This window comes from Monodon monoceros, unplaced genomic scaffold, assembly GCF_005190385.1.
Source record: "Monodon monoceros isolate NGI ecotype Baffin Bay Population unplaced genomic scaffold, NGI_Narwhal_1 Super_Scaffold_21, whole genome shotgun sequence".
Lineage (NCBI taxonomy): Eukaryota > Metazoa > Chordata > Mammalia > Artiodactyla > Monodontidae > Monodon > Monodon monoceros.
Window position 1 is genome coordinate 113,853,589 of NW_021703778.1, and position 72,089 is coordinate 113,925,677.

Here is a 72,089-nt window from a genome sequence, read left to right on the forward strand (position 1 = left end):
TCCAGGGGTACCTGTCTTCTTTATGAAGCCTAGGCCTGGTCACTGATGGGAATGAGACAGACATAGAGAAAAGACTAGGGGAGGATAAAGCTATGAACTAGCTTCAGTGGTGCATGGAGTACATGCCACTGGCCCACACATGAAGATGCTTCTTTTTACCTGCCCTGTAAAGTATGTGCAATATCAAGAGAGGATGTTTTCTTCCTCAGTGTTTAAAAGAAGAGGGTAATGAGTGATTTAAGAGCAGGCTTTTTTAGTCTTTGTGTTCCCTTTGACAGATACACCCTTAGATACACCCTTAGAGGGGTTCAAAAAGTTTGTAGAAAAGATTTTGGACTTTAGTTTTCTTATCTGTTTTTCCTTTCTTTTCCTTTATTTCTTATTTCTCATTATATATCATGAGTGACGCTGGTCCTTCTCTAGTCTAACAGAAGTATCTTTACTCAGTTTTCTGAAGTGCCCGAGACTGAAACTCAATGAGTCAGAGATTCTACTCTATGTGCCACCTCTGTTCCAGAGAATAGAAGACAGGATAAAATAAGATAAAGCAACAGATTTAACTTGGAGTTTATAAAATGTGATTGTGTGGAGTGAATGTAACACATTCGGTGCTAAAGGTGCAAACAAGTTGTAATGATCTGCTAGATAATGCAGCAGACTGGGTAAAATGCATGTTTCATGTTGCATATTTGTAATTATTCATCTAAAAACATATTCTGAAATGTAGTAACTATTCAAATATATTACTCTGAATGTCAAGGATGATGTATAGATGTTCCAGTTACTGGGCATTGTCATTTGATATCAAAGAAATGAGGGAAAAAAAGTTATTAGAATTTTTAAAGCTATTTTGCAAATGTTTTAATCACCGTCATTCTGCCAAAGTTTAAAATGTTTAGGACTCAAGTTTTTATTACACAGAGTTTATGTCCTTCACATGCTGGTAAATTTTATGGTCATGAGGTATCCTACCCTTCCTTCCTTCCTATTTTCTGCAAATATCATTAAATTCTAGAAAACTTATTAAACACCGATCATGAGAAAGCATGATTGCCACACCCAGTGAACTCACAGACTGGTTAACAGCACCCAACTCAAAATCAACTAGTGTGTAAACGCTTTCCCGGAAGTAACCAGTCACTGGTGTCTTCTGTACATTCCTGTTGCTTCCTAGTCTTACCCCTATTATAGAAATTCTCATAGTGTTTTATAATTATATTTTGGTTTTGTTTTCCTCGCTAGATGCGTGGAGGGCCAAAATCATGCCACTTTATCTTTTGGGGGACAGTTTTCAATGGCATTTCTCTGTGTCTCATATCAACTTTTGTCATGGACTGTCTTTTCAAGGATGTTTGTATAGCAGACAGCCTGAGAACGTGTTGTGTCTCACATCCCTTAAGGGGCAGAAGATGTTTTTCTAAGCAGGATAATAAAAATATCTCCCTTGGGGGAAAGGTTGAGTAGATTTTCTAGCAACCCCTTTTGAAAGATGCGATTTCCTAAACTCCAGGTTCCTCAGCTGTGACACAAACCAGCCGTGTGTGCAGCCTCCGCTTGAGACTCCTTCCACATCACCTGCAATCAACCTGGGTGGAGGAAGGGAGGAAGATTGGTGTGAACGTGAAGCTCATCCTGCCTGCTGTGCTGTGAGTAGTCTTTTCTCGGAGCCCAGGGTCTTGTATCTTCTGCCAACAACGATGAAATGGGGTAGGCTAATTTGTTAGCTTGCAAATAGGGCACAATAGCAGACCCTTCACTGTTTTTGAGTTTCTCCAATATCGAGCATTTTGCCTGGCACGGTGTAGATGAGTGAACTAGCTGTTCAGTGCGAGTACACTTAATTTAATTATAATTTTAACTATAGAGTGAATGTTGTCATCAATATTTTTCAGTTACCAGCTGCATTATCTTGGTAAGTTTCTTAGCCTGCCTCACTTCAGTTTCCTTATGTGTAAAATGGAAAGAGTAAAAGTGTCAGCCTTATAGGTTTGCAGCAGATATGGAGCAGATATGGAGATGTGCTGTCCAGAACCCCTTCCGGGAAGCACCTGTGGCCCAGCTGCAGGGACTGCTTTTAGGATCTGCCTCAGCTGCAGAGTCACCTCACCTGAGGTCACACCCTTCCCTGGGCAGCCTGCGTCCAGTGTCTGATCAGTGTGTGTATAGGTTGTATAAAGTTCAGCCATTTGGCCCCATAAGAGATAACTTTGCTAACTTTGCTGGGCAATAGTTGCTTCAAAGTCCCCTGCTGGATAGGCTGAGGCTTCGTCAGGCCTGCATAACGATTCAATCTTTCTCTCTGTGCAGTTGTGCGTCCTTTTGCAGATTTCCCTTTTACGGGTTTTGATCCCTAATAAACATCTTACTCCCCTGCTGCCTCCTTCTCTCAAACTTTGTCCCAGCATCTGCTTCCGGAGAACTCAAACTGTGTCAGGATTACTGAGGTGGTAAGAGAGTTAGGGAATGTAAATCACTCAGAGCAGTCCGTGTATACATTTGGTACCTATAGTTGTTCTCTTTAACATTATTATTATGATCAACATATGGAATACCCTAGAAGCATAGTTCTTGCAACTAAGGCTCTAATGGCAGGGTGACTTATGTAAGCAAATCAAAATCTCGGCCTGTAAATGTCTCAAAGTTACAAAATCAAAACACTAAGGACAACCAATCACAAATAGCCAACTAGGCTTTAAGCTACAGCCAATCAAATAATTTCTTTTCTTTGCTTCCGCCGTTTCTCTGTATAAGTATTTCCCCTGGCTCCTGTGCTTCTAACCACTTCCAGTTTGGTGCTGCCTTATTTGAATTAATCTTTGCTCAAATACACTCTTAAAAATTTTAATATACCTCGGTTTATCTTTTAACACTGGTAAAGCATAAAAAATAGTGGTAGAGTCACTCAAAACCATATGATAAGATGATTTGTTGAAACAGTCAGAGATTTTCAACCTGGAGGACGAAAGCTTTTGAAGAACCTGGGAGCTGCCGGCCAATACTCAAATGGCTGTGGACTGAGAGTGAGATTAGACTTACTTTGGGTGAACCCAAAAGTGAAGACAAGGACCCATGTAGATATCAATAAGGGGCATATTTGGACTCAAGGTAAGAGAAGCTTTTGAACATGGATGCTTACAATGATCCAGGCTCTCAATGGCGGGACTCTTGTCAGAGATGCTACCCAGGGGACTCAAGGCCTTGATGAGGATTAGCAGGAGGGGAATATACCTGATGACTGAGATTACTGGTCAGAAGAAAATTGAGAAATCCATTATTTAAATTTTCCATAGAAAGCAGAAAGCATATATTTACTCTCTCAGTCTTTCCAAAACAAATATCTTAGAGTTGTTAGCTGTGTACTGTTGACTCAATATGAATGATGAACCAACTCAGTGGTAGAAATTTTAGTTTCTGCTGTGCTAGCTTAATTCATGTATTATAAGGTATGTGCTCAAATAGATAACTAAATATCTACACTACTTCTTTGTGTAATGGGATATCCGGAGATGTGGAACTTTAAAAATATATATGTATTTATTAAGAGATCCTGTCATAAAAGTTCCTAGAGAGCAGGACATTCAGGGCACTCTGGAGAAGACCTTTTTTGTGGGGGGGAGACCACTTGAGTGGGTCCTTTTGATAATGTAGCTGTAAGGTAAGGATCCTACCTCTGACAGTTCTGGACTTTTTATTTCCTATCCCCATTTTAAAAGTTGTTGGGGAAGAGATGGGCAACTTTGTCAAGGGATCAAAGAGCCTTACAGGGACATGGTACTCTAGGTTTTGAAAATTTTCCTGTAAGTTTGAAAGTTATTAAACTCTATCTGATATACTGGAGTGGCCCTGCCTGGACTAGCCCTGAGATGAAACTGATTGGAAGGAAAACCATGTTCTGGGTTCTGAACTGATAATGTAGGCCTTCAAGGGGTTCTAGAGAGCCAGTCCAAATCACAGCATTCCTGGCATCATAAAGAGATCTGGTGTGCGCGTGTGTGTGTGTCACAGAGTGAGGCAAAAATAGCATCCTTTTACCCCAGGTTACCTTAGTCAAATATCTTTCCTGAAGCCTGGCAATGCCTGCGTCCCTCGATATCCCTGAGGGTGATATGCTGTTGTCAACACCTTGATTATGGGCTCTCCCCTATGGCAGTGGGCAGGCTGTGTGGACAGCAGCTGGAAAGGATGGCTTCATCACCTGCAGCCAGTTTCAGCTGACATCAGGGTCAGCTGCTTTGTGACAATTTGTGTGGAGCAAAGTTATATATAATAAACAGTGATTTCTCTGTGTGTGTGTATTCATTGTCAAACTAGATGTTTCCAGTCCAAATCCAAAACTGATTTCTTGGGTCAACATAGGGACTTATCCAAAAAGCCCTTCTGTGGTTTTCTGAAGAAGCTCATGTGTTTTTAGCTGCAGGTACTGCTAGCAAAGTCTGACTGCAAGCTCATCAGGGTGTCTGCTCCAGGCGATACACACTGGCCCACCCTCTTTTTGTTTTTTTGGTTATGTTAACCTGACAGACACATTTTACTCCCCCACCCCCATATCTGCGTGAGGATCGCAAGATTTTAACATAAAAGGTCCGTCCCCTAGGGAGACTTTCTCCAGTTTCCTGTAACGCTCTGTGTGGGGAGACCAGAGGTAGTTAAAACACCGGAAAACATTGCCTTTTTCTGGTCTCTTCTGAGAAACTGCCCCCAGAAAACCTAGTTTCTGTGTAGCTCATGCCTGGATCACTAAAGTACTACCGGACTCCGTGATTTTTGGTAGCAACGGTAGCAAATACAGTTAAGGGGACTGATGAGACTTTCTGATGTTTTTTCTCTGAATCACTCGTAACCAGGACTGACCTTCTTTGTTTGAATAAACACCCCTGGGCTTCATAAACTTACTATGAAATGGGAGTGAGACACTAGCGAGAAAAGGCAGACGTTCTCCAGATAGGTGGGAGGGACTCAGAGTGGATGAACGCTAAAAGGGGTTTTAACCTTCTTTCATAGGTGAGATGTGCCAGATAACACTGGTTAGGATAAGTTAGTTCATTACAAAAGGCACAACCATGCACACCATGACATTGCCTGAATCAAGTGAACCTGACTGGATTTAATTTTTCAAGCTATATTTCAGACCCAGGTTAATATTAACTGTCATATCAGTACTAAATCTTTATGGGTCATTTGGGACCTTCTTCAGATGGTGAGTGTTCCCTTCTATTGGTGAGGCATTTAGTTATAAACTCAATAAATTTTAAGCACAAAGATATTTGTTCAAAAACCTCAGCCTAAAAGTCTGATGGGATGATGGTGAATAAAGGACACAAGGACTTCATTTTTTCAAGCTGTAGTGAAAAGGGGAAATAAAAGTGCTCTAGCTAGTAATGACATCCCCTATGAGCCCTTCAGGGATAAAGGAAGCAAAAATGAGTTAAAAGTCATATGTCTGCAGGGTCTGATCATGAGACCATTTGTAGAGGAGCAAGAACAGAGGCTCCTGTTTAACTCTACCTGAAAGTGTCTTGCCAGGCATCATATAAATGTTTAACTCAAGGAAGTGGAAAAAATTGTGCCCACTGTCCTCTGTGATAACACATGATCTGATGTTCTGATGTTTTCCCACATACCCTGTAGTTGAAAGTGTTAACTGTCTATCGTTTGAAGTAGCCGATAGAAATGTCTTTGAGGTCTTTAATTAAATGCTAAAAGCTGATTCCAGAAACTTCCTATTGTCTGGAACAATTCTAATTAAAGCTCAAGTAGCCACAAAGAGTCTCAGGAAAAAAAAAAAGAAGAAGAAGAAGAAGAAAAAACAGTTAAAGAGGCAGAAAGTAAAAAGTAAAGAAAAAGACAGGTATTTCATTCCAAAGACAGGTGTTTCCCTTTATGTGTAACCTTTAAGTTAGACAGTTCTCTCCCAAAGGGATAATATTCTGTTTCTAATCTCCACAGAACACAAACCAGGGGAAAGAGGCAATAGTTACAATAATAGATTTGAGTCTCTGGATTTTTCACTTAACCATCATTAGGGTAGGCCAGATCAAAAAATAAAAGGGCCCAGACAAGAAAAACATCCATTTGTCCATAGAGAGACCATATGGACTTGATGGAAAGAAGTGCAGAATATACAAGATAGTCTTCTCATTTTTAAAGCAGTATTTTAAATATTCTGTAGTGGACTCGTTCTACCTTGACCAAGCAAGCATATATGCATTATAGAGCTTCATATCAGCAGTGTTCATAACAGCAACAAGCAGGAAATAACCATATCCACCACTCCGTGGCTGATTGTACAAATCAGGGGTCAGCAAACTATGACCTGCAGGCCAAAGCCTGCCTGCAGCCTGTTTCTGTAAAGTGTAGTTGGAGTACAACTACACTCATCAATCAGGTATTGCCTTTGGCAGAGTTGAGTAGCTGTGAAAGAGACCGCATAGCTCACAAAGACTGAAATAGCTCACAAAGACTGAAATATTTACAATATGACCCTTTGCCGAAAAAAATTTGCCAACCACTGATTACATGGTTGCACACATTCAATGGAACACTCAGCTACCATTAAAAGAATACAAAAGATTTGTATAGATGGTATGAAAAGATATCTGATATCAAGAAAAAGATGAATCCAAATAGTGTGGCTATAAATATTTCAGATGGTATTTGCCTAAAAACAAAGAATATAAATATACTTCAAATTTTCCTGGAAGGTATACAAGAAAGTTAACAGTGATTATCTCTGGGGTGCAGAAATAGAAAGTGGGACTGGGGAGAGGGAGGGAGGGAGGGAGAAATATTTATTTTATACTCTTGTCTATCATTAAAAATTTTTAATTCCCTTTATGACATTTATATTTATAAATAAACTAAATTAAATTTTAGAAGTAATGGGCGTTTGTTAAGAGCACATTTATTTGTAGAATGGATTAGTGTACTGTTCAATGGCACAATAATAATGACAGTCTTCTTTTTCTTATGGATATTTTTGTTTGAACATCTATGTAATATCTTCTGTTTCTTTTGACTAGTAAGTAGGGTAGCTGTTGTCTCATGTTTAAATATCTATCTGAAATTTTAGGTTCACTATTTGCTTTAGATGATTAGCATTTACCTCTTCATTAACTTAGTGAAGAAATCATTAAGGCATTTTATACCAATTAAATAGTTTAGATTTTTAGTGTGAGGAATTTCACACAGAGGTCCTATTTTCCAATGTAATTTATAAAACACAATTTAAACTCCATTTGGGTCTTTTAAAATTTTTAACTTTTTTTGTTTCTAATTTGAGAAGAAATTTGATTTTGGGCAAATTATTTAAATACTTCTTGATTTGTTTTAATCTGAAAAATGGAATGAAGAATGCCACCTAAAATAACACCTAAAATTTTGGTGTTATGAAGAACTTCTCAGTGTTCAGTCAATTATCAGTTGTTTCAACTATATCATTTTGGCAGAGTTTTGGTGCATTCAAAACGTGGATAGTCACAAGAAGGTTTTTGGTGTTTTTTTTATGGTATGCATGGAACAAATTCAGAGAGGCATTTTTTTAAAAAAATCTACAGTCTGGAATCTTAGACTCAGACCACAGATGATCCTGGGAAAGCCACACATCAACTGTGAGAAATTAGAAAACTTGGGCTTCAAATAAAAACAGTGGCAAGGTCTCTTTTAGCATGAAAACTCTCTTTTTTGAAGCCAGTACCCATTTCTCATCTTCAAAATGGGGATGGTTGTACCTACTTAGCCAATTTCATAAGATTTTTGTGAAAATTAAATGAATTAATGTATACTAGAGAAATTAGTAAATTGTAAGTTTGCATACCAGAATTTTCCAAAACCTGTTGCTTTGCAAGATGATTTTCAGGGGAATGAAAAATTTTGTATTCTAGTGATTATGTATTTATTTCATATTTACTTTTTATTTATGGTGAGTGTTATACTTATGGTAGCCTCCTTTGAAATTAATTTTCAGAAATAAAACTGTGAGTCAACTTAGTGAATAATCTCAAATAACTCACACTACAAGTGAAAGATATGACAAAAATCAGGATGACATTTTGTGCAAGTCCAAAGTTCAGGAAACACTGCATTATAGAGATATAAATTTCACTTGAGTTTTCGTATTTTGCCATGTGGATCTCAATTGGCATTGTTTAATCTGTGTGGCTGCAAACATACCGTGATAAACCAAGACACATGGAGCCCTTTTGCAGTAAAGGAAGAAAGAAAAGCCACAGATGCCTAAAGCATTTAGGAAAGGAACCCCACTGTAGCTGAAATACTGGCCAGCATGAGGTCCCTAGTCCCAAGTTGGTGTGGGGTAGGCTGAGTCCACTGAAAGAAGAAGAAAAACAACCACCACCAAAGAACTGAAAAGTATATCTCTAGAAAGGACTTATAACATTTCTGAGAGATTAATTTTAGGCAGATTACAGTAGGAGAAGTGTGACTCTCATGCTGAGCGGACCCAACTGTATGTCTGATCTGAATCTCACAGAACTGTCAGCCCAGTGAGTCCCCATCATTAAAGCTGCTAGAATTTGGAAGGGGCAACAAATATGGGAGAGGAGTGGCGTTGGGAAACCCACCTCTGTGTTCACAGCCTAATGCTACTGGACTCTGCCTGAATATGGCTTTCGTGACTCCAGGTGACAGAGGCATGCCAAGCTCAGGCTGGGAGGAAGTAAGGGTTGGGTCAAGGTACCTGTCTTCCTCTGTGACTTAGCAAAAATGTCTTGTCATGACACAGTCACAAGCCCACTCAGGCCTTTCCTCCCAAGCCCTTCCTATTCTGCCCAGCAGACAGCTCCAAGGGCAGAGGGTCCTTCTCCTGGGTACCTGTACATTCCTCCCTCTCTGTTCCTCAAATCTGCCTGAGAAGAGTACATTTTGTTCCCTCATCCAATTTCATGCTCTTAATTTAGGACTAGAGAAGCAAGCTATGACATTGAAAGTTGAGGACTCCCATCTAAGAAATGGGAACATCTTGGTCTCTAGTACCTGCCTGTGTAACTACTGATTTTTTTGTCCCTGCAAATTCAGATGAGTAAGGAAATGCTTATGCAGCAGTTCAGAGGCAAGATGGAGTATCTATCTTGATTACTTATTTAAAAAATTCTTTGAAGCCTACCATTTAACCCCAACAGAGAAGTTTGGATTTTTCAGCCACATGCAGTGATTTTGTTCCTCTGGAGCCTTGTATGAATTATTAAGGTATTCAGAAAAGAGAGCAAATAGAGTTCTGCAAGGTAATCAAAAGTAAATATGCTAATGTGGGCCTATAGGACAGTATTTTTATCAGAAAGGACATTAAACTTAGATCAGTTATTCATCTAAATTAAGGAAATTGAAAAAGAGGACAAGACTAGCAAATTACCTTTGCTGATGGTCGAAATCAGCCTTATCTTGGACTCTTTCTTGATCGCTTTTCTCACTGTAAAACCTAGTTACTAGGATACGGCCGTGTGGCAGCATCTTTATTAGAAATAGTGTGGGAGAAAAAAAGGTCAGAAGCTCATTTCCAATAACGGTTTGACAAGTAACACGGAGAAAAGGGCAGAAGGAATTGAAGTTTGTGGGGTTTCCCTACATCAAGATTTTGAAAGAATAGCAATTATGTCAATGGGAAGTTTCTAGGAGTATATTTTATTAATCTCAGGGCTGAAAGAAAGAGACATGATATCATATTATCTTCAATTAAAACCAGGAAGCCTAAAAAGATACATAAATATCTTTTTAAAGGATCAGGTAAATATCAAGGTATCAAGTAAAGAACAAAAATCCCACCATCGGTCACTGATAAAAATTTGCTTACCTTAACTCTGGCTAAATCCAGACCTCTACAATATATAGATAGAAGTCACAGATCCAATTATCACGATTTGAAAATAGCCAGTAGCTTAAGGGTTTAAGCACTGTAGAAAACTTTACAAGACCCAGGAGGCTCTCTTTGAACCAAAGTCTTCAAAGAGGTCATTATTCCTCTCTGCACTAGTATATCCTTATATCAGAATAGGGATATATTAGTAAAATTACACTAATGAAAATTTCTTTGAATTAAACCCTATCTTACCATTGTCTTCTAACAAGATCAGAGCTGTACTAATAAATTACCAAAATTTATATAAAGATGAAAAAACTCTACAGTAAAACATGTCTGAATTATTAACAATACGATTTGCAGAGAGATAAGAAAGCCAAGAAAAGAAAAACACCTAACACCTCAGACACTCTGCCTTTTTGTGCCTTCCCTGCTCTTCTCCCCCACCATCACCACACACAGAGGCAGTCTGGGCTAGGATAGAGCTTCTATGTTTTGGCTTCCAATAAACCTGATATTGAAACTCAGGTCTATCAATTTATTAGCTGTGTGACCTCGAGAGGATCCCATAGCTCATCTGAGGCTTAGTTTCTTCAGCTATAAAATGGACTTAATTTTCAGTCTTATCGTGATCATTAAATGAGGTCATATATTTAAGCTGTAGGTATTTAACAAATATTAGCTAATTATTATTACTAGAGTTTTGAGGGGAAGTCAATAAAGAACACTCTTCTACCCTGCCTAAGAATGGAACAAGTGAGAAATGGACATAGAAGGCTGACAGATGGACCTCAAATTACTCATAACAGCTGGATTGAAGTCATGACTAGGGCTACAGTGGGCTTACTAATAATTCCCCTCTAAATAAAATCTACCCATCTAGTCACTGGCACAGTTGGACAGGGACAGTTGTCTTGCATCATGGAAGAGGATAGACCAGAATATACTCTCCCACTAGGAGGGTGCTTCAAAAGAGAGAGCCCAGAGTACCTGAGTGTGATTCCCAGACACTTTTAAATGCACCTATCATTCCTTCTCCTGGGAGGAGTAAATGAGGTGTTTGAGGGAGGCTGGAAGTCCCTCCATGTGAAAACATAAGAGGGAGGGACATTGAGATTTCTCTCCAAATAGTATTATACTTTTGATGGCTATAATTTTAGAAAATTGATTTTTTTTAACAAGCTGAAAAATGGACTACTACAATACTTGTAAATTTATATGAGAATATGTGTGTGTATATAAATATATATGTTTTTTCTCTTCCTTCTTCTTTGATATTTTCTCCTTCTGAAGAAAGTTGAACTATTGTTCCCAATGATTACCTTTCTCCCACTAGGAAGGATTTTACATGCTTGCCCTTTGCCACAATTTTCTCAGTATCTTTCCTATAGGTGGACCATTTGCCCCTGTCCCATTAACTTTTGCCATGGTCACGTGACATGCTTTGGTCACTGGAATATGTGTGGATAGGAGGTAAACCACGTCTGAGCAGAAGCTTTAAATGATCTTGTGTGATTTGTCTCTGTCCACCCTTGACCATCTGCTCTCCATCACGAGGACACCAGGCCCTAGGCAGTGGCTGCTTCTTTAGACTAGATCCCAAGAAGAGTAGACATACGAAGCTGGCCCAATGGAACCAGCTTAGCCTAGGTAAGCCCAAACCTGGTTACCTATGTAACCAATACACCTGCAGCTGACCTGAACTCCTTAGGAATAAATATTATTGTAAGCCACAAAGATTTTAGGGTTGTTAATATCACAAAACAGTTTATTAAACAGCGCACAATTTGTTCTTAGTAGATGCTTGACCAGACAGCTTGCAGGGTCATATCTCGGGTGAGAGGTAAGGACAGCAGTCAAAGCTAAGGACAAGCCTCTCCGAAACCTGTGGAATTGTGTTGAGTCAGCCCAACACCCATTCACCTGTTACTAACATAATAGTGACAGTCAGGATTCTCACCAATACTGTTAGCACTTTTTGAGCTTGGCAAGGAATAGGAGATGGTCAGACACTGGCTAGGTGCTGAAGCGTTCTGTGATTGCCAGAGGCAGTGCCATCCTTACTGGAGGAATCCTATGTCTCCCAATCTGTATAGTCAGAGGGAGAATTATAAAAAAATGAACCTTTTTAAATGCATGACCACCAGGAGCATACTAAATTGTCTTAGCCCTTCTGCATAGTATAATTTAACTTGTGAACTTTCCAAGTGTGCAGTTGGTTCTGTGAAAGTGAATTATGGCAAATACTTAAATCTTATTACAATAAAACATTATAATGGACCGCTGGTGACCCAAAAGATTTCCAAAATCTAGTAATTGCCAATTTTTTGGGGGAAAAATGTTAAAGTAAAATTTGATGTTTCCTCACTTTGTATGATAGAATTTGACTTATAAACGTTTCTCTTTTGGGGGGAAGTATACTACAAGTGACTAAGGGTAAAGACTCAAAATGAACTAACAGGACTCATTTCAAATGCCTAGTCACCACAAGTCCTAACTTTATATTCTTGGGCAAGTCACACTGAGCTGTTTCCAGGCAGGAAGAGTAATATGCCTACATAACAAGGTTGAATAAGTATTATGTGAGATTATATATTTAAGGCACTTAGTACATTGCTAGCATACTGTAAGCACTTGATATTTGTTAGACATATTTTTAATTCTTTGCCATAAATTATTATGTACAAAGCACAAACACTCAATATTTTTAAAAGTTTCAGTTGTTGATACTTCCAAATCATTAAAATATGGGTGAAATTTTATCAAAAAATGAGATTCTATCATGATAGAGATGATAACAGGAGAAAAAGGAAATTCTGTTTTGTTTGGACAAAAGACAAGGCAGCCATTTCCATAAATATTCAACAGCTAACACCAAGAGTTTGAACATTTCAAAATGTCACTGTCTTTTAGTAATAGTACTTTGCTAGCTTTTTTTCTTAATCTTTTTCATAATCTTCCCAGCTATTTTACTATAAAAGTTATTTACATATCCACACAATTCTTCTCTACCAAAGTCAATGACATTTCTAAAAACAATAAATATTGAAAACTTCCACACCACTCTCAAGGTTTTATTTTATTTTTTTGCACTACTAATTCATTCCCTTTTTCTAGAGGTTTGCTCCTCTGACAAGACCAACCCAGATTTATAGATTGACTCATTTCTTTAAATCTATTTTATTATGAAATTTCAAATACACAAAAAAATATATAAAAATATTAACATGAATACACATGGAACCACACACAGATTTTTCATTACATAACATTTTCTCTTTTTTTTTTTTAAAAAAAAACAGACTAGAGATAAAGTTGTGGTCCTCTGTGTAATTTTCCTTCCTTTGTTCTGTAAATGCACCTGCTATTTCTGAATTTGCTACAGTTTTGCATTCTTTTAAGCTTCACATAAATGTTGCATATTGTAATTGCCATGATAAAAATTCCACTTTTCCTCAATATCATGTATTTAAATGTATCCATCTTGACTAATGTAGATCTACACTATTCATTTGAACTGATATGTAATACTCCTTTGTATGAGCAAACAGCAATTGATTCATTTTCAGGTTCATGTTTATAAATTTTGCTATTTAGCATATGCTGTAGTTTTTGCCCTTACAACCTTGGCATTCACTTCTTCAGGCTGAAGGCTGCTTCCAGTGACACTCTGCTGGAGGGTTTTTGTTCTGATACACTAAGAGCACACTCAGCCTGCTTGCAGAGCAAGTTGAAATGCCAGAGAGCCTGAAGCAGTCTTCATTCAATTATAGACAGGAATTTAGTGGATAAATACCCCAGCTCTTTTCATACCGCTTATGAGAGAACTCTGAGGTGTGTCTCCCACCAGTATTTGCCTCAGTTGCCCACGGCTGCAATTTGTTGATCATGCACCCTTTGTTTTCCTGCCTGTCCCTGTGTCACATCTCCACTTCCTCACTTGTTTTTCCTGGGATCACCTCCCAGATAAACTATGTGAATGCAAATCCTTGTTTCCAGATGTATTCTTGGGAACCTAAACTAAGGCTGCTATTCAAAACACGCTTGCAAGAGACATACTCTAGTTGTACATTTCTCCTTATCCACATGCAAGTGAATTTCTCTAGGGCAGAATCAGCAAAAAAACCAGTCCAGGAGTCCAAATCCAGCCTGCCGCTTGTTTTGTATAGCTTGTGAGCTAAGAAAGGATTTTACATTTTTTAAAGGTTGAGAAAAATCAAAAGAAGAATGATATTTCAGGACATGTAATTGTATGAAATTCAAATTTTAGTGTCTATAAAAAGGTTTTGTTGGAGTTCAATAATGCTCATTTGTTTACTTATTGTCTATGGCTATTTTCGCACTACCACAGCAGAGATGAGTGGTTGCTTCAGAGACTGGGTGGCCTGCAAAACTAAAAATATTTACTGTCTGGCCCTTTATAGAAAAAAACTCATGAACCCCTGCTCTAGGGCAGCGGCCCCCAACTTTCTGGCACCAGGGACCGGTTTCGTGGAAGACAATTTTTCCACAGACCGGGGGCGGGGCAGGGGACGGTTTCGGGATGATTCAAGCACATTACATTTATTGTGCACTTTATTTCTATTATTTTTACATTGTAATATATAATGAAATAATTATACAACTCACCATAATGCAGAATCAGTGGGAGCCCTGAGCTTGTTTTCCTGCAACTAGATGGTCCCATCTGGGGGTGATGGGAGACAGTGACACCCGAAGTGTGTTGCTTATGTCCAGTCTAGTCCATAAGAGGCAGCTTAATTGTCACTTGCCACTCACTGATAGGGTTTTGAAATGAGTCTGCAAGCAATTGATTTATTATGGTCTCTGTGCAGTCAAACCTCTCTGCTAGTGATAATCTTAATTTGCAGCTGCTCCCCTGTGCCAACATCACTGCCTCAGCTCCGCCTCAGATCATCAGTCATTAGATTCTCATACAGAGCGCACAACCTAGATCCCTCGCATGCACAGTTCACTGTAGGGTTTGCACTCCTATGAGAATCTAATGCTTCAGATACGACAGGAGGCGGAGCCCAGGCGGTAATGTGAGCGATGGTGAGTGGCTGTAAGTACAGATGAGGCTTCACTTGCTCTCCCGTACTCACCTCCTGCTATGTGGCCTGGTTCCTAACAGGCCACAGACTGGTACCAGTCCATGGCCCGGGGGTTGGGGACCCCTGCTCTAGGGTATGCATCTAGAAGTAGAATTTCTGTGTTCAAAATAATGCATATATATATATATATGTATACACATACATATATAAATATATTTTATGTATTTATATACATTATATATGTGTGTGTATATACAGACACACACATGAACACATACTGTAAATACTGCCAAATTACTCTCATAGTCGTTGTTCCCATTTATACTCCCATCCACCAAGGATATTTGAGTGTTTCCATTTCTCCATGTCCTTACCAGCATGTTTTTCTTAACGCCTTTATAATACTGGCTAATCTCTCTTTTTAACAAAGGAATGTTTGTGTCTCAGGCTCTTTTAAAGACAATAATATCTAAAGAAATGTTTTGTATTAAAAGTCTTTGTGGTTACCTTTAGGTTGTGAGAGATGATATTGGTTTTTCATTTAAGGGAGTGATATAAAATTTCCCTTTAAAAATTTTTTTAAGGAAAAAGAATAAGTTATTGAAAGAGAAACAGTTAAGTGTATAACAGAAAAGTGATGTGCAGATGTGGCAAAATCATAAAGATGGATTCTGAATGAATGAAATTTGTGAATCAGTGAAGGAGTGGAAACTCGAGGCCTGTGTTTTAGTCCTGGGTCAATCACTTGCTCATTGTGTGTTCTTGGACAAATGATTTATCCTTTCTAGATTTCAGTAAAATGGGAACAATTGCTGAAGCTTCCTATATATTCTCTCATAGTATTATTTTGAAGATTTATTGAGATTAAGAGTTTAATAAAGGTGTAGAGCATTATATAAGTGTAAGACATTGCTGTGTTGCACCATCTCCATGCATAACCTGTATCACAACCTAACTGGAGTTTCTACCATTTTTCCTAAAGATGAAGAACATGGTCTACTTTTGGTGTTTGGTTTTTTGCTCACATTGATACCTTTGTTGATAGTACCACCACCAGGCCCTCTGTATCTTCTGGTGGAAATTCTATTGACTGTTCATCAAACTTTTTCCATGAAGTTTTTTGCAGATTCCATTTTCTCTTGTCATCTTCTATGATCTCTTTCTCTTGTAAATCTTTATATTATTTAAAGATGTTCTCTCACAACATGGGGCACAGTCCACTGTCTATTAGTTGGGCTGTTTATGTATTATGGACACAGACAGTTGTACTCCTTTGGCATCTTTTTCAGAATCTAGCATTGTTCCTTGCAGGTAGCACTAGCAAATGAATATATGTTGACTTTAATTTTTTTTATATATACCGGTTACCTCTTTTTAAAGTACGTTTGCACAAATTTTGTCTGTATGGCTGAGAATATGAGCCCTTGGTAGGGTTTACAAGGCTTCCTTATGGTGGGCCTCTTCCTACCTCTTCAGGCTCATCTTAAAACAGCCTGTCCTCGGGGCTTCCCTGGTGGCGCAGTGGTTGAGAGTCCGCCTGCCGATGCAGGGGACATGGGTTCGTGCTCTGGTCCGGGAAGATCCCACATGCCGCGGAGCGGCTGGGCCCGTGAGCCATGGCCGCTGGGCCTGCGCGTCCGGAGCCTGTGCTCTGCAACGGGAGAGGCCACAACAGTGAGAGGCCCCGCGTATCGCAAAAAACCCCAAACAAACAAACAAACAAAAAAACAGCCTGTCCTTGATCGCTCTGTGTCAGCCATACTGATCTGCCAGTCCCCCAAATGTATGTGCTCCTTCTGCCTCAGGGCCTTTGCACATATTATTCCAAGTGTATGAATGATCTCCCTCTCCCTTCACTTAAGAATTCTACTCATTTTTCAGACTTGAAAATCGCCTCCTCTCCAGGGATACCCTGTCTTACCTTCTTGGCTATGTCAAATTTCCCTCCTGTCTGCACTGATAGTATTATAGACTTTTCATTGGCAGCATTTATCATGTAGAAATTTTATATTTATTTGTATGATTATTTGACTAATGTTAATATTATCCATTAAGCCTTATGCTTCATGAAGACATGGGAATATTTGTTTTCCCTTACTGTTATATATATAGCATCTAATACAATGCTGGGTACATAGTAAATGCTCAATGCACATCTGTTGGATAACTTACTGAATGAATAAAGTGTTGCTCTGTTCCCTGCAAAATCAAATACAAGGTACTGTTCTCCCTTGTTCCTGTCTTCCATTATCAACAAGGAAATACATATGAGCAAGGGCATACATTGCGCTTTATCTGCTTTAGCCAAGTAGTCTTGGAAAACTTCCAGGGTGTCAAGACCCCAGTCACAGCTTCCAGGAATCAGTGACTTCCTACAGCAGTTCTTAGTGACCTGTGGCTGCTGACCCCTGCCTTTTGAAAATTATATTTTCCTCAAGCAAATGCCGTCTGTGATAGTTAGATTCCAGCTGCAGGCCACTCTCAATATATCCAGGTGCCATTTTACTTTAAATTCCTATCTAAAAATAATCAGGTTTTTGAACCTGATGAATAATACACAATTTAAATTCAGGTGCCAAGTGCCACGTTGATGTCTAAATGAACAGGTAATCTCGCGTTTGGTTTCTGACATAAAAAGACCTGCCTTGCTGTGAGGCATGAATTACAGACAACCCTGCAACCTCACACATCAAACCTGACACTAAGGGCGGCCTCCATATATATATAAACAAATGTGTGTAATTATTATTCAAACTCTACATTTTAAAACCTACTTTTATGGTCAACAACACTAGGCTTTTACCACTTATTAGTCTTCATACTGTGGCAATAAATTATGGCATAGAGGATTTTGAAAAGTACTTATCTGTTTGCCACTTCACTAAAGCAGGTTCTTCGAACTCCATCCCCATCTCTTTTTATTTTTAGATTTCTAAAATGATCTATGAGGTTATGTTTCAGTGGAGATAAAAAAATTTGGCTTCAGAGTACCATGTTTACATATCTTTATTATAAATGCCTTCATACTATAGCTCTGGCAAGGACATGGTCCATGAACAGATGTCAGCAGACGTACAGTGGCACTGCATCTATGTAACTGGGCCAAGGCCCCCTTCAGCAGCATTGTCTGTTGTCTCTCCACAACCCAATTAGCATTTATGTGCTGCTCAGGGCCACACATTTGGACCATAAGGAATTGTATTCTCCCAGATTTCGGTGTGAACTGAGCATTACTTGTCTGAATCTAAACTTACCTCTTTACCTTTTCAACCCTGAGAGTGAAAAAACAAGTGCTTGCTTTTAACCACAGGAGGTGATCAAAGCGAATGGTCTGGATAATGTGGCTGTGAGTACTGGTTTAGTCAGTGATTTAATCTGGGAGAGAAATTATTGCAGAAAATGTTCCTAGGCAGTGCTGGATTTTCTAAATTAAAGAAGACTCTCATTTCCATTTTCAAAGAGTGCTCCTGGGTATCATTCCTGTTTAATGTTGCGTTGCTGGGTTGGTAGTGGATTGACCTACAAGTGGGGTAGAGAGAAGGTGCCAGTCAATACTAGAGTGGCTCAGGATGAAAGAGCGCCAACAGAACATCTGGGTTAGAGGTCCAGCTGCTTTGGGGAAGGCTCTGATCCAAACTTATCATGAATTTCATAATGACTTTCTAGCACAGGGTCAGAATAGTGCCAGGACTGCTATTTACAGAGGAACCATTTGTGTTTCATTTTATTTTGCTTGGTTTCCTCCATTGCATTTGTGATGAAACCTATGCAGAAATTTTGATAAAGAAGACATTTAAACATTTTTAGTAGTGAAGTTTAGAAAATATATTGAAAATTGAGTATGTGGCAATGTAAAAATCTGTGTTTTGAGTTAATTTTCTTTGATGGCATAAACAAACATTGATGTGCAAAGGAGTTTTTAACTACAAAATAGTATAATCCTATATCAACAGTGGTTATTTCTGGCTGGAGGGCTTTGGATGATTTAAAATTCTTCCTTTTTTGTTTGTCTTCATTTTCTAAATGATTTATTTGTATTATAAAAGCACACACACGTATACATGAACATACATGTGTGTACATTTGTGCATACAAACACAACATGTATACTTAGGTGGATATTTTTCTTATGAGGAGCTGCTATTTCAAAGAAACATCTGTTTTCACCTCCCAGGATTCTATGTCAGAAGTGTGTGTTTATGGGGTAGGAAAAGTAAAAAGGGGATGAGAAAGGGTGGGCTAGAGACAAGCAGGAAACTCTAGCTCTTCCCTTGTCTGGGGATGGGTCTCTGAGCTCCCATTTTCCTCTGAATCATACCTGGTTTGGCTGTAGGACTGTCACTTTAGCTTTGCAACTGTGATGTTCAGGTCAGGAGAAATGAATCACTTGGCTTGCTAATGACTTATGCTCCACTAAGACCTTCACTTGTGCGCATTATGAAATTTCCTTAGGGAAGTTTGTGGCTTGTTGGTGTTATAGACCACTGTTTGCTTACAGAGCAGTCATCTGCTCTACCTCAACTATTTCCTTGTTAAAGAAACCCAGTGTATTGGGTGGCCATGTTTCATGTGCTCTTCTCCAGTTTCAAGCGGTGAGGATAGCGCAGGTTTTCTAGTCTAAGTCAATTGTACTAATTCTCTTCCTCTTGCCAGTGATGGGTGTCAGCGTGAACACGTGACACAATCCTCGTTGATTAGATACAAATGAAAGTTCATTGGGGAGATTTGGGGAAGTGTCTCTAGAAAGGGATATAAAGCAGTGGTGTGGGGTTTTTTTCCTCTCTTTTTTTTTTTGGATTTGAATGTTGTTGCATTAGAACTGCTGCAGCCATGTTGCTCTCATGGCAGAATGAAAGACAAAGTCATTCTGAAAGTGCTGAGGAAGGCAGGTAACTTGGGTCCCTGTTGATATTGCCCTGTTGCTGAAAAATCTACCTCTGAATTTCTTGTTGTGAGGCAATAAGCTCCTTAAGCATTTTAGCTACTTTGTTTTTCTTGTTGTTGGAACTCTGTGACTTACAGCTCAAATCATCCTAACTGATTCAACCTATAATCAAATTTCAAAATGAATCTTTTTTTCGCCTTCCTATAGGAGATAAATAGCTCAGCAACATGATAGCTGCTACTTGGATAAGTAGAGCTTTGATATCACTCCTGCCCCATATAATGGTTCATTTTAAGGAGAAGGAGTACACACACAGACATGCACACATTCTGCCAAGTGCTTTAAAATAACTGTTTAGTGTTTCACTCACATTTGAATTAAAAGTTTGGAATGAATTTAAATATCTACCAATACGGCACTAGTTGAATATGGTATATAATGGACAATGGAATACTAGGCAATAGTTAAAAAGAATAAGATAGATCTATATGGATTTATCTGGATAGATCTTCAATATATATTTTATGTAAAAAAAGTTTCATACTTATATATACAATATATTATTTCACATTTGTGTATATGTATAAATGTATATATATACAAATTATATTTTCACTGAAATATATTTATAAATAGAAAAGTTCCAGAAAATTTAACAACAAATGGATGGTGGTGGTTACCTTTGGGAAAAGGAGCTATACTGGGGGAATTGAAAGGAATATTACAATTTTTACTCTATGTATTTAAGTAATATTTGAATAAATTTACTGAATTTATTCCTGTGTTCCTTATGTAATTAAACATAAAAAAATCTACAAATCATGTTAAAATACTTACAGTTGCTTTTAACTCTGTGATTATTACTTCCCACCTAATCCATTAAACAAAAGTATGCATGTATTTGCTTACTTTTATTGATATATTGAACAATATATAAAGTTTTTTTTGACTGTTGTGCACCTACTTTTCTCCCCCTTCCCCCTCCAAAAACACAGCTATTAGGCCCACATGTCCATTTTGTGAAACTTTTCTATTACGGGTAGTCCAAGAAGGATGGATATTCCCTGGCTTCAGACTTCTACTCTGGCCTCTAATCTGAGGGACCAAATCCCTGGTTTAGCCAAGAGTAGGAGGCGCTTGCTCCTGGAACTTTTACGTGAGTGATTCAAGGTGAAAATAGTGTTTGGGGGTCGGACTGGTCACAGAGAGTGGCCCGGTAACCAGATTTTTCCTGCCGCAGGGCATGGATCCTTTTGTGGCCCAAACTATGAGAGCTTCAGACCTCTTTGGGTTTCTGCCTGCTCTCCAAACCTCGCCTTGGGAACCCCCAATGTCCTTCCCACCTTTATGATTAGATAGCTGACTGCACTTTTCTTGTATGTAGCCAAGAACTGACTGATACAACTAATATTAACTAAAATAGACCCGTCTCTTTTTCTACGTGAAATGATCAATAATCACTAGAACCATCCTATGGGAAAAGACTATTTTTGGAATATGAATGTCCATAACAAAGTTTTAATTTGTGATTTATACAGCAGCAAGCCAGCTCTGGGGCTTTTTCTATTTAATCATAGTAATGATGATGCATTATTCTTTTATATCCCTCAGGCTGCATTTACTTCTGATAACATGAAGAAGGAACAGAATTCCTAAAGACCTAATGAATCGAGATGTCTTTCACCTGGAGATTGACTCTTTTAAAACATCCTATTTGTAACTTGCTTTATAGTTGTAAATTGTGGACCTACAGAATGGTTGTCATTGAATTTAGTCCCTGAAAGAAACTCAGTAATTATCTAGGAACATGCTCTTATTTTATAGCTAAGAAACCAAAGTCCTCAGTAAAAAGACTTACCCCAAATCACATAGCTATTTAAAAGCAGAGTTGGGCTTAAAATTCAAGTCTTCTGACTCCAAGTCCAAAGTTCTTTCTCTACATGCCATTCTCCAGAGATTTCATGATAAAACAAAGAAAGACGGAGTTAAAACGTCACTTTGCTTTGAAAACAATAGTAAATATATTCATAATAATGCTTTTTAGACTATGGTAAACATTTACATTGTTTTGATTAACAAGTTTTAGGAAAATATGCCTTTAGATAAGAAATTGGAACAAGTAAAAACCATTTTTAAATGTTTTTCTTTTCCGCCCTTTTCCTTAATTCTACATGTCAAATACAGTCATTTCCCTAGAATATTCAAGGTGTAAATAAGCAGAAAACCCATATTTCACCTTTCTTTCTAAAAGTGTGACTGTAGCCTGGGGTTCTGCAGGACGCAGCTAACTGGGACAGCTTTAGTACTCTGGGGAGAGTCTCCACATTTCCAGGCTTTACTACTTCATATTATTTTTCTTTTATGTGTGTGTCCTGACCCCTGAGTGAGATTACCTTCTCAGAGGGCCTTCGGCAAATATGTTTTGATGGTTTAACTTTCATTTGACAAACATGCACTGGGCATCTACAATGTGTCCTGCATTATGATGGGGATTAGTGACACAAGGATGAGAAATAACAACCTTTACCCTCAGGGAACTCTCTCTACTCAACAACCTGAATTTTAAAGTGACAGATAGTAAGAAATGATATACAATCAAGTAGGGTACTGTCATTCTTAAAAATCTATCATTATATCCTTAAGAACCTCTGTTACAAACTTCTAACTAGGTTTTACTTTGAGCAGTCTGCAGAGGGCTGTATAATAGTCTGTGAAAGCAATTATAGTGGTAATTAAGACAAAATACATTTATTCCTATGGATAATAATGAAATTATCTCAAATACTACAAATCGGTAATTTAATTTCTGTTTTTTCCAGGACAAGAATACATGTTTTTAGCAAATATGGGCAAGAAAATGCTTAGAACAGATCAACGTGAGCCAAATGGGTAGAAAATGGGCTGAAACTTCTGTGAAGATTAAGGGAGAATGGGCAACATAAAAATTGTAGAGTGACAGGGCTGGCATGCTATGGACTTAGCATCAGCTTTGTCTTGGCAATGATATTGGGAGGTTCCATGTTTGTTACTGATGTATAGATACGTTCATTCATTCAGCACATCTCTTTTGAGCATAACTTTGTGTCAGACACTGTTCAGACACCTGAGATACATCAAAACAAAGATGCCTGATCTTGTGAAGCTACATTTTTGTCTTTCTTGCTTATGACATTTCAAATTATTCTCTATACGTTCAGGATAAAATCCAACAACATTAGTGCAGCATACAAGGCCCTGCTGATTTCTGCAACTCTCGACACTCCTCTTGCTGTAAGCTCCAGTCATGCAGAGCCACTTCCAAATTCTGAAAACAAGGAAAAGAAGTTCTGTCGAACCTTCACATTTCACACATACTCTTCCTTCTACTGAAATGATCTTCTCAACCCTTTTAACCCCCTACTCAACCTTCAGGTCTCAGCCAGCTCAAATGTCATTTCCTCCAGAAGCTGCTTCTGACTTCCAGAATAGGTCTGGGCGTCTCTTCTGTGTTCTCATAACATCCTGTGCTTAACACACATCACATGCCATGGAATTTGCCTCTTTATCTCTTTGTCTCTCCAGAGAGTCCTTGAGATCAGGTACTGTGTCCTGTACACTAGCACATCCCTAGTGCCTCACATGGTGCCTGACACCTAGATATTTGTTTAAAATTGACAACACATGGGGAGCCAATGAGAAGTTACCAGCCAAACGATTACACCAGCCATAGGATTTTTCTTCAAAGAATTCACAGTTGGTTGGCTGTCTACTACCTGAATCAAATAACAAATCTTTATCAAAATTTTCTCACCAATGGATTAGATACATTGTGAATTCCAGTCATATGCCCAGCTAGAGTTAGATGCTCTTTTGTTTTTAGGGGGAGAATCCTGGAGTTGAAGAGAGAGAACTAATACAGTTAGGGGAAAAGCTTGAAAACAAAACAAGTAGAGAAAAAGCAGTACAAGATAGATACGGACTGTCTAACTATGTGTGGCAAATTATGCTCATTGTTGGCACTCAGAGGAGACAGAGACCACTGAAAACTGAAACAGTCATAGAAGGATTCATTGAGGAGGTTGGACTTGAGAAATCACTGTAAGCTCTCCATGTGTAACATTTCATCTAAATCTTACAGTTACTCTTCTTTGTGGTCATTATTGTTACCACTGTTATAGAGAAGAGGAGACATAAGCACAGAGAGGGTAAGGGTCTTGTTCAAGATCATGCAACTTATAAATAGTGGAACCAGAGTTGAATCCCAGACTTGTTCAACTCTAACCTCATGCTTCGTCTTGAACACTTCACTGGGGATGAGGACATACATCCAGCTTTTGAACTGTGGCACTATTTTAAGCACCTACTTTAAAAAGGAACACACTCAGAACATTTGCTTCTGCACATGTTAGAGTAACTGGGGTGAGACTTTACCATCAACAACAAGAAAACCAGAAGAAATAAATGAAACTTTTGTAAACATTGGACATCAGTAAATGTGGGGAAATGATCACTATGAGAGAGGCAGTTAAGTGAGGCGAACCCTACATTTTCCTTGGTTTTCAGCCTGGAGGCATTTCTGGACTAAAGTACAGGGAAGAGACCCAACCAGAACACAGTGGTCTCACTGAATTGAGAAGAAAAAATTGAGGAGTTGAGGGAGGCTGAGGTGGTTGGCATTTGCAGTGAAAATAGCAGAGAAAAAAACTCAGGAAATTTGCACAGGGATACTTTTGATTCTTTTGCTGAATATTCAGCCACAAATGATGCTAGAAAAGGAACAAATAGAAAGCTCTAAGCTGAAGCAATTCTCATAGCTTATGCCAGGCTAGAAGACATTCGAGTTCTAATTAGCCAGAATAGAGGGTCCTCAATGAACACTTGGGACATTCAGTAAAGACCCTAGAAAGCTCATGTATAAGTGGTATGTTTAAACTAAACCCACCTCAGGAGAATTTTAAAATAAGCCTCAAAATAATCAAGCTGAACAAGTAACTTAACAACCTGACAGAAAAATGTTTAACCCTTTTTAAGAAAGAAAACAAAATCTGGCGCTCAAGAACATAAAATTCAAAATGTCCAGCATATGATAAATACAAAGAAATGAGAAAATGTAACCCATTGCCTGGAGAAAAAAAGTCAAGTCTACAAACAGACAAAGAAATAAATGAGATATAAAATTAAAAGAGTGACACTTTAAAAAATAAAAGATAGGTAGACTGAAGTTTTTAAAAGATAGATAGACTTTGAAGGAAAACATAACATAATGAGAGAAATGGAGAAAAGACCCAAATGGAAATTGTAGAGCTGAAAAATACAGTGCCATAAATGACAAATTCATTGGATTGGATTAAAACTTTGCAGAAAAAAAAAAGATCAGTAAACTTGATGACATAGCAATATGTATTATATTTTATACAGTGTGAAGCACAGAGAGCAAAATGTCTGAAAAAAAATGAACAGAACTTTAGTGACCTATGGGACAAAATTAAGTAGACTAGAATATGAGTAATTGGAATCCCAGGAGGACAGGAGGGGGGAGAGCAAAAAAAATTTGAATAAATTAAGGCCTAAAATTTTTTCAAGCTATTTTAAAAATTTTCACTGATGAAAATTATAAATTGACTGATTCAGTAAGACAAGTGAGCTACAAGGAGGATAACACAAATAGAATCACACCAAGGTATACTAAAATCAAAATGATGAAAATCTGTGATGAAGATAAAATCCTTAAGCTATTTATAAGGAAAAAAACCCACATTACATATAGAAAATCAGCAAATTACTGTAGCCATTCCATCAGAAATAATACAAGCCATAGGACACTAAAAACACCTTTGAAGTTTTCAAAGTAGAAATCGTTCTATCTGTATTTCTATATCCAATAAAAAGATTCTTGGAAATAAAGGGGAAATAAAGACATTTTCAGACAGACAAACGTTGAAAGGAATATGTCACCAACAGACCTGTTTGAAGATAAAGGTAAAAATGTTTCTCAGACAGTGCATGCAAAGAGGTGATTATAATGATTGGTCATGAAATTTAAGTTGAGTAAGGGAAGGAGAGAAGTCAAAGGGACAGGGTAAGGGTGTATAGTCAATATACTGGCTATCAAGATGGTATCATGAGAATGTTGAAACTGAGGTTCTAGAGGGAATGAGGTGGGAAAATAGGGTTATCAAAAAACCAAAATGTATAAAATTAAGACTATTAAAGGATTTGTAGTTATTGGTAATGATGAGAGGTTCATGGTAAGGACCATGGGAGTGGAAATTCTGTTAAAAATGGATGCTTGCAGAAATGATACATAACAGAGATATATCCACAAAGATGACATTTTAGCCACCATGACAGAAAAGAGGGGCCCTACATCTTTTTTCACCTGCACAACTGCTGATTATCCCTGCAGGTACTTCATTCCAGCCGTGGTCTCCTACCCGACTTCTACTCACTGTCTCAGGCTCAAGGGTGGTGGAGGACCCAGTTCTGACTTCATGGTAACTATTTTTTCGTGAGTGATGAGCTTGACAATATAAGATAAGGGCCGAATTCTATATCATTAACTGAAGTGTTGTTGTTAAAATTAAAAAAATAATAGGAAGACACGGAGACAGAGATGGAAGCAGCCTTTAAAAGCTCTTTAGGGGGAAATTGCCATTCCAGTTAGACCCATGGGCTGTCACCTCAGCAAACCCATGGCCAACCATTCAAACATTGTGTCACTAGGGACATGCTTGTCATTTTGACTAAGTGGTGCAACGTGAGTCTTCAACTGCAGGTCACTGTGACTTTTTGTCTGAGAAACTGATGGGCTGCTAACATTGGCTGAAACAGGCAAATGCTGGCTGCATGGACAGCTCTGTTGAGTGTTGCTGAAATTCTCCACTTTCAGAATAATTATCCTTAGACTTCCTCAGGATTTATGTAGGTTTTTTCCTAAGCTAAATAACAACATAATGCAGGAGGAATAGGAAGACTATGGTAGGGTGAGAAGAGAGAAGAATGAATCTGCTTGAGAATTTAACTAAGAGTAGATTTCAAATTAATTGGGTTATTCCATTTCCTGAAGACTATGATTCTGACCTTTCTGAAAAAGATTTTTTATCCACCAAGATATGGTAAACTGAATAAAATGACAGATGGCCCTCTTTTTGGTAGCTCACAAGAGTCCCTCCGAAATGTGACCAGTCTAAGTTCTGTGCTTTGTTCTAGAGATTGCTCAAGATTATCTTCCTCAATGAATCCTTCTATGACTGTTCCAGTTTTCAGTGGTCTCTCTTTCCCCTGAGTGCCAACAATGAGTATATCTGCCACACATAACTAGGCACTTCTACATTATCCTGTATTGCTTTTTCTCTAATTGTTTTGTTTTCAAGCTTGCTCCCTAATTGTATTAGTTTTCTCTCTCCAACTCCAGGATGGTCTCCCTAAAAACACAACAGCATCTAACTCTAGCTGGACATATGATTGGAATTCACGATGTATTTAATCCATTGATGAAAAACATTTTTTTAAGGATTTTTTTTGGATGTGGACCATTTTAAAAGTCTTTATTGAACTTGTTACAATATTGCTTCTGTTTTATATTTTGGTTTTTTGGCCACGAGGCATGTGGGATCTTAGCTCCCCGACCAGGGATGAAACCCACACCCCCTGCATCGGAAGGTGAAGTCTTAACCACTGGACTGCCAGGGAAGTCCTGATAAGAAACTTTTGATAGAGATTTGATATTTGATTCAGGTAGCAGATACAGCTAACCAACTGTGAAATCTTTGAAGAAAAATCCTATGGCTGGTGTAATCGTTTGGCTGGTAACTTCTCATTGGCTCCCCATGTGTTGTCAATTTTAAACAAATATCTAGGTGTCAGGCACCATGTGAGGCACTAGGGATGTGCTAGTGTACAGGACACAGTACCTGATCTCAAGGACTCTCTGGAGAGACAAAGAGATAAAGAGGCAAATTCCATGGCATGTGATGTGTGTTAAGCACAGGATGTTATGAGAACACAGAAGAGACGCCCAGACCTATTCTGGAAGTCAGAAGCAGCTTCTGGAGGAAATGACATTTGAGCTGGCTGAGACCTGAAGGTTGAGTAGGGGGTTAAAAGGGTTGAGAAGACCATTTCAGTAGAAGGAAGAGTATGTGTGAAATGTGAAGGTTCGACAGAACTTCTTTTCCTTGTTTTCAGAATTTGGAAGTGGCTCTGCATGACTGGAGCTTAGAGTAAGAGAAGGAGTGTTGAGAGTTGGAGAAATTAGCAGGGCCTTTGTATGTTGCACTAATGTTGGATTTTATCCTGAACGTATAGAGAATAATTTGAAATGTTGTAAGCAAGAAACCACCGTGGTCCCATCATTGAAAGAATGCTCTAAATGGAATGTGAATGGAATGGAGGGCAGGAATAGACGAAAGGAGAGAAACTGGAGGTGAAAAAGTACAGAATTTTGTTAGTGCTATAATATATTATTTTTTCCCCACATTTTATTATTTCTGAAGTCTGCATTTATCTTACTGTTGGTGGCATTTTAGATTAACCTGAAGCTTTTATTTTCTTTCTCAGTGATACAATAAATAATAGTGCAGTTTACGTAGTATGGAGGCTTAGATTCCAGTAAACAAAGCCAGGAATTATTGCCCTCTTAACTAAAATAGTAGTAGCATGATGAAGAAAAGCGGATGTGAAATCAAGGGGTATTTTAGAATTTAGATCATCAGGACCTGATGATTGATTGCATTTGGAAACGTGAAATTGAGGAAGAAGTTGATTAGTTCTCCTATTTTCATTTTAATTTTTTCATTTGGGCAGTTGGGGGTATGATAAAGAACTCAACAGGGTTTGTGGTGGTGAGGAAGGGAAAGTAATGGGTTAGAGGAGATAAAAAGTACAGTTCTGTACATAATGAGTGTGAGGATTCTGGGGACCATCCAAGTTAGAATGCTCCATTAGGGTCTGTATCCACATCTCTGTTGATGAAACGAACCTGAATGAGAGATGTAGGCTCTTCTGAGATGTTTTCTAATCAGCAAACCCATTAAATAACCACAGATGCCATGCACTACGAGGGAAACAGTTTCCATTCAAAGACTACTCATGTCATTAGGTCTCATTCCAGAACAAAGCGTCTCTAAAGCATGAACTCTGATATTGAGTTCTCCATCTTCTGCATGTTGGGTAGATTTCCCTTAAGAAAAGTCTTATCTTCTCTTTCCTGGATCCTCCACATCTTCTAGCTTGTGTTTATTTTCAGATTAATGTCACACTTTGTAGAAAAGTCAAATGTATACTCATCCTGAGTCCAGGAACCTAAATTTGAGAGAAATTAGCTGTTAAGTCTTATCTTCATAACTTCAAAGACCAGGAAGGAGGTGTATAATTGTCTGTAGGAATAGTAAAAAGATAAGGGAACGAATAGAGTCTGTATTCTGATCGTGTCCCTACCTGCTCTCTCTCCGTAAATTCTTCCTAGACTACCAGCATCATCGACCTCCTGATTAGGCATCTGACAAGAACTTTGCCAGGCACTGGTCCTCCTTTCCCTGTGGTAGGGCTCAGAACCTTTGCAGGTACTGCTGGGTACATGGGTTTGCCTGATGGGTATGATCAGGAGACTCTGGGCTGATCTCCTGGATCTCAAGTGCTTTTTGGATCCTGAATGGGGCTTTGGAGTAAGGACTGAAAAATCGCATATGGCCTTTTTCATTCTTATGGTATTTACATTTTATCAGAAGTTTCCTTATGCATTATCTTATTTGCTCATCGTAAGTACTCAAATAGATTAGTTTGATATTTTTACAGTCATTATATTTCCATCAAGAACCTTGAGTTTCAGGAGAGGGAAAGTTCAAAGACAGGCAGTCTTTTGCATATTAGAACCCGAGTCTCCTGAATTCCAGTTCAGTTCTCTTCTTACTGGGAAGCTCTTGAGAAGAGAGGGAAGGTCTTAAGGTGTTTTATGTTACCTTAGTTGGTCTGGAGTGGAGGTCCCTGAGTTAGGCCTAATATCCAGGTGTCTCCCATGTGTTCAGGGTCATTTCATCAAACCTGACACCCCTTAAGTTAGTGATGATACTGAGGGTGTCTTTGCCACTATTTAATTCAGACCAGTAGATCAGGGAAGCCTGTTGAGGCTCCCGAAAGGCAGGAGCCATGCAGAGAGGATTTGTTTGCTCCCAGATGCTAGCAGATACCCTGTGATTGGGTCCTTTGATTTTGACAATGAACCTGGAATGTGGTTTCCCTGATTATTCCTGGGCTCAGAAAAATATCCAGCTGAAAGGAATAGAATACTGGTCATTGCCCTGGGCATTGTACATAAAGTGGGGGACTTTCTGGTTTGGTACCCCAAAACTGTTGCTCCAATGCACCATTCAGATCTGGAGTTTCACCTTAAGACAGGCAGCTCTGTGGGGTGAGATCACAGAGTTCAGCAATGAAATATGTTAGAAAGGGAAACACTTTCTTGTGTGTAGAAACATGCCCTTCAACAAATCTGTTAACTTCATTTTAACCTGGACCTTTTTCTTCTTGAATGTAATAAAACCTCTGAAATGACTGCACTTGGCAAGAGGGTCTCTTCTGTCATTTACAGCAGTGGAGAATTCACAGAGTAAATGAATTACTTTGGTTTTCAATAAAAATGTTAATATCTACCTTAGATATGAACAAAAGACACTGCATTTCAATAATGAGATGATCAAATCCATAGGGGTTGAGAAAGAGAGGTATGGAGTTTTTGGAGCTGCTGCCACTCAGCTCCAGACAACAAAGGAGAAAGACAGAGAAACAAAGAGAGACAGAGACAGAGAGGGAGAGAGAGAGGGAAAGAGAGGAGGGGGGTGGGGAGGGGAGGGAGAGGGAGATATTGAGAGTGCACAAGATCTCAGAGAGGAAGAAACAGAGAGGAGATAGGCAGGCCTTTAGAGGAACTCAATGTGCAAAATGGGGTTAAGAAAACAGCAACTCGAACTACTCTCATTTGACAAGAGCACAGCAGTTTTTTCACCAGGAGTAAGAGGTGGCTGCATGTGTCTTTCTTCTCTGACTCAGATTGTTGCCCCCTGAAAATTCTCTTTTGTCTTTTTCAGCAGTCATAAAACAGAAACTTTAGAAAATAACTTTTTTTTTCAATTGTGTAAAGTGCAGGTACCGTTTAAAGAAGAGCAGCATAATTTTATCACATAGAGAAATGTTTACATCCATCAGCATTGTTATTTTGTATTTCAAGACTCAAACCGTCTCCCTTCAAAACCCACAAATGAGATAGCAGAGACTTGTCCACACAAGATTCTGACTTAATCTTTTTTCTATATACTGTTATTTTAATAGCATTTAATGAGCACTTACTGTGTACATACAAGGCACTGTGTTAAAAACAATTGCATTACAATATCTCTTCAAATTTGGAGAACTTTATAGGTTGTACAGTTACCCCTGTTTTACAGATTGTAAGTAACCTGCCTAAGTTCAAAAAGCTACTGTGGAAGAGTTGAGTTTTAACTCAGGTAGTATGAGCAGGAATCTATGGGGAAAATTCACTGTAAATGGCATTTTCAGGATGTGTGCTTCCATTTATCTAAGACCCAGGAATAGGCAATCCTAGCATTTGAATTTTATTTAAGGATTATTTAAAGATAATCTAGGTACCGATAATGTCTTAGCTTTATCTTGGAATTTCACTCAAATGTCAACTTCATTTCTAAGTAGTGCAATCATTGTTTTGTATGTGACAGCTTAGCATTTGTATAGATTGGATCCTCTGATCTCAGATGTCATGGGGCCTTCAAAGTACCTCCCAGACTTTGTTCAATCTTGCAAAAACAGGAAGGAAAGCCACATATGGAAGTGTTCTCATTCACTGAAGTCTATATGTATTTCCTTCATATCTCTGTTGGAAATGTTTGGCCTATTTAAGCCTGTGCTTTCTGTAGTTCTCAAGGGTAAGCTATGCACATACTTAAATTGTGCTTATAAATAAATACAAATTATTAACCAGCCTATAATAATTTCCTACAGAAAGTGAATTTAATCATTACTTTTTTAACCATCTTCTAAGCAAAAAGTGATACTTCCTCTGGGAAGGTGACTAATCAGCCCTCCAGGGCTCAATTGAACTTGATAATTCTAATCTCTCTCAAATAAATTCAGTGACTGGAGAAAAGAGCATGTCTCCAGAGGTGACTGCAAAGGAAATAAGGAAGCGATAAGGAGGCCCAGTAGCCTATAAACACCTATGCCCTTGGATATCATCTCCTGACCTATTTCTGAACAGGTGGCTGCCATCTTCTGAATGTCAGGGTTTGAAGAAATAACATTTTAAAACAACACCAAAAATTTCCCAGAGAGATTATATCTAAATGTCAGGTGTGAGTTGTAGTAGAAAATAGATACTTTCTGGAAGCATGGCCTTTTTGTATGTGTGTGTTTATTTAAAAATGTATTTGCTGGCATAGAAGGCAAAAATCAAAACGGTTTATGGAACTGTTTATGGAACATGGCCATCCAAGTATTTTTCATCCACTAAAATATTTACTTACCATTTTCTAACTACCACATAGCGTATCAACCAACATCATCACACTGTAGGCTCTGCCAGATGTTGGTAGTGTCCTCATCTGTAAGTATATCACATTAAATTATTTTATTTTACCCCTTATATCTTTAACAATAATAATTCTCAGACTTTCCTGACTGGCCTTACAGGTAGAATGCCAAGGCAGACACACCCTAAGATCACCCCAGGGAAGCACACCTTTGTGTAATCCTTTCCCTTGAATGCAGGATGGTCATGTAGTTACTTCTGGCCAATAGAATATGGTAAAGGGATGTCACTCCCTTGATTAGGTTACGTTATATGGCAGAGGTGCTGGGATGTCACTCCTGTGATTATGTGAGGTTATATAAGCCTCCTTCTCAGCAGACCAGAGTGAGAGCTTCTTCTGCTGGCCTGGAAGAAGTAAGCCGAATACAGTGGGACAGTATATGGAGGAGGACCTGTGGCAGGGACCTAGGGAGTCCTATAGGAGCTGGGAGCAGTATACAGCCAACTGCTAGCAAGACCTTAATCACACAACCACTAGGAAAGACATTTTTCCAACAATCTGAATCAGCTTAGAAAAGGAGCACGAGCTCCAGATGAGAACTTGGTCCAGTTGACACCTTGATTGCAGCCTTGTGAGATCCTGAGTAGAGGACCCAGCTGTGTCCAGAATCCTGACCTATGGAAACTGTGAAATAATAAGTGTGTATTGTTTTTTTTGGGGGCGGCGTCCATTTGTTACACAGCGATAGGAATGAATATAGATGCTATGTCCTGCCTATCCTATTCATTTTCATTTCCCTATTGAAATAACTGAGTGCTAACAGAATTGTAGAGTATTAATATAATTTTAAATGATTTCAACTTTTAATAAACTTTAATAGCTCACTTAAGGTTACTAGTAAATAGTCAGCCTTTTAATTGTATGCAAAAATGGAAGCCTAAGGAAAGGCAAGTCATTTGTGCACTCAGAGGGGATTCCGTATGGGAACCAATTGTGGGATGCTTGAGTGAGCTGAGGATTTGTGCTTTCTATTATTGCTTTCTATTTTAAAGCTTGGAATTTTTTTTGGATATCTCAGCTGCTAAGCATTGTAAACACATAGGTGTTTTCATGACACTAATTGCTCTGTTTTCTGGAGTTATGATGGGTAATGTAATCAGAGGGGCATCCAATAGAAAAAGGAAATTGTAGACTGTGACATTATTCCTGAATAAGGCTGAGAACTATAATTTAATGTGAGGACCTCTCTAACTTGCTCTTTGTTTCAGTTTCTTTAAAAAATAATAACAACCTAGATTTTTAAATTACAAAATTAATGTAGTTCCAAGATAAAAATGTCAAGCCATGCAAAAGTACACACTAAAGTACCTGCTTCTGACCTCAGATCTTGAACTCTTTCCCCATGGGCAACAACCGTCAGCAGTTCCTTGTGCATCCTGTGAGGACTGTGGGATGCATTTAGATGTTCACGTATCATTTTGGAGATTTACGTGAACATATCTTTTTGGACATACTTAGGAGCACAAGACCCACTCTGTTTTCTCTTATTTTTTTGAGTGTAACAATATATCCTGGAGATTTTTTCATATCAACAATGAGCTTACAGTGTTTTAAAATAATTTTAAAATATGACAATTTAAAATAATTCAAAAATATAACAAATTTAAAATATCACAATATTGCAAATATAATTTTTAAAATATAACAATATTTTAAAATATTTTTAAAAAATATTTTTAAAATATTTTTTAAATAAAGGCATTTTTAATTTAAAATATCATATATACCTTTATATATGTATGATACAAATTGTGTCATAAGAACCTTATATGTATTAACTCATTTCTTCTCAACAACAATTCTATGAAATAGAGACTTCTTTTAGCACCACCTTACAGGTGAGGACACTAAGGCACAAGAGCTTAAGGCACTTGTTTGGGGTCACAGAGCTATACCAGCCCAGGCAGTAGAGTCCCAGGGCTCATGCCCACTTAACCCTCTAACTCTGTTGATACTTAGATTGTTCCCAGTTGTTTTTATTTTTTTTAATATGTCAAACTGTGCTTCAAAGCCTTTTTCAGGGTACATTTACAGTTGCACAAATATGAAAGTCTATCTGTAGGATAAATTCTTCAAGATCAAATTTCTGAGTTGGCGGATATGCACACTTCTAGCTTTCATAGAGACTGTCAAACTGCCTTCCAAGGAAGTTATGACACTGTGTACACCCACTGCCAGTGTGTGATAATGCCTTTTTCCTCACAACCTTGCCAAGACTGTATACTATCAAACTATTGCCAATCTGGCAGCTAAAAACTGCTATCTTTATTTTGCTTTAATTTGCATTTATTTATGAAAAGGATTGGGCATCCTTCCATCTATTTATAAGCCATATGTGTTTATTTTTCAGTGAAATGCTTATTAATCTATATTTTCCTAAAGGATTTTGGGTATTTTCCTTATAGATTTTTAGGACAGTTTTATATTTTAAGGAGAATAGCCTTTTATTTTTGAATATATTACAAATATTCTCCCTCAATTTGTTTTTTTGGCTTTTGTCTTTGTTTATACTATTTGGTTTTAACCACACAAAAGTTTAAAATTTTCATGAGGGCAATTTACCAGCATTTTCTTTTATGGCTTCTGGATTTTCTAGTCTTGATTAAAAAAGTTTTTCAACTTCAGAATTTTGAAAAATTGGGATATATTCTTTATTATGGTTATAATCTCATTATTTTTCCTTCCAAGTTTAAACCAGTTGAATTTAGTTTTGTATCAAGAGTGAAGGAAGAACTTGGCTTTACTCTTACTTTAAATAGCTAACTAGTTTATATTTCTGTACTCTTTGTAATCACTACATAATCTGGCTACCTAGGCTTCCCTCTGCTCCCCACCCCTGTCCCTTCATTACTGGGTTTTTTTTTTCAGAATTTTCTGGCTATTCTCACATATTTATTTTTCCAACTAAACTTTATTTAAAATTTTATTTTTAAAATAAAAATTGTATATATTTGAGGTATACAGCATGATGTCTTGATATACGTGTACATAGTGAAGTGATTACTACAGTCAGGGTAATTAATATATCCATCTCCTCACATGGTTATCATTTGTATGTGTGTGTATATGTGGTGAAAGCACCTGATAGCTACTCTTTTAGCAAATTTCCAGTATGCAATATGGTATTATTAACTATAGGCACTATGCTGCACATTAGATCTCTAGAATTTATTCATCCTACACAGCTGCAACTCTGTACCCTTTGATCAGCATCTCCCCATTTTCCCCACCTCCCTGCTTCTGGAAACCATTGTTATACTCTGCTTCTATGAATCAACTTTTTTAGATTCCACATGTAAGGGAGATCATAGAGTATTTTTTTTAGTGTCTGGCTTACTTCACTTAGCATAATGTCCTCCAGCAATTAAAGTTGAAAAATAATTTGTCTCTTTACAAAAAAATGTTGTTATTGTTAATGATATCACACCAAATATTTAGATTAATTTATAGGAAACTGTAATATTTATTATTGAATATTTTAAACCAAGAATAGGTATATATTTCCAGTAGTTCATATTTTTTATGACTAAGAAAATTTTGAGGTTCTCTACCCATTTCTTTTTTTTATTATCAAGTCATACATGAATGTGTGTACATGAATGTTGTTGTTGGTAAATAGGATCTTCCCTTACACTGTGCTATTTTTCAAATGGTTATAGTTGTTTCTTTTTTTAAATTTTATTTTTGGCTGTGTTGGGTCTTCGTTGCTGTGCTCAGGCTTTCTCTAGTTGGCGGCGAGCGAGGGCTACTCTTTGTTGCGGTGCGCGGGCTTCTCATTGCGGTAGCTTCTCTTGTTGCAGAGCACGGGCTCTAGGCACGTGGCTTCAGTAGTTGCAGCACGTGGGCTCAGTAGTTGAGGCGTGTGGGCTCTAGGGCGTGTGGGCTTCAGTATTTGTGGCACGCAGGCTCAGTAGTTGTGGTGCACAGGCTTAGTTTCTCCGTGGCATGTGGGATCTTCCTGGACCAGGGATCGAACCCATGTTCCCTGCATTGGCAGGTGGATTCTTAACCATTGTGCCACCAGGGAAGTCCCGGTTATAGTTTTCATACAGGAAAGCAATTGGATTTTTAGGATACCAATTTTGTAACAACTAACAAATATTTTGTTGTTTCTTTCCTTTCTTCCTCCCTCCCTCTCTTCCTTCCCTCTCATCTTCCTTTTCCCCTCCCTCCCCCGCTTTCTTTCCCTCTTTCTCTCATTCTCTTTCTTTTCTTCCCCCCTCTCTCTTTCATTCATTCATTCTTTCTTCCTTTTGATTCTCTAGTGTTGTTCAGATAACAGTTATATCATCTGTAGATAATTTTGCCACTCTTTTCCTCTAAAACTCTTATTTTTTCCTCTTAGATAATTGAATTGATTGGTACTTTCAGAACAATGTTGAATAATACATTAAAAAAAAATTTACCTTGTTCTTGACTTAATGGGTAAGCTGTTGATTTTTAACCACTAAAAGGCTCTTTGCTGTAGGCTTCTAGTAAATCTGTTATCAATTGTATACCAGTTGTTAAAGGATATCTTCCAAATTTAGCCAGGAATTTTTGAATTTTACTGAACAGTATTTTTTATTATGTATAGAAATGACAACATGTGTTTTTACTTTACCTATTATGATGAATTATATTAACTGTTTTCCTATTATTACTTGTTTATGGTGCATTGATCTTTAAATGTGCTACTGAAATGTAGTTGCTAAGTTTTATTTTGAATATTTTTCATTGTTATTCATTGTAAATGAGATTGGTCTGTTGTCCTTTTTGTGGGCTATTTTGTCTAGTTTGGGTGTTAATATTATGCTGCCTTAGGAAAAAGTATTTTGAGATGTTCTTTCACTAGTTATGTTCCGGAACAATGTAAATAACACTGAAATAATCTGTCCCATTCACAGATATATTCAACTTTTCTTATTTTTTAAAACATTCTGGACTTTTCTCATTAGAGGGCAATTTCTTATCAGACTCACCAGAATCTGATCAGATTCTCAAATGTAACTAGTCAATTTTAGCTTTCTGGAATTAATTTTAGCAATATTTCTCTAAAATTGTTTAGAAATGACATTTAGTTTTTCCAGATATTTTAAATTTATATGAAAAGTTTTACAAAATATTTTTGCTAATTATTTTCCATTTATTATTTCTAACTTTGCAAATTTTTGCTTTTTTCCTTTTTTTTTTTTTTAGATTTGCTGGCAGTTTATATACTTTCATGTTGTTTTCTCAACTGCTCCAAGAACCGCCTCTTGCTTTTGTTCATTATTTCTCTTATTTTATTTACATTATAGAAATAATTTTTACTTTTATCTTACCTTTGATATTTTTTCTGTATTGTTTTTTAACTTTATTAATATATTTTTAGTATTTATTCTTGAATAACATGATATAAATTTCCACTGAGTATTGCTTTAGGTATATTACAAAAATTCTGATTAGTGGCATTATAATTATCATAATTTTGTAAAGTAATTTGGGGGTATTATCAACGCCTTTCTTTACTTCTATATTTTTATTTTTTTGCTTTTCCTGGGAGTATATTTATACACTTGAACATCCTTAAGTTACTATTACTTTATCATCCACAGATAGAAGCTAGTGACTCTACCCTATGAAAGATGAAGAAATCTCAGTCTTTTTCTCCTATCTTCTGGAGCTCATTTCCTAAATTTTGTTAGTTAAATTATAACTTTTAATTTTACTTCATAATACTGGTATAATTATATTCTGTATCTATAATTTATTTAACATATATCTGTTTTCAAAATAATTCAGTGCTTAGCGTCTCTCATTTTTAAGTGGCTTGTCCAATTATTTCTTAGGGTTTTTTGGATTTTGTAATTCTATTTTTCTCCTCAAAATACATGAATGTCTATTTAAAAATCAAACTATTTTACTCATATAATTTTCTTGTGTCTTGTTTCCTTTCTTTTTGAGTGTGCTCCACTATCTTCTTCTTATCTGTTTTTTATGATTTTGCTATTTTACTTTCATTTTTAACAACATTTTATTTCTACAAAGCAATACATACACATTGCAGTAGATTAGAAAATAAAAATAAGCAAAAACAAAATCACAAGATCACATTCCAACCCCCAAACATCACCTGTACAATACCACTAAATGGATACAGTACATATCCTTTAGATATTTTCCACACATACATAAATATACACATACATAATAGTTTCCTTATCATCTAAAATATGAAAGTTCTTTATTAATAATCCAAGGCCATCCTGTTTGTATTCAGCCTTTAGTAGCTTGCTTTTTGGCCTGGATCATAGTACATTCTCAAACTTGAAGTCTAATAGTTTTACCAAATTTTGTTACTGTATTGGTTATTCTATAGTTTTCCCACCAGGGTGTGTATTCCCTTTTAACTTGCAGATTCTGGATTTTCTTTATTTCATTGTTCTGATATTAGAGTCAGAAAACAGAGCAGTTAAAAGCTTCAGGTATCTCTGAAAATAATCTTAAAATACAGGCATCTCTCGGTATCTGCCAGGGATTTTTTCCAGGACACTCCCATGGATACCAAAATCCTCAATGCTCAAGTCCTTTATATATAATGGCTTAGTATTTGCATATAACCTACACACATCCTCCCACATACTTTAAATCATTTCTAGATTACTTACAATACCTAATACAATATAAATGCTGTATATATAGGTGTGGGCTTGTAGCAAGCTCAAGTTTTGCTTTTTGGAACTTTCTGGAATTATTTTTTTTAATATATTTGATCCACAGTTGGTTGAATCCTTGGAAACAGAACCGGGGATACAGAGCACCAACTACCTTGGACCATGGAAGGAGAACACACTGAAACCCTCCACAATGTTGACAGTGTTGGCATTCCAACATATTTAAGATGATCTCTCAGACCACTTTATTCATAGAATTTTAACTTTATTGATAGTTTTACAACTATTTCCATGTTAAGAAGAACTACCAATTCTTTTTCATTTCATTTCATTTATTTAAAAAAGAAGTCATTTCCAGGTCTTCCTCTTTTTACCTCATGGTGAATTTCTACCACAAATTTCAATTGGTGTAGAGTAATTCAAGAAGGACTTTTGCTGTATTATTTTTTTTTGAATAGTTTCCCCCTTACTTCTTATTTTCCTATTTCTTTTTCTCTTTTTTTTCTGTCTCTCTCTACATGTGTGGCATGGAAACACATATGATAACACACTCATGCACACCCACACAGGCACATACATTTTCAGTCTTCCACTGTTTTTGTCATGAGTGTGGTGACAGTCTGAAAATTAATGCCATCATATGGTACTGCATATGGACCCATACGGTCATTGTACAACTATAGAAAGTGTGCTTGAGAGGTAAGAGGAGGTTGGAGTTTCTGTTGAAATTTCCTAGGGAAAGTAAGTGAAAGGTCCAATATAATCCATTATATTTAACAATAGTCCAAAACAATGTTTCAGGTTTCCTTTTTCTCTCTTCTCATAAAGATTCCAAAACAATCATGGAACACTGATAGCAACATGAGGTTATATGACAGAGGGTGGAGGAAAAGGATTAAAACAAAGCCAACTAGTTTTATAACCTAACCATCCTTGGAAAACCAGGCTAATGAAATGCATTTCCCTTCTAATGGTTTTCATTTCAGGGTACTGTTCGTTTTTTCCCAAAAATGTGATGAATTCTTGCTTTACAAATCATTTCAATTTCCTCTTATTGTCACATTCTGTGTAATTTTGCTGAGTTACTGGCTGTAATTGACTACAGTGATGGAGAATTATCACCACCAGTATTACCAGGGATCAGAAAATAGGACTGAAATCATATCTTTCACTAAGAGTTCTGTGACTTAATTTTCCTGCAGCTTAACTGATACGGAAAACAGAAAATGACATGTTGCTTTATAGTCTCATAGGCTCGACTGTGAAATGCCCTGTATAGAATCTTCTCAGGGTAGGTGCTCAGTAAATATTGATTTGTTATTGAATGAAAGAATGATGGACAAATAAAAGAAAGAGATTTAAAGAAATAATCATGAGGTTTAGACTCATTAGAAAGGACAATTTATGACTAGGATAATTCAGTAATTTCTTCCCTGATTATTTGGCCCAAATCCAAAACACTGTCCATATTGTGGGACTTGCAAACCTCTGCTACTGAGAAGGAGCAATTCTGAGTCCTTGGATGGAGATCTTTTTGCACAATGGTACACATACACATACTCATTCACACATATGCAATCACACCCAGTGCAGAAACATTGTAGATTAAATTAATGTTGCTCTTGGTATTGTACTGTAATGATGGGAAAGACTGGGAAATGGATCAACTCTCTATTTTATTGTTCATTATTGGCCAACTCAAGCTCAAAGCTGAAAAGTTTAACTCCCAGGCAGTCCCTTCAAAGTTTGGAGATTTATTCAGGATAAACATCTGGAAGACTGGAGGCTTATCTACATTATTCAGTCCCATCCAGCCCCAGATGTGGTTAGAAACATAACAAGATTCTTTCCTATGGGAGAAAGTTGGACTTTTCTCTTGTCAGCAAAACTAGAACTGTTGGATTTTTTTTTTTTTAATTTAAGCAATTTCACAGTTTCTCGTAATCCAGCTGTGTCCAGGAAGTGACAATTATAATCAAAGTATAATTCATATGTTTTACACTCTTTCCAAAACCTTGGGAAATTAGGAGATGATGGAGATTTATGTGTATTTTTCATTCCTAATAAATTCAAATGTGATTGGATTGGTTTTTTGGGAAAGAGGGAATTGAATGCCTTGAACCTATCTCTGTCAAAACAGAGACTTTTATTATATCAGCTAGAAACTCTCAGTAGAGTGCAAACCATTTTTGTTCTTTCGAGGAGATACAGATAAATGATTTGAAGGATATTTTCCAGAACCGAAATAATGGCACTATCTTGTTGTAAAGGGACAGAACTTTGGGTGGCCTGAGGACTTTCCTGGGCCACAGGCATCAGTGAGTCTTGCTTCAGGGATGGTGGCTTTGGTATGTCATATACAGAATTCATCTTACAGGAGTTGCTAGTGTAGGTTAATTTTTAAAGCCCAGGATCTTATGAATCACTCATGATTTAGGGATTAGCCCTGTACCCATTAGAATCACAGATTTTAATATAATAAGAAATTGAGATAATCTAGTCCAGTGGTTTTCTTAAAATAAAATTTTAGTGTTCAAATTTGAAATTCTTCAAACACACTGAAAATTATGGAAAATAACAACCTGCATTCACTAGCAGTATTAAGCAAATGGTAACATTTTGCTATATCTGCTTCACATCTCTTTTTAAAAAATAGGAGAAAATATGCCTGATACAGCAAACCACCCCTCTTCCACTCCCCTATCCTTTTGCATATTTTTTTCCCCAGAAGTAACCTCAACCTTGAAATGCATACAGGGTTTTTAATCTTTTCTACATATGTCTTTATTCAGTAACACTATATGGTATTGTTTTACATGTTTTAAAATTTACATAAATTGAATCACATTATGAATGCCATTTTGCAAATTGGTTTTTCACTTATTATTGATTTTTGAGATTTTTACTAACATGGTACATTTGCCATGTTGGTAAATGGAGATCTAGTTCATTTATTTTAACTGCTGTATTGTATTCCATTTTACATTTGAGAAATGGTCAAGTTATTTCCAGGTTCTTATTATTCTGAACAGTACTTCAGTGAGCATCCTCACACATGTCTCCTTGTGCACATATCCCCTGTGCTTCTCCAAGGTCAGGAAGGTGGGAATAAAAGTGGAATTTCTGGGTCATAGACTACTTACATTTTAAATTTTATTGGCTCTAGTTCAGTTGCTCTCCATCATACCTGTACCAATTTATATTCAATTTACATTCACAGCTATTCAGTAATAGCTACCTGGCAAAGAGTTTGTACTCTTAAATTGATTAATTTTTGCTAATATGACAAGTGTGAAATAGTATCGCATTGTAGCTTACTTTGCATCTCCCTGGTTTATTAGTGTCATTGAAAGTCCTTCATCTCCCCTTCTGTGACTTGTCTTACTGTATGCATTGTTTATTTATTTTTACTGGTCTGTTATTTTTCCTTATGGTTTTCTATGACTTCTGTATATACCCTGGATTCTTTGTTAATTACATGGGCTGCGTTTGTCCTTTTCTAATTTGTGTCTTACCTTTCACTTTGTTGGCTATGTCTTTTGTTGAAGAGAAATTTTATCTTTATATTTTCTGTGTCTTAAGAAATTCTTATCTTCTCCAATGTCATAAAATACTATAAACTTTCTTTGAAAATTTTCATGTTACTGATTTTCTTCTTCTTTAATTCATCTGCATTTTATTTTTGTGAATGACATAAAGTAAGAATGGCTTATCTTTTTCTGTATAAATAGCCAACTTTCCAGAAGTATTTATTGAGTAGTCTACTCACAACCCATTGGCCAGATCTAGTCACATGGCCCCACCTAACATGAGGGGGCAGGAAATTCACTGTCTACAGTGTGCCCAGAGTCAGGGAGAATTGCACATATTGATGAACAGCAATAATTACTTACATGGATGCAATGGTTTTAACATACATTCACAGATTCTTTGACACTCCACTTTTCAGAAGGTGGAGTCTAATTTCTCTCCTTTTGAATGTGAGCTAGACTTAGTGATGCACTTATAATGAATAAAATGTGGTAGAAGTGATGGTGTATGGCTTCCAGGATAAAGTCATAAAAAGCATTGTGGATTCCTCCCTGTTTTCTTTTGGATGACTTGCCCTCCAGGAAGCCAGCTGTCACACCCAAAGGATGCTCAAGCAGCCCTATGGAAAACACATGTGGTGAGGAACTGAGGCCTCTTGGCAACAGACAACACTAACTTGCCAACCATGTAAACAAGCCACCATAAAAGCAGATCCTCCCATCCCGGTCAAGCCTAAAGTGGACTGCAGCCGTGGTCAAAATCTTGACTGCAACCTGATGAGAAGTCCTGAGCCAAAACCACTCAGCTAAGATTTTCCTGAATTCCTGATGGACTGAAGTCGTATGAGATAATGGATGCTTACTGTTGTTCTAAGCCAGTATATTTTGGAGTAATTTGTTACACAGCAATAGATAATTAATAAATTGAGTTTTTCCGAATTTGAGAATTACGTTTGGTTCAGTATGACTTAAAATACAAGCTATGTGACATAAATTATATCTAATTTAGTAGTTCTACGAGATCATCTCAGAGAAACTTAACAACCAGAGCAGATTAAACTGATGGACAACCAGAGGCCTGGAAACACACCTATGCCTGTTAAGGTGCTATGGACAGAAAAAAAAAAAAAACCAAAATAGTAAACACTAAGAGGAACCTCAAACAGAAAGTTGTAACTGTGAGTGCTCCAGATTGCAGTGACTAACTTGCTATTCAACTGCTTTTTACTCAGGCAACTCTATGGAACTATGCTTCAAATTGACTAGAGATTTGTTTATTTAATGTCATGTTATTGGGGAACAAGAGAAGGATCCAGCTAGTCTTTAGCATAGAAATATCACCACTGGCCTCCACACTTCATATCGTTTTGGGATGGTCAAAGTAAATAATGTGAGACAAGGTTTTGGGAGCACAAAAAAACTGTGCAAATGTATCACTGGAATTACAGATCAGCCAGAAAAGGTTAGGTTTTGCTGTGGTAATGGAAACTCCAAAATCTTAAAGCCTCATGTTAATCAGTTTTAGGTTGGCTCTGGCTTTGTCATGTCATCTTCACTCTGAGACCTGGAAGGCAGTGCAGCCTCTAGCTGGAGCAGTGACACTTATCATGAGAGAGGAGAAAAAGCTGTGAAGGACTTCCTGGAAGTGACACTGTGTCAGGGGTCCCCAAGCTCACCCCTAGATATGGTGACTCACTAGAAGGACTCGCTAAACTCACAGCATATACTCATACGGTGGTGATTTATTACAGTGAAAAGATATGAAGCAAAATCAGCAAAGGAAAAGGCGCATGATGCAAAGTCTGGAGAAAACCAGGCACAAGCTTCCAAGAGTCCTCTCCCAGTGGAGTCACACAGGATGGGCTTAGTTCTTCCAGCATCAAATTGTGAAAACATGTTTGAAGAGTTGTTTGCTAGGGAAGTTCATTAGAGACTCACCACCCAAGAGTTTTACTGGAGGGTAGTCACATGGGTACCCTCTGCCTAGCACATACCACAATTCTGGACTCCAAGAAGGGGGCCCTGTGTTCAGCACAAGCCACACTGTTTGTGCAAACAGTTTGGGTACAGTGAGCTCGTCTTACCAGAGAATGACGGGAACATTCCTGAAACCAAGCTCCCCAACACCAGCCAAGGGCCAGCCTTGAAAGTGGGCCTTTCTAAGCCTAACCACCTCAGGTCTGCTATGTTTACTCACTTCTGCACAGATACATATCACTTCTGCTCACATTTCATTGGACAGAGCAGGTCACATGGCCAAACCTGAAATCAATGCAATGAGAAAGTATAATCTTCCTGCAGGGAGTGGCAGGCAGTCCATAGTTTTGAACAATAATATAATCTACTACAGATTATTACATATAGATCTTCTAACGAAAAAACAACAAGAAGGAGGAATTTATACCTCCTATACATGTGTATATGTATACCTTATACATATTTTCACGGCCTGGGTTCAAGTAATTTAAATATTTTTGTTGAAATGAATTGAATTACATAATGACATGAAGGAAAAATGTAGCAACAGATATTAGAGAGACACTGAGTACTGATAAATAAAAAAGCAATCATTCTTTCTACATTATAATTTTCTTTTTTTTTCCAGATCAGATGGGTCTCTGATTCCTTGTGGAGGCAAGCAGTTTCATTTTGTTTTTGACTTTCTCTGAAGCAGTGCTATATTTGTTAAAGCTCTAATTGTCTTGGGCACTTGTGATTAGACCCTGAAGGGCTGTTGCATGCCCTTTACTATGCTTTCTTATCGCTCTATCTTTTGAGCTTTCACCTGTATTTTCCAGTTCTGGCCTGCCTATGGGCTTCAGCATAAATTCCATCTGCAAAATGGTTTGCTCCAATGCTTTCCTCATCTCTCCTCTCAATTGTTTTTATGCTTCTTTTTATTATCTTTCCTCAGCTCTTTGATCTTTTATTCATTAGCTTAAACTACATGAAATACATTTTTGGTTAAGGGTTAAGTCAGAAAAATGGAAAAGTGGTTGGATTTTGGCATATGTATATTTACATTTTTAACTTTTCTATTTTTGTATTTCTTGTATAGTTTGTTTTCATTAAAAAAAAATCTTGTTCCTCCTTCAAAAGAGAAGCAAGTTTAATTATCTAGAAATAGAAATAAAAATCCCAGTTTTAAAAACTGCAGCTTTTAACCTCTGCCTCTGCCACCAAAACAGTTATTTAATAGGAACTCACAATGTATGGAGGCAACGATATTTTGCAGCTTAGTTTTAGAAGATAACATCTCCCTTTTCAATGAAGGGAGGACTTTATGTGAGTCTCTTCTTTACGGTTAGATGGCAGAATGTTTTATTGCTATTCATAAAAGCCTGCATTAAAAGATTGCAATTGATTCTCCCAGAGTGGGATCTGTTTGGAAAACTAATTATCTCCAAAAGGCTGCAAATTGTCAAGAATCTGCCAAGAAGACAAATCAAGAATACCATCTAAATGACTTACTGCAGTAAGGGATACTTTGGAGCTCTTGGGACCTCCCCAGCAGCTATTTAAAGCCCTCCTGCTCCCTTCCTCTCCTCCTCCATTCCAACCTCTGCAAACTACCTCAGCTCGTATTTCACAGAGAAAATAAGCACCAACAAGGGAGACCTTGCTCAGCTCACTCTCCTGCCCTGCCTACATATTTATCTGCTTTTATGGCTTTCTAATGCTCTTTCCTTCCACCTCAGTGGAGGACTGTGCTCTGCTCCATCAGAGGCTGATCCTGCCTCGTGAGTTCCTGCAATTTCAAGGTTCTTGTTCCATCAAACACCTCTCCCTCATCTGCACTTTCCCCACTGCCTCTTTTTTGGCTCTTTCCTTTCAGCCTATAGATCTACTCAAGTTTTTTCAACTTCAACAACAACAGTAACACCACACACACACACACACACACACACACACACACACACACACACACACACTTGCTCCAGCTGCTCTTTCTCTTTCTCTTAGAGAGGTTGTTACTGTACCATCCAACATTCTGTACCGTGATAGGCGAGGCAGTGTGCGAGGGATGCTGCTGCAATCTGAGTGCAGTTTGATGAGGGCTTCATCACGACCACTTCTACTTGCTTTTCATTTCTCATTCCACAATATATGCAGCACAGCTTGGTTGAGCATGTATTTTTGGTAAATACCTCAGCTAGTAAATACTTAAAAGGCAAAGAAATGATCTCCTTACTTTCTCCCGATGGGGTAGATAACATGTACTGATAACTTATTATGTGCTAGACACTGAGCGACACTGTTTATGTGGATGATCTCATTTTATCCTAATGATAACCTCGTGAGACAGATAGTATTATCATTTCCTTTCTTCAGATGGGAAAACTGAGACACCAACTGTTAAGTAACTTGCTCAAGCTCAGACAACAAGCAGGCAGCACAGCCAATTGTTTCCTTTCCAAGACTTCAAGATCATCATTATCTGTCTTTGGGGGTTGGACACCATGTCCCTAGAATAATGCCAGCCCTCAGATGACAGGAGCGTCCATTCTCTGCAGTTCTCCCAAGGTCATTGAGATACCTCATGTGCCTTCACGTCTGCTTGTTCATTCTCTTATCATAGTGGTTTTCAACCTAGGCTGTGCATGAGATTCATGCCTGGCCCCAATCCAGACTAATTTAATCAGAAGCCCTGGGTGGAGTGTGGGTACCTGTGTTTTAGAAAAGCTTCCTCCCCCGACAAATGATTGTGATGTGCAGAGTGGGTTGCCAGCTCTCTCTTCCCTCCATCATCCTGCTTCCTGTTGCCTTTCTTCTCCTGTTTTATGCTTTTCTGTGTGGAGAAAAACATTGTATTTTGAACAACAAAATCATTTGATAATCAGCTTCCTGTGGATAGTGTTACTGGGAATAATTTTATAATTGTGTTTATTTCACTAAAAATAAGTGCAGCTCATACTTGATTGAGTAAATACTTATGGTACTGTTAAAAGATTTTTAAAAGCTCAATTTTTCCCCTGGACACTAGAAAAAACATGAATCATATGTCCTCAGGCTGTTTCTAGTCCAAGGTTCTACTAAGTCTTGGAAACATTCAGTGAATCAATGTTACCTTTTAGTTCCTCTACTCATACCACAGTTTCACACCAAGTATTCCATCCAATCACCAAGCTACTGAATGTGCTATATTGCAAGGAGGTAGAAAAGAGTTATGAGGTGACTGGCTTCTTTTCTTTGCCAATTTCAATTTAACTCTGATATTCTATGAAACAAAACACCAAAACTAAATTTGAAAAAAACCTAAAATAATAATTTAAAAAATTCTATGCCACTTTGTAGAGGGAAAATAATTATTTTCAAAAAGCATTGCTTACTTTGCTAATTTTGAGGATAATCTATGGCTCTCCGCTGAGATTCGTTTTTTTGTCCTGGTGGGGGTATCGATCACCAGAAAATTGCTGTACTGCCTTCTAAATATTGCACTTCATCCTCAGAATATGTACAGTACTTCTAAGATTTATGACACTAATGGAACTCTCCTGGCAGCAGTGTGATCCATTTTGCTGATGTACAGGAAGCAGACACAACTCTAATCTACTGTTGCACATATCCAAAGACTGAAGAAATCAGCATCTTAATTAGCGCGGAAACAAGAGATGTGGAAGCCTTCAGTCCCTTAATTAGTGTGGAAACAAAAGATGTGGAAGTCCTGTAGTAGAGCAGTATAGAAAAGAATTAGTCTTGATCGTGTTTAAAAAAAAATTGAAATAAGCTTTGGCCATTACCTGCTACATCACTTTAATCAAAGGGCATCAGAAAATAAATTCAATTGGGATTTTAAAGGGCAACTTCTATTTCATAAGATAAAGTTTGTGACCTGCAAAATAACTGTATTTATAGATTTTCCCATAGCAAGGAATAACTTGTACATTAAAAAATATAACTCTGAAATATGAGTGTGTCAGAATTAAAGAACACTAAACTAAAGTCAAATTGAATTTCAATCCCTGTTTTTCCATTAACTAGCTGCGTGATCTTGGGTCAATTACTCTGTCTTTCAGGGCCTCACTTCCTTTGCTGGACTAGATAATCTCCAAAGACCTTTCCAGCTGAATCATTTTATGATTTCATTAGATTTCCCATAGTAGAAGCTACCAAGTGAGCGGGAATTGTAATAAAACAAGACTACTCTTCTCTAGTGAAAAGGATTACATGACTATAAGTCAAAAGAACTGCATTCTACTCTCTGCAGCACCACTTAAAAACCACCTGACCTGGGCAAGTTCTTAATTTCCTCATCTGTAAATTAGAGATAGTGGTACCTCAATGCATTGATAGGAGTTTTAAATGAAATGCCATATCTATTATTCCGCTTGGGTTGGCATAAAAAAACACAAGTTGAGCTACTTAAATACCAGAGATTTATTTTCTTACAGTTCTGGAGGCTAGAAAATCCAAGACCAAGGACCAGTGGGGTTGGTTTCTGGTGAAAGCTCTCTTCCTGGCTTGCCAAGAGGGCTGCCTTCTCACTGTATCCTCACATGGCTGAGAAAGAGCCCTGGTGACACCAGCCCTATCAGATCAGGGCCCCACTGTTATGACCTCATTTAACTTTTATCACTTCTTCATATGCCCTGTCTTCAAAGACAATCACATTGAGGGGTAGGTTTTCAATATATGAATTTTGGGGGACACAACGGAATTCCTAGCATCATATATGAAAATTCTTTGTAGATACATACTACTAATGTCTAATAAGAATAAGGATCTGTAGCTAAATAGTCCTTCTAATGTTGGTGGGACTACCCAAAGTTATAACGTTTTTGAAGGACTATTTAGCAATATCCATTAAAATGTAAAGTGTTCATACCTTTTGAACCAGTATTTGCACTTTAAAAATTTCTACTCCCAAAGCACTCTTAGAATTACACAAAGATATATGTATGGAATAGTCATTTAAATATTGTTGAAAAATGGAAACGATCAATAAACAAATAATTTAATACATTATAGTAGATCATACAATGAACATTTTATGTGTGATATGTACCCAGAATATGAAATATTATATATCCGTTAAAACTATAAACACTGACATGAAAGGATGTTCAAGATCTGTTAGAGAATAAAGAAGTGCAAGTTGCAAATTTTCTATAGTATGATTGCTTTTTTGGGTAAAAAAAATATTTTGGAGGTATTATACATTAAACTGTTTATACTGGCTTTCTTTGAGTGGTTTGGAATTCCAGGAGACTTTCACTTTCCAAGTTATACTTTTCTCTAATTTTTAATTTCATTTTAAGGACATATATTACCTTTGTTTTAAGAAACTAAAAGATTAAGAGACTGTAAACTATCTCTAGCTCAGACTCTATCAAATCTTCAGTTTATATTTGAAATACATTTAAAATTAATTTTTATTTTTATTGACAAATAAATGTATGTAGTTTAAACAATTACAAAGCTTATTACGAAAAACAGAAGTCCCTGGCTTTGCCCCTTCCTACTCCTGGTCACCTGGGGAAAATTTATTCTACTGTGTCAGCAGTTTCACTGCATATTTACCTATGTGTTATGAAATAACATGCATATATTGATATTTGTTGATGGCTTCATTTTGGACATTATATGCTGATTTTCATCCACAGAAATTTTAGACTTCCGTCTTTGCTTTTTGCCTCCCCCTCCCCCAAAATTATTCCCCAGCCTGTCACTTTATGGATATCACAACTTTGGCTTAATTAATATTCAGGGTTTACATTAGTATTACTATGTCAATATTGTTCATAGTTGAGCTACATACTCTTGTATTCCTGTAGTTACTAATTACCTTATATTTTGTCTGTTTAGTTTCCTATGCAAGTATCATTATTTCATTCCCAAATTTTTCCTTCAGAGTTCTAAAATTCCTTTCAATATGGTCAAACACAACAGATAATCTATTAGTTTTATTTTACGTGGTGTCATCTCTCCTGGTTTGTCATACAGAAAGCCAGTAGATAGCAGTGTTTGGAGAGCTAATTCTCATGAAATAGTAACAAATTTCCCCCTTGCCTTTTTCTTTAACTTTCGGTCCTTTCCTCTGGGCACCTAGATCATTCTGTTCTTATTTTCTCAGGTAAAAATATGACAGCAAAAAGGTAGAAGAGGAAGAGGAGTCTTTTCCTGACTTTGAATTCCAAAGCTTATACCCTGAGGAAATGAAAAGGGCTTATGGTATGTAAATCAAAATATTTTGGATAAAACCCCAAGAGTAAGAGACAAATGTCCCCAACTCCACTCCTCCTGCCAGACTAAAAATCAGAGGAGAAATGATGGAAGAGAGGAGTCTGGGGTGACTGGGACTGAGGACATAGCAGAGTCAGTGTTGAATGATGGCCTATTGTCCACTCCTGTGGGCACTTCAGACCCCCACACATCAGGCTTAAGCTAACAATTCTTTTATCAGTTCCTGGTGAGAACATTCCTCAACAGCAGCCAGCATATCTTCCACAGAACAACCCAGGTGTGAGATGCCTGTGACTTTGTAAACACCCCCCCGCCCCCAACTCCCAATGACACAGGACACTTGCAAACCTCAGAAGAGCTTGGGATCTGGATTCCTAGCACTTGGTGGTGCTGAACAAAACCAGCTTGATCTTCTTCATGACTTGGGTCAGTGCAAAAGCACAGTCGTATTATAAGTGCAAATGCTTTAGGACAAATCGAACTGTTATATAGGCTGTCTGTTAAAATTGTTGAACCAATGAGTTAGAGAATAAATGTAATGAAAAGCTCCCATAATGGCCCAGTGGAAGGAACAAGAAGCCTAAATTCAGGCAAGTCAATTAATTACTGTACCTGATTGCTCATCTGTAAAATGAGGCGAGCAATAGCTTTCTACTTCTTAGAATGGTTCTTTAGCTGTGGTGTAAGTAAAAGCATATTGAAACTTTAAATGCATAACACTAGATATTATTTTATATATATGCCAAATATTTGACCCATTCACTGATTTCATAATTCAGCAAACATACGTAGGGTATAGACACTAAATTTGAGCAGAACAGCAAGAGCATATTTTCACAAGTAAGCCCATTATTAGTATTGCAGCATTTCATTTTGCAGCAGTATTTCATATTGCCTCTCCAAGTGATTACACCTGAGAAAGGTCACTCAAATGTTACATATTAATTCTAAATACTTCTCTAGGCTATTTAATCTGTATTTCAAACTCAGTGCCTACTTGTCAAATATAATCTGTAAACACTGATTAAGCCTCTGTGAGTACCACTGCATGCTTGTCACCCACAAAGCAAGTTATGAGACCTTGTCCTGTCACCTGAAAGCATTCAATCTGACCATGACTGAGTGCCAATTTTAATAGTAGAGGATCTCTAAGAGTCTAAACTTAAATAATATCATGGTGCCTCACGAAAAGCAAACAGTAAATTTTTAGGGATAATTGTTCTCATCCACTGTAGCTCTCTTCTTTGACAATGGGAAAGAAAGCAGAGAAGGGAAAGCCACTTACAGAAGAATTCCAATTAATAAATATAGGAGGAATGAGGAAAATAGAAAGTCATCACTAGGCAAACATAACTGTTTCAGGGAAGGTCCACAGATGGATGCCAAATGGAAGTTTGAGGAGAAACTATATTTGCATAATCTCTAAGGGCAAGCTGGGTGAAGGGTATATGGGGACTCTCTGAACTGTTTTTTGGGGTTTTTTTTTGCAACTTTTATGTAAATCTGAAATCTTTTCAAAGTAAAAATAATTTAAAATATGGAAGAAATTTGTATTATAAATTTCTGTACCCCAAACATCTTTTTTTGGTTTCTTAATTTTACTTTAAAACTCATGCTTCATCCCTTGTTGACCTACAACAGCATTCACCTTCCTTACACAAATCTTCCATATTGTTTCCATAGTTGCTCTGAAGTCCTCCCCACTTACCTTCTAGTACCAGTAGAGGACTGTAAACATTCAAGAAAGACTTATTCAGGTATGTCTTGAATATCTCCTATTTTCATGGAAATGTGCTAACAGCTGCAAGGGACTAAAACTCAGTCTATAATCCAGTCCTTCCCTCGAGGAGGAGGTAATAAACATGTTGGGAAGATAATAGTATGCACATGAAAGAATAAAATAGCAACTTGTGAAATTATGTATGCTCATGCTTTATTTTCATGGTATTAGTTACAGGAGTTGATAGAGACAGAGAAAAGTGACACATTCATGAATAAGAGCAAGCTGGACCTAAAAAATATGTAGGTCTTGTATGGTGAGTGGATACAGAGAGTGTGTACAGTCTTTGTGGGAAGCAGTCATAAGACCCATCTGAATGGGGTGGAAAATTTGAGGTGATGAGAAGAGGAATGGGCCCAGATAGAGCTAAGCCAGATCACAGAGGGTTGTGAAATCTAGATTGAAGAGTTTTTGGTCCAGACAGAAAAGGGAGGCTATTTTAAGGGCTTTGTTAGGGTCAAATTACTTTTCTAGCACAAATGTAAACATGTATGGTGGATCTCAAGCCAGAACCAGCTCCATTTTGAAAATCGTATATCTAATAATGGAACTTCGAGAAATCTTTTCTGAAATGCAAATTAAATTGTCCTCGTCTTCTCCACCCTACCCCACCCTCTTTCTCCCTAAAACATTCTAGAGGTTTCCTTTTACTTTTAGGATAAAGACCAAATTCCTGAACATGGCTCTAGGAGATTGGATCCCTCCCCATATGCCTAGATTTCTCTGTACCCTATTCCCCTCAAGGCTTGCCTTCTTTTGCTTCCTTCAGAGCTCTCTTCTGTTACAGTTTGCATACGCTCTTCCCTTTGATTCATCCTTATCTCTTGACTAGTTTACTCTTTTTCATCCTTCAGATATCAGTTCAACACCCCAGTGATCACCTCCAATGCAGAAACCTTACTCTCTGCTCTGAATGGAATTATTCATAATACCAAGTATCTCAGTCTGTAAAACTGTCAACATTTGTGTATTTACAATATGGATTATTTGATTTAATTATGTGATTATTTGATTAATGCCTTTTTCCCTCATCAGACTGCAGACTTCTGAAGGCAGAGACTATTTTCATCTGTGTTTCCCATTGTATTTCCTGTCTCTTGCATATAATAGGTACTCAATAAGAATTTGCTGAATAAATAAGGAAACAAAAATATTAAAATACATTCATTTTCTCCATTCCTAAGACACTATTCTATTCCAATGATATGATCTTCTGAATCATGAGAAAAATGTCCTATCTCAACTTTGAAATTATAAAATAGGGAACTGTGCTCAATATTATGTAACAACCTAAATGGGAAAAGAATAGATACATGTATATGTATAACTGAATCACTTTGCTGTACACCTGAAACAAACGCAACAGTGTTAATCAACCATACTCCAATATAAAATAAAAAGTTAAAAAGAAGAAATTGTAGTAGAGTCCCAGTGTTTTATAACTTTTGGAATGTGGGCTCTAAAAGTGTTATTCAGGTGATTACACTGGACTGAATTACTAGAGCTTAAATAGAACTTGTTGATCAACAGATCGATATCCATGTTCAGGGCACTTTACTGAGCACTGTGAATTATTCCAAGCTAAATAACATATGGTTTCTTCCTAGCTTATAATCAAGTAGGGGATAAAGCTACCTATATTATATGATAGACAGTGAGGGTGCTAAGTACTATAGAAAGATGGAAAGGGGAAGAGTTATTCTGACTGAAGGAATCTGACAAGGCAATAGTGAAAAATAACATTTGAGTCAGGTCTCGAAGGATAGATGTGCTTTTGACAGCCACACTTTGGGAAGATAAAAATTCCAGGCAGAAGGAAAATAATAACTAAAACTACAAAGCACAAAAAGTGTAGAGCACTGTAGTAGAAAGGCAAGAGGGGATAGAGCAGAGGGTGAGTGGGCTGCAAGTACGTTGTGATACGGACTAGATTAGGAAAGTGAGGTTTGAACTAATAATATGCTACACAGTTGGTACATATTTGATGGGTAATGAGCAGTGACCAAGGATAATGAACAGGGAAGTGCCACAATCACATGTGTGGGGTCCAGTGGTAATGTGATGTGATAGATTAGAAGAGAGCTCTACAGATTAAAGAGGGTGGGAGACCAGTGGCAAGGAGAAGAGAAATTTACAAGGGCTTGGGGGAAGCTAAGCAGGACCTGACTGGGTTAAGTAGCTGTGGAAAAAGAGAGGATAGTTGACGGAAGCATTCAGAATATGGAAAGAATAAGATTCAGCAAACATTTAATATGAAAATTGAAGAATAGAAAGTTGGAAAGTTTTGATCTCATGGCTTAACTGATAATCTAACTAAATGCAAAACTAGTAGTGAGAACAGGTTGGTAAGAGTAACCTGTTCTTGCTGTCTTAAATCTTCTTGTAATAGTAATATTTTTAATATTATCCAAATCTCTTGATGGTGAGTAATTACATCATTCACATTTTTACATTATCTAATAATGTATTTGTCTGTAACTTTTGTTCATACTTGTCAGCTGTTGAGTCTTTTCTGATTTAAAATCCTGCAGAATTTATTGGTATTTATTCCTTTGCATGACTCCTTTTCACTGCCTCATTTTTCTAGTTGTCTGATTTTATTTATAGCAAAACATGATTATGCTTTACATGTGGATCAGAGGATAACACCTTCTTTCTGCTGTCTGAAACCCTCTCACTTCCATTATTCTTTGAGCAATTCAACCCAATGGATGCTGAGTTTTTTTAAATATTTATTTATTTATTTACTTATTATTGAAGTATAGTTGACTTACAATATTATATTACTTTCAGGTATAAAACATAGTGATTCAATGTTTTTATAGATTATACTTCATTAAAGTTATTACAAAATAATGGCTCTATTTCCCTGTGCTGTACAATATCCTTGTTGCTTATCTATTTTATACATGGTAGTTTGTATCTCTTAGTCCCCTCCCCCTATTGTGCCCTTCCCCCCTTCCCTCTCCTGCCCCACTGGTAATTGCTAGTTTGTTCTCTATGTCTGTGAGCCTGTTTCTGTTTTGTTATATACTTTTTTTTTTTTTTTTGATTCCATGTATAAGTGAAAGCATAGAGTATTTGTCTTTGTCTGACTTGTTTCACTAGGCATAATGCCCTTTAGGTCCATCTGTGTGACTGCAAATAGTGGATACTGATTAAGTAAGTAACTATCTGCCCAATATCCTGGGAGTCTCAGATGATTAAGGCACTACCTTCAAGGAACCTGTATAGATGTAGAACTTCAAACCCAGTTAAATATAATATGATATAGAATATTATAGCACTAGTACAAATAAGTATTATTATAGTTATTCAATAATCATAATAATAATACGAACAACAAAAGCTACCCGTTACATCTCCTTTCCTCTCATTCATTCCTTCCTTTAACAACTGTTCTGAGAGCCTCTGCCCAGTCTTTAGCCAGGAACACGATTTAGAGCAGTGAACAAACCTGAGCCAAAATGTGCTCCTGTGGAGCTTATTATAGTGAAGGAAGCTTACACTAAAAGGTAATATGCAAATAAATAAATATAACGACTGTGTAAATACAAGCTGAGGACATATTGTGAAGCACTGGTAATAATAATAGCTATCATAGGACTAATAGCAATATTTGGTTAGATCTTAGTTCTAAGTGCAGGTACTCTGGTTCCAGAGCTAATCACTTTATATTACATTATACTACAATTACAGAAAATATATTTTCTCAGGTGGGAGTATTTACTTATATAGTGTGATAAGCAAAGGTTTGTCTAAGAAGATAATGTTTAGGCTAAGACAAGGTGGATAAAAAGGCAAAATCTACACAAAGATTCAGGGCAGAGCATTTCAGGCAGAAGAAATAGGATGTATAAAACCAGAAAAGAGCTTCGTATTTTCTAGGAATAAAAAATAGGTTAGTTGGCCTTCCCTGGTGGCACAGTGGTTGAGAGTCCACCTGCCGATGCAGCAGGGGACACGGGTTCATGCTCCGGTCCTGGAGGATCCGACATGCCGCGAAGCGGCTGGGCCCGTGAGCCATGGCCGCTGAGCCTGCGCGTCCAGAGCCTGTGCTCCGCAACGGGAGAGGCCACAGCAGTGACAGGCCCCCGTACCACAAAAAAAAAAAAAAAAAAAAAAAATAGGTTAGTTTGAGTTGAAGATAGTGAGCCGTGGGAGAAAGGATTTGGATGGGATTGAAGAAATAAACAGGAATCAGATCATTCAGTAGGTCTTGTCGTATACAGAAGAGAGTTTGGCTTTTATTTTAAGAGAAATGAGAAAACATCATTTGCTATTTATATTTTTAAAGTATCCTTCTGGCTCCTATATGAAAAATGAATTAGAAAGTGCAAAAGGGGAAGTTAAAAGATAAGTGGCAAAATCAGGATTTGAATTCAAATTGTGACTATAAAGTCAAGACTTATACCTACCACATTACTCTATTCCCTAAGCTGTAGTAGATTTGCAACCTGGCGGGGGGCATTGTCCTACCAGGTATCAGAGATCCATAAATTGTACCCTTTCTTGAACTCTCCTTGCCTCTGTGACCCCCACTCTGTCTTTTTTAGGTCTTGGGGCAGGGACATATTTAAAGGTTTTCTTGAGAAAAGAAGAAATGATGGATGTTAATGACTTTTTAGCTTATCCTTACTCTCTTCTTGTTTGAACATAACTTCCCATCTCAGCCACACTGGCATACAGTAGTGGTTTTTAGAGTATATAATTTAAAGTAGCTTTTATAGTACATAATTAATTGCCTGGTGGGGTGGCGGTGGTCAAAATGCAAATATGTGACTCACACCCCCAGAGATTCTGACTCAGTATAACTGAATTGGGGCATTTTAAATAAGCACTCCAGTTAATTCTGAGCCAGATGATCCAAAGACTACATTGTAAGGCACCGGTTTATGGTGAAGAGGTTTAAGATTTTATCCCAAGCATAGAATGATGACATGGACATATCGATTCTGTTAATATTATCAACATTAGAAGCCATCAATTGCAAGTAACCCCAGAATTTAGTAGCCTATATATTTTTGGTAGACATCACTCCCCAGTGCAATATAATACAATACACGGATCATCAATTTGATCCCTTTCTTCAAGCAAGAGACCAAAAAATTTATATAAACAATTTCCTGACTGGTCAGTCCCCGTGTGGGCTAAATATATCATGCAGATTAATGATAGAAGGGTTTTTCCAGCTGGGTAGAAACAGAATATTGCCTTCCCAATATTAATACAGGGTTACATACAAGATTCAAATAATTATTGCCCAATAACTCTTTTGGAGGTAGTTTTGTAATATAGACAGAACAAAGAAGTAAATAATAAATGAAAGTGAATCAAACTTCTTCACTACACATCTTGTACAAAATAATTACTAACCTATATAAGTGGTTATTTAAAAGGCAATAATAATAGCCAATAAGATGAATCACAATTATAAGTCATTCTAAAAATCAGCACCCTAATTATATTTTGGAGTCATATTCTGAAGAACACTCTTTACTGTAGGAATCACCCAGCTTGCTCCTTATAGCTGTGCCTTTTGTAAAAATGGCATACATCATTAGTGATTTTCCTGCCATCTTAAATCTTTTCCATGGTTAATATCATGCATAATTAGACCTTAGGGCATCTAAAATATACTGACTTTTTATCTTTTACATTGGTCTTAACTAGTCTGCATTTTACATTCTCTAAATGAATGAGGTAAAGAATCAGGACACATGTCTGTTCTGATGATGCTCAAAATTGCTAATTATTAGAGAAATGCAAATCAAAACTTCAGTGAAGTATCACCTCACACTGCAGAATGGCCATCATCAAAAAGCCTACAAACAATAAATGCTGGAGAGGGTGTGGAGAAAAGGGAACTCTCCTACACTGTTGGGAATGTAAATTGGTACAGCGACTATGGAGAACAGTATGGAGGTTCCTTAAAATACCAAAAGTAGAGCTACCATATGATCCAGCAATCCCACTCCAAGACATATATCCAGAGAAAACCATAATTTGAAAAAATACATGCACCCCAATGTTCATAGCAGCACTATTTACAATAGCCAAGACATGGAAGCAACCTAAATGTCCATGAACAGAGGAATGGATAAAGAAGATGTGGTACATACATACAATGGAATATTACTCAGCCATAAAAAAGAATGAAATAATGCCATTTGCAGCAATATGGATGGGCCTAGAGATTATCATACTAACTGAAGTAAGTCAGAGAAAGACAAATATCATATGATATCACTTATATGTGGAATCTAAAAAGATGATACAAGTGAACTTATTTACAAAACAGAAACAGACTCATGGACTTTGAAAACAAACTTATGGTTACCAAAGGGGAAAGGTTGGAGGGGAGGGATAAATTAGGAGTTTGGGATTAACATATATACACCACTATATATAAAATAGATAATCAACAAGGACCTACTGTATAGCCCAGGGAACTCTACTCAGTATTCTGTAATAACCTATATGGAAAAAGAATCTGAAAAAAAATAGATATATGTATAAATGAATCACCTTGCTTTACACCTAAACCTAACACAACATTGTAAATCAGCTATACCCCAATATGAAATAAAAATTAAAAAAAAAAAAAAAGAATCAGGACATGTGTCTGTTCAGGACCAGTTCTGATTTTGTTTCAGCTCCAAACTGGTCTCTTGAGAACAGCAATATTACTCCCAAATCTTAATAGTCTCAGTTACAATAAATATATAATAACTGAAAGATATCTCAGTATATGCTCTATAGAGGCAGGATTTTATTAACCAAATTTACAGATGGTTTTAAGAATTACTCATATATTTCATGAAAAAAGTATTCATTGAGCACCTAGTAAGTATCAGGCACTATTCTACGCTCTGGGGCAACAGAGATAAAAAAAAGAAAGTGTTTCTGCTCCTGGAAATTACACACTAGGCAGTGAGATATACAATATATAGAAAAACAAGTACAATATGATAGATAAGTACAATGCAGGAAAGTGAAGGTTAGGGGAATGGAATGTGACAAAAGTGGTCAAGGATGACCTCTCTAGAGATGACAACATGTATGCAGACACTTGAATGAAGTACACAGTGAGCTATTCAATTATCTGGGGGTGAGAACTCTAGGCAGAGGAAATAGCAAACGAAGAGGCCCTAGATAGGAACATAACTGGTACATCTGAGAAACAGATAGGAGGATAACAAGGGGAAGATTAATAGAAGATGGGATTGGAGAAGTAGCAGGAAACAGGTTGTATACGGCCTCAAATTGCCTTGGTAAGTAAGGACTCTGAGTAATATGAGAAGTGTGGTCGATTAAAAATGGCCAAATATTATTTGCTAATCCCTCCATTGAGAGGTGGAGTCTAATTCCCTCCCCTTGAATCTGGGCTGGCCGTAGTGACTTGTTTAACTAATAGAATGCAGCAGAAGTGATATTTGGAAACAAAAACGGGTCATAATAAGTCTTGAAACTTCCACCCAGGTATCTTGGAACCTACCAGCTGACATATAAGGAGTCTGACAACTCTGAGATCACCAGGCTGTGAGGAAGTCCAAGCTAATCATGCAGAGAGCTCTGTAGGGAGAGAAACATAAGACGATGTCCAGCCAGCCCAGCTGTTCCATCCATTCCAGCCTAGCTACCAGATATGAGTAAGGAAGTCATCTGGGTCAATCCGACCTCAACAGATGTCAGATGAAGAAGAACCAAGGCCCCAGACATATGGCCCTAGCAGAGCTGTTCTAGCCACTTCCAGCCATTCAAATGGCCACAGCTGAGGCTCACTAGGGAACAAAGGTGAACAATCTCCACTGTGCCTTTTACCATTTCTTGACTTACAGATCGTGAACATAATAAAATGGTAGCTATTTTATACCTCTAATGCTTGGATGATCGATTTTGCAGCAACAGATGACCGGCACAGGATAGGTGAGAACAGGAAAATGTAAACTTGATCTATACTCTAAAAGGATGCCTCTAGCCACTGAGTGGGATGTAGACTTTCAGGAGAACAAGAATGAAAACAGGATGATCAGTTAATTCAACTAAAATCGAAGCAAGAGAAAATAGAGATTTGGATTAAAATAGTGGCATAGGAAACAGTAAGAAGTGTTTGAACTTGAGATACATTGTGAAGATAGTTGACAAGGGCTTCCCTCGTGGCGCAGTGGTAGAGAGTCCGCCTGCTCATACAGGGGACACGGGTTCGTGCCCTGGTCTGGGAAGATCCCACATGCCGTGGAGCGGCTGGGCCCGTGAGCGATGGCTGCTGAGCCTGCGCGTCCGGAGCCTGTGCTCCGCAACGGGAGAGGCCACAACAGTGAGAGGCTCACGTACCGCAAAAAAAAAAAAATGATAAGCTGACAATATTTGTTCAAATTACAGACAATATCTTTTTTTTAACATCTTTATTGAAGGATAATTGCTTTACAATGGTGTGTTAGATTCTGCTTTATAACAAAGTGAATCAGTTATACATATACATTTGTTCCCATATCTCGTCCCCCTTGCGTCTCCCTCCCTCCCACACTCCTTATCCCACCCCTCTAGGTCGTCACGAACCACCAAGCTGATCTCCCTGTGCTATGCAGCTGCTTCCCACTAGCTATCTATTTTATGTTTGGTAGTGTATATATGTCCATGCCACTCTCTCACTTTGTCATAGCTTACACTTCCCACTCCCCATGTCCTCAAGTCCATTCTCTAGTAGGTCTGTGTCTTTATTCCCATCTTACCCATAGGTTCTTCATGAACCTTTTTTTTTTTCTTAGATTCCATATATACGTGTTAGCATACGGTATTTGTTTTTCTCTTTCTGACTTACTTCACTCTGTATGACAGACTCTAGGTCCATCCACCTCACTACAAATAAATCAATTTCATTTCTTTTTATGGCTGAGTAATATTCCATTGTATATATGTGCCACATCTTCTTTATCCATTCATCTGATGATGAACACTTAGGTTGCTTCCATGTCCTGGCTATTGTAAATAGAGCTGCAATGAACATTTTGGTACATGACTGTTTTTGAATTATGGTTTTCTCAGGGTATATGCCCAGTAGTGGGATTGCTGGGTCGTATGGTAGTTCTATTTTCAGTTTTTTAAGGAACCTCCATACTGTTCTCCATAGTGGCTGTATCAATTTACATTCCCACCAACAGTGGAAGAGGGTTCCCTTTTCTCCACACCCTCTCCAGTATTTATTGCTTCTTGATTTTTTGATGATGGCCATTCTGACGGGTGTGGTATGATATCTCATTGTAGTTTTGATTTGCATTTCTCTAATAATTAATGATGTTGAGCATCCTTTCATGTGTTTGTTGGCAATCTGTATATCTTCTTTGGAGAAATGTCTATTTAAGTCTTCTGCCCATTTTTAGATTGGGTTGTTTGTTGTTTTGATATTGAGCTGCATGAGCTGCTTATAAATTTTGGAGATTAATACTTTGTCAGTTGCTTCCTTTGCAAATATTTTCTCCCATTCTGAGAGTTGTCTTTTGATCTTGTTTATGGTTTCCTTTGCTATGAAAAAGGTTTTAAGTTTCATTAGGTCCCATTTGTTTATTTTTGTTTTTATTTCCATTTCTCTAGGAGGTGGGTCAAAAAGGATCTTGCTGTGATTGATGTCACAGAGTGTTGTGCCTATGTTTTCCTCTAAGAGTCTGATAGTGTCTGGACTTACATTTAGGGCTTTAATCCATTTTGAGTTTATTTTTGTGTATGGTGTTAGGGAGTGTTCTAATTTCATACTTTTACATGTACCTGTACAGTTTTCCCAGCATCATTTATTGAAGAGGCTGCCTTTTCTCCACTGTATATTCTTGCCTCCTTTAGCAAAGATAAGGTGACCATATGTGTGTGGGTTTATCTCTGGGCTTTCTATCCTGTTCCAATGATCCATATTTCTGTTTCTGTGCCAGTGCCATACTGTCTTGATGACTGTAGCTTTCTATATAGTCTGAAGTCAGGGAGCCTGATTCCTCCAGCTCCGTTCTACTTTCTCAAGATTGTTTTGGCTATTCGTGGTCTTTTGTGTTTCCATTCAAATTGTGAAATTTTTTTGTTCTAGTTCTGTGAAAAATGCCAGTGGTAGTTTGATAGGGATCGCACTGAATCTGTAGATTGCTTTGGGTAGTAGAGTCATTTTCACAATGTTGATTCTTCCAATCCAAGAACATGGTATATCTCTCCGTCTATTTGTATCATCTTTACTTTCTTTCATCAGTGTCTTATAATTTTCTGCATACAGGTCTTTTGTCTCCTTAGGTAGGTTTATTACTAGATATTTTGTTCTTTTTGTTGCAATGGTAAATGGCAGTGTTTTCTTAATTTCACTTTCAGATTTTTCATCTTCAGTGTATAGGAATGCCAGAGATTTCAGTGCATTAATTTTGTATCCTGCTACTTCACCAAATTCATTGATTAGCTCTAGCAGTTTTCTGGTAGTGTCTGTAGGATTCTGTATGTATAGCATCATGTCATCTGCGAACAGTGACAGCTTTACTTCTTCTTTTCCGATTTGGATTTCTTTTATTTCTTTTTCTTCTCTGATTGCTGTGCCTAAAACTTCCAAAACTATGTTGAATAGTAGTGGTGAGAGTGGGCAACCTTGTCTTGTTCCTGATCTTAGTGGAAATGGTTTCAGTTTTTCTCCATTGAGGACGATGTTGGCTGTGGGTTTGTCATATATGGCTTTTATTATGTTGAGGAAAGTTCCCTCTGTGCCTACTTTCTGGAGGGTTTTTATCATAAATGGGTGTTGAATTTTGTCAAAAGCTTTCTCTGAATCTATTGAAATGATCATATGGTGTTTCTCCTTCAATTTGTTAATATGGTGTATCACGTTGATTGATTTGCATATATTGAAGAATCCTTGCATTCCCGGAATAAACCCCACTTGGTCATGGTGTATGATCCTTTTAATGTGCTGTTGGATTCTGTTTGCTAGTATTTTGTTGAGGATTTTTGCATATATGTTCATCAGTGATATTGGCCTGCAGTTTTCTTTCTTTGTGACATCTTTGTCTGGTTTTGGTATCAGGGTGATGGTGGCCTCATAGAATGAGTTTGGGAGTGTTCCTCCCTCTGCTATATTTTGGAAGAGTTTGAGAAGGATAGGTGTTAGCTCTCCTCTAAATGTTTGATAGAATTCGCCTGTGAAGCCATCTGGTCCTGGGCTTTTGTTTGTTTGAAAATTCTTAATCACAGTTTCAATTTCAGTGCTTGTGATTGGTCTGTTCATATTTTCTATTTCTTCCTTGTTCAGTCTCAGCAGGTTGTGCATTTCTAAGAGTTTGTCCATTTTTTCCAGGTTGTCCATTTTATTGGCATAGAGTTGCTTGTGGTAACTCTACAAGCTTGATCCTTTGTATTTCTGCAGTGTCATTTGTTATTTCTCCTTTTTCATTTAATTCTATTGATTTGAGTCTTCTCCCTTTTTTTCTTGATGAGTCTGTCTAATGGTTTATCAATTTTGTTTATCTTCTCAAAGAACCAGGTTTTAGGTTTATTGATCTTTGCTATCGTTTCCTTCATTTCTTTTTCATTTATTTCTATTCTGATCTTCATGATTTCTTTCCTTCTGCTAATTGTGGGGTTTTTTTGTTCTTCTTTCTCTAATTGCTTTAGGTGCAAGGTTACGTTGTTTATTTGAGATGTTTCCTGTTTCTTAAGGTAGGATTGTAATGCTATAAACTTCCCTCTTAGAACTGCTTTTGCTGCATCCCATAAGTTTTGGGTCCTCGTGTCTCCATTGTCATTTGTTTCTAGGTTTTTTTTGATTTCCTCTTTGATTTCTTCAGTGATCACTTGGTTATTAAATAGTGTATTGTTTAGCCTCCATGTGTTTGTACTTTTTAAAGATCTTTTCCTGTAATTTATATCTAGTCTCATACTGTTGTGGTCGGAAAAGATACTTGATGTGATTTCAATTTTCTTAAGTTTACCAGAGCTTGATTTGTGACCCAATGTATGATCTATACTTTAGAATCTTCCATGAGCACTTGAGAAAAATGTCTATTCTGTTGTTTTTGGATGGAATGTCCCATTAATATCAATTAAGTCCATCTTGTTTAATGTATCATTTAAAGCTTGTGTTTCCTTATTTATTTTTATTTTGGATGATCTACCCATTGGTGAAAGTGGGGTGTTAAAGTCCCCTACTATGATTGTGTTACTGTCAATTTCCCCTTTTATGGCTGTTAGCATTTGCCTTATGTATTGAAGTGCTCCTATGTTGGGTGCATAAATATTTACAATTGTTATATCTTCTTCTTGGATCGATCCCTTGATCATTATGTAGTGTCCTTCTTTGTCTCTTGTAATAGTCTTTATTTTTAAGTCTATTTTGTCTGATATGCGAATTGCTACCCCAGCTTTCTTTTGATTTCCATTTGCATGGAATATCTTTTTCCATCCCTTCACTTTCAGTCTGTATGCGTCCGCAGGTCTGAAGTGGGTCTCTTGTGGACAGCATATATACGGGTCTTGGTTTTGTATCCATTCAGCCAGTCTGTGTGTTTTGGTGAAAGCATTTAATCCATTTACATTTAAGGTAATTATCAATTTGTATGTTCCTATTCCCATTTTCTTAATTGTTTTGGGTTTGTTATTGTAGGTCTTTTCCTTCTCTTGTGTTTCTTGCCTAGAGAAGTTCCCTTAGCATATGTTGTAAAGCTGATTTGGTAGTGCTGAACTCTCTCAGCTTTTGCTTGTCTGTAAAGGTTTTAATTTCTCCATCAAATCTGAATGAGATCCTTGCTGGGTAAAGTAATCTTGGTTGTAGGTTTTTGTCCTTCATCACTTAAAATATGTCCTGCCACTCCCTTCTGGCTTGCAGAGATTTTGCTGAAAGGCCAGCTGTTAACCTTATGGGGATTTCCTTGTGTGTTATTTGTTGTTTTTCCCTTGCTGCTTTTAATATGTTTTCTTTGTATTTAATTTTTGACAGTTTGATTAATATGTGTCTTGGCGTGTTTCTCCTTAGATTTATCCTGTATGGGACTCTGTGCTTCCTGTACTTGATTAACTATTTCCTTTCCCATATTAGGGAAGTTCTTAACTATAATCTCTTCAAATATTTTCTCAATCCCTTTCTTTTTCTCTTCTTCTTCTGGGACCCCTATAATTCGAATGTTGTTGTGCTTAATGTTGTCCCAGAGGTCTCTGAGACTGTCCTCAGTTCTTTTCATTCTTTTTTCTTTATTCTGCTCTGCAGTAGTTATTTCCATTATTTTATCTTCCAGGTCACTTATCAGTTCTTCTGCCTCTGTTATTCTGCTATTGATCCCTTCTAGAGTATTTTTAATTTCATTTACTGTGTTGTTCATCGTCACTTGTTTCCCCTTTAGTTCTTCCAGGTCCTTGTTAAATGTTTCTTCCATTTTCTCTATTCTATTTCCAAGATTTTGGATCATCTTTACTATCATTATTCTGAATTCTTTTTCAGGTACACTGCCTATTTCCTCTTCATTTGTTAGGTCTGCTGGGCTTTTACCTTGGTCCTTCATCTGCTGTGTGTTTTTCTGTCTTCTCATTTTGCTTATCTTACTGTGTTTGGGATCTCCTTTTCACAGGCTGCAGGTTCGTAGTTCCTGTTGTTTTTGGTCTGTCCCCAGTGGCTAAGGTTGGTTCAGTGGGTTGTGTAGGCTTACTGGTGGAGGGGACTGGTGCCTGTGTTCTGGTGGATGAGGCTGGATCTTGTCTTTCTGATGGGCAAGTCCATGTCTGGTGATGTGTTTTTGGGTTTCTGTGGCCTTATTATGATTTTAGGCAGCCTCTCTGCTAATGGATGGAGCTGTGTTCCTGTCTTGCTAGTTGTTTGGCATAGGTTGTCCAGCACTGTAGCTTGCTGGTCGTTGAGTGAAGCTGGGTCGTGGTGTTGAGATGGAGATCTCTGGGAGATTTTCGCCGTTTGGTATTACATGGAGCTGGGAGGTCTCTTGTGGACCAGTGTTGTAAACTTGGCTCTCCCACCTCAGAGGCACAGCACTGACTCCTGGCTGGAGCACCAAGAGCCTTTCATCCACGTGGCTCAGAATAAGAGGGAGAAAAAATAGAAAGAAAGAAAGAGGATAAAATAAATTAAAATAAAATAAAGTAATTAAAATAAAAAATAATTATTAAGAAAAAAAATTAAAAAAAAAAAAACGGACGGACAGAACCCTAGGAGATATCATGAAAGCAAAAGTATACAGACAAAATCTCACACAGAGGCATACACATACACGCTCACAAAAAGAGGAAAAGGGGAAAAAATAATATATCTTGCTCCCAAAGTCCACCTCCTCAATTTGGGATGATTCGTTTTCTATTCAGGTATTCCACAGATGCAGGGTACATCAAGTTGATTGTGGAGATTTAATCTGCTGCTCCTGAGGCTGCTGGGAGAAATTTCCCTTTCTCTTCTTTGTTGACACAGCTTCTGGGGTTCAGCTTTGGATTTGGACCTGCCTCTGCGTGTAGGTCACCTGAGGGTGTCTGTTCCCCCGCCCAGACAGGAAGGGGTTAAAGGAGCAGCTGACTCAGGGGCTCTGGCTCACTCAGGCCGGGGGGAGGGAGGGGTACGGATGTTGGGTGAGCCTGCGGCGGCAGAGGCCAGCATGACTTTGCACCAGTCTGATGCAGGCCGTGTGTTCTCCCGGGGTAGTTGTCCCTGCATCATGGGACCCTGGCAGTGGCGGGCTGCACAGGCTCCCGGGAGAGGAGATGTGGATAGTGACCTGTGCTCGCACACAGGCTTCTTGGTGGCTGTAGCAGCAGCCTTAGCATCTCATGCCCGTCTCTGATGTCCGCGCTGATAGCCGCGGCTTGCGCCTGTCTCTGGAGCTCCTTTAAGCAGCGCTCTTAATCCCCTCTCCTCACGCACCAGGAAACAAAGAGGGAAGAAAAAGTCTCTTGCCTCTTCGGCAGCTCCAGACTTTGTCCCAGACTCGCTCCCGGCTAGCCGTGGTGCACTAACCCCTTCAGGCTGCGTTCATGCCGCCAACCCCAGTCCTCTCCCTGGGATCCAACCGAAGCCCGAGCCTCAGCTCCCAGCCCCGCCCGCCCCAGCGGGTGAGCAGAGTAGCCTCTTGGGCTGGTGAGTGCTGGTCGGCACCGATCCTCTGTGTGGGAATCTCTCCGCTTTGCCTTCCGCACCCCTGTGGCTGCGCTCTCCTCCGCAGCTCCGAAGCTTCCGCCTCCATCACCCGCAGTCTCCGCCCGCGAAGGGGCTTCCTAGTGTGTGGAAACCTTTCCTCCTTCACAGCTCCCTCCCACTGGTGCAGGTCCCGTCCCTATTCTTTTGTCTCTGTTTATTCTTTTTTCTTTTGCCGTACCCAGGTACGTGGGGAGTTTCTTGCCTTTTGGGAGGTCTGAGGTCTTCTGCCAGTGTTCAGTAGGTGTTCTGTAGGAGTTGTTCCACGTGTAGATGTATTTTTGATGTATCTGTGGAGAGGAAGGTGATCTCTGTGTCTTACTCTTCCGCCATCTTCTCAAATCCACTCCTACAGACAATATCTTTATGTCAATTTCAATCTTGAAAACATTTTAAAAATATACTAATATTTCATTTATTGCACTTACTTAGAAATACCCGGAGCATATGACCAATCTAAGGTCTGTTAAATAAATGAAAATATATTGAATCTTTCTTTGATTCAGAATCTGTCTGTAGGTCTGGTTAATCATTTGAAGCATCAAATAATATCATATTTTCATTGTAGAAAGTTTTATTCACCCAGGGCTTGCCCTAGAAGCTTTTAGTGTGTGCCTTTTTTTTCTCCACAGAACTCATTTGTTAACTTTTTTTAGTTCTTTCAACAACTATTTATGAAGAGCCATCTATGGATACATTGCTAGGTATTCAAGATACAGTTGTGAACAAAAGCAGGCATAGTTTCTTTTGATGGAAGGTAGACTTGTTTTGAAGGTGGATTTTAAACAAATAACCATCCAAATAACTATGACAAATTCTGTATCCACTGTCAGGGTGATAATAGGAAGTTTTGACTTAGCAAGGTGAACAAAGGTTTTCCTCAGGAAATTGAAGAATAAGTTGAGATCTGGAAGCAAAGTCAGAGTTAATTACTGTAAAGTAATTAACTTCACAGTGCAAGAGTACTCTAGACAGACAGAAAACCAGTGCAAATGCTGTATTGTCTAGAGCATGATATACTAATGAAACTCAAAGAAGAACTCTCCAACCTCTGCAATTTGGTCTTCTCACTGAAACTAGAATGATCTTTCTGAAATCTAAACATGGAATCTCCTACTTGTCTCTTAAAATGCTAGATGGCTTCTCTTCCTAAGTGCAACACAGATGGTGATTCCATTTACTGCTTTCAGAAGCTTTGGAAGAGACAAAATAAGTTTTGGGGAGAAGAAAATGAGTTAAGTTTTGGACATATTGGATTTAAGATGCTTTTGAGACATGCTAATGGATATGTCAAAAGTGAATTAGATATATGGGTAGGAAGGCCTGCCTGGAGATGTGTAAGTTATCAGTCTATAAGAGATACTCAAATGGCATGGACGAGCACTCTCACGGAGAGATCATGAAAAAAGAGGAGACTGAGGACCACACTTTAAGAAACCCCAGTAGAGAAAAATATACATCTAAGAAAGAGACAAATAGGAGTTGCCAAAGAGGTAAGAGAAAAACCTGGGGACTATAGTACCATAAAGGCTGAGGGAAGATAATCTTTCAAGCAGATGTGCATCGTTGACTACATGGGACACAGCTGAGGGTCAAGGAAGCTAAACAATTTTTTGGATTTAGGACACATAGGGAGTAACGGGTGGTATAAGGAAAGAACATTGTTCTTGAAATACAAGAACTGATATCTATTACCTATACCACTAGGCAGACCTGTTGGCCTGTTTATCCATCTTCTCTGTGCTTCATTTTTTCATGTAGAGCCTCTTGAGCCCTCTCCCAGATTTACTTACAGATCCAGCAACAACTTATTGAACTCCATGAATTATAAAACATATGCTGATCTCCTTAAAGTTTTCAACTATAACTTCCTTAAGAAACATAGTTAAGCAAGTAAACACATGAAAATATATTCAACATAATTGGCCATTAAGGAATACAAATTATAAACACAATGGGATACCACTACACACCTATAAGAATGGCTAAAATTAAAAATAGCAATAGGGCTTCCCTGGTGGTGCAGTGGTTGAGAGTCCGCCTGCCGATGCAGGGGATATGGGTTAATGCCCCGGTCCGGGAAGATCCCACATGCCGCGGAGCGGCTGGGCCCATGAGCCATGGCCACTGAGCCTGTGCGTCCGGAGCCTGTGCTCTACAATGGGAGAGGCCACAACAGTGAGAGGCCCACGTACCGCAAAAAAAAAAAAAAAAAAAAAAAAAAGCAATAACACCAAATGCTGGTGAGGATACAGAGCAACTGAATTACTCATGTATATTGCTGGGAATATAAAATGGTACAGTCTCTGTGGAAGAAGTTTGGCAGTTTCTTAAAAAGCTAAACATGTAACTATCTTGCACCCCAGAAATTGCACTCCTGGGCATTTATACCAGAAAAAAGATGATTTATGTTCATATGAGAACCTGTACATGAATGTTTATAGCACCTTAATCTATATTTGCCCCAAACTTGAAACAACCCAGGTATTCTCCAATGAGTGAATGATTAAACAAACCATGGTGCATTCATACCATGGGAGTATTATTCAGAAATAAAAGCAGTGAACAGTTGATACATTCAACAACTTGGATGAATATCCAGATAATTATACTGAATCAAGTTAGTGGGAAGCAGCCACACAGCACAGGGAGATCAGCTCGGTACTTTGTGACCACCTAGAGGGATGGGATTGGGAGGGCGGGAGGGAGATGCAAGAGGGAGGAGATATGGAGATATATGTATATGTATAGCTGATTCACTTTGTTATAAAGCAGAAGCTAACACACCATTGTAAAGCAATTATACTTCAATAAAGATGTTAAAAAAAATGCAATCACAAGTGGTTACATACTATATGATCCCATTTATACCACCTTCTTGAAGTGACAAAATTATAGAAATGGAGAACAGATTAGCAGTATCCAGGGGTTAAGGAGGGGGTGAAGGCAGGAGTGAAGTGAGCATGGCTATAAAAGGGCAATATGAGGGATCCTTGCAATGATGGAAATGTTCTGTATCTTGACTATATCAATGTCAATATCCTTCTTGTGATATTGTACTTTAGTTTTGCAAAATACTATCATTGGGAAAACTATGTAAGAGGTTAACAGGATCATTTTATATTATTTCTTACAATTGCATTTGAATCTACAATTATCTCAAAATAAAATTTTTGATTAAAAAATAAACATGTTCAGGAAAGAAACTGTGACATAAACCAACATGTCTATAAAAGAGAAACATAGATGAAATGTTACAGTATAGGGAGGGAGAACTTATTTAGATGGGGAACTTGGGAATGATTTCATGTAACAGATGGGTAGGATCTGAACATTCAAATCTAGGGGAGGACGTTCCAAGCAGAGAAAATAGTATAAGATATGAGGCCAGAAAGCTTGTGACATATTCGGAAGCCATGTTTAATTTCACTGGCATCCCATGTTATTGTAGGACAGCAGTGAAATAAGATTGGAAAAATAGATTACAGAGAGACTGTGGAAAGTTCTAATTGTTTTACTAAGGGATTTGTTTGTGTGTGTGTGTGTGTGGACCCTCTAGAGGATTTAAAGTGGGAAACAATGGCTGACACTTTGTTTTGGCAGCAGAATGTTGGAAATGGTTGGGGGCAGGTAAAGATATGGGAGGCAGGAAAACCAGTTGAAAAGGATGGTGATCATTTAGGAGTTTAGGTAAAGAAGTACAGTGGCAGTGGGAAAAAAGAGGTGGTTCAGACCCAAAGCTGTTTCACAGTTGTGTCTTTACCTGTACTAAGCACAGCACCTGACCCACAATGTTTAATAAATATTTGTTAAACACAAACATGAATGGATATATAAAGAAGCATCTTTATGGATATAATAGAAGCATCCTGGGCTTCTATTTGTGGCAGTTTTACTACCTGGGATACTTGCTGTTTGAAGCCTCCAGCCTATATAGTAGAAATTTTACCTTTTCCAAAACTCTCACATCTGCTGTGAGAGTCAGAAATTTACTGTTTGCTCAGAATAATCCCATGTGCCCTGTTGAATTCCATGGTGTATGACTTACTTTTTTCAAATTGTTGATAATATATCCTGTCATTCCTGTCTACACCTTCATGGCACATGTTGAAGATCTCTTAAGTTCAGTCTCACAGTTCCTCATCTTTGAATTTAACTTCCAATGCTCTCTAGCCAAAGATCTCCGTAAACACATTTGTTGTATGTTACGTTCATTATTACATTGATTATTATGAACTAACAATTTAGGTTAATTACCATAGCAGCAAGGGAAATAAAGGTGTTAGAAAAGGATTGGGGCTATGATTGAATATCTTAATAAATCTTATCTAGGAGGAAGGCAAACTAGATCCAGGCTAGCACTGTTAATTGGTAAAGCAGCAGCAGTCACTCTTTATAGGGCAACTAGCATGGGAAGCTGTACAGGACAAACCACCCAGCTTCTTTAACAAATAAATTACAAAAGAAAGAAGGGCAGGGGGAAGCAACAGTCA